At 37.1% G+C, this 72,089-nt stretch overlaps 5 protein-coding genes and 1 long non-coding RNA gene across 10 annotated transcripts; 3 read left to right on the top strand and 3 right to left on the bottom strand.

Annotated features, from left to right (window-relative positions):
* Positions 1-8,363: 8,363 nt before the first annotated feature.
* On the top strand, positions 8,364-9,464 carry LOC311295833. Its single transcript, XR_014628406.1, has 3 exons — positions 8,364-8,487; positions 8,585-8,675; positions 9,088-9,464. It is a non-coding gene; the product is annotated as an uncharacterized lncRNA (long non-coding RNA).
* A 12,387-nt stretch (positions 9,465-21,851) lies between these two features.
* Positions 21,852-28,144, top strand: LOC311295063 (uncharacterized protein). The gene is made up of 6 exons (XM_084416240.1): positions 21,852-22,013; positions 23,364-23,685; positions 24,114-24,443; positions 24,844-24,951; positions 26,556-26,581; positions 27,346-28,144. Exons 1-6 carry the CDS (start codon positions 21,951-21,953, stop codon positions 27,409-27,411), a joined length of 915 nt encoding a protein of 304 aa, XP_084272366.1. The 5' UTR covers positions 21,852-21,950; the 3' UTR covers positions 27,412-28,144.
* Positions 28,145-46,066: 17,922 nt separating this feature from the next.
* On the bottom strand, positions 46,067-52,570 carry LOC311294622 (SLAM family member 5-like). Of its 4 annotated transcripts, XM_084415579.1 has the most exons (8): positions 51,314-52,367; positions 50,658-50,765; positions 49,541-50,573; positions 48,977-49,300; positions 48,474-48,761; positions 47,351-47,644; positions 47,115-47,258; positions 46,067-47,027 (listed from the first exon to the last, which is right to left on the bottom strand). In XM_084415579.1, the coding sequence occupies exons 4-8, from the start codon at positions 49,269-49,271 to the stop codon at positions 47,011-47,013; spliced, it is 1,038 nt and encodes a 345-aa protein (XP_084271705.1). In that variant the 5' UTR covers positions 49,272-49,300; positions 49,541-50,573; positions 50,658-50,765; positions 51,314-52,367; the 3' UTR covers positions 46,067-47,010. The 4 variants fall into 4 exon arrangements, with proteins under 4 accessions (XP_084271705.1, XP_084271706.1, XP_084271707.1 ...); XM_084415580.1 differs by lacking the exons at positions 50,658-50,765; positions 51,314-52,367 and adding an exon at positions 52,386-52,525; XM_084415581.1 differs by lacking the exon at positions 50,658-50,765.
* A 1,313-nt stretch (positions 52,571-53,883) lies between these two features.
* Positions 53,884-58,350, top strand: LOC311294973 (uncharacterized protein). 2 transcript variants are annotated; one of them, XR_014628157.1, is made up of 5 exons: positions 53,884-54,090; positions 55,836-56,251; positions 56,427-56,532; positions 56,815-57,032; positions 57,911-58,350. XR_014628157.1 is itself a non-coding variant. In XM_084416104.1 (5 exons), exons 2-5 carry the CDS (start codon positions 55,838-55,840, stop codon positions 57,923-57,925), a joined length of 753 nt encoding a protein of 250 aa, XP_084272230.1. In that variant the 5' UTR covers positions 53,884-54,474; positions 55,836-55,837; the 3' UTR covers positions 57,926-58,350. The 2 variants fall into 2 exon arrangements, 1 of the variants encoding a protein (XP_084272230.1); XM_084416104.1 differs by having other exon boundaries at positions 53,884-54,474.
* On the bottom strand, positions 57,028-61,500 carry LOC311294975 (uncharacterized protein). The gene is made up of 6 exons (XM_084416107.1): positions 59,872-61,500; positions 59,720-59,739; positions 59,453-59,583; positions 59,162-59,288; positions 58,346-58,512; positions 57,028-57,599 (listed from the first exon to the last, which is right to left on the bottom strand). The coding sequence occupies exons 2-6, from the start codon at positions 59,730-59,732 to the stop codon at positions 57,330-57,332; spliced, it is 708 nt and encodes a 235-aa protein (XP_084272233.1). The 5' UTR covers positions 59,733-59,739; positions 59,872-61,500; the 3' UTR covers positions 57,028-57,329.
* Positions 61,501-62,144: 644 nt separating this feature from the next.
* On the bottom strand, positions 62,145-71,839 carry LOC311295537 (SLAM family member 5-like). The gene is made up of 4 exons (XM_084416985.1): positions 70,327-71,839; positions 67,081-67,398; positions 66,843-66,986; positions 62,145-63,117 (listed from the first exon to the last, which is right to left on the bottom strand). Exons 1-4 carry the CDS (start codon positions 70,631-70,633, stop codon positions 63,092-63,094), a joined length of 795 nt encoding a protein of 264 aa, XP_084273111.1. The 5' UTR covers positions 70,634-71,839; the 3' UTR covers positions 62,145-63,091.
* Positions 71,840-72,089: the final 250 nt, after the last annotated feature.

Below are 72,089 nucleotides of genomic sequence, written 5' to 3'. Positions count from 1 at the left end.
TCAGTCATCTCAAACTATAAAATAAGAAAACATGTGACTGGTGCTGAGCCAAAGACGGATACGCTCTGCACTTGTCAAATCACAGTGTTTTCAACCACATAATGTTTCTTTTAGGTTTCAGACATTTAAATACACATAGGTACACATTCACATTAGGTACATTTATTCACATTCACATTAGAATGTGAATAAAATATACGTGTGAAAAGGTTAATAAATGAGAATATATTTGAAGGACAGGACAACCCAGATCTGGCCCACATCTGGTACATTTGGATTCCACATATACCAGATGTGGGCCGGATCTGGGCCGACACTATGTTGCTGTCTGGAAAATGATTTCTACTCACCATACACAGATACGTTGAATGTTTTTGGTGATGGGAATGGTAAAGATGATTCTGCTCTAGCTATATTAAGTTTATAGATTCCAGCCTGTTCAGTTGTGATGTTTGTGATGGTCAGAGATCCAGTTTGATTGTCCAGCTTCAGTCTGTCTCTGAATCTCCCATCAGTGAAAGCTAGTATTTCTTTTTCAAACTGCCAAATTATGCCATTTTCACGTAGGCCAGTAAGCCCAGGGTTTAAAGTGACTGAATCTCCCTCCGACACTGACACTGACTTCATCTTATCTGCATCACCAAACACACATGGAGAACAAACAGGAACAGGGTTTGTCACAGATTAACTTTTAAATAACTTTATGATTGTTTGAGAAAGTAAATAGTTTGAAATTTAAAATCAATAATTTCATAAAACAACAGAATAGAGTAAAATGGTGTTTGGATATTATATGGAGTGATGAAAAAATAAAAAGGTGAAACAAATATTTAACTCACAGCTGATAGTGAGAATGAAAACTATGCTCATTGGTCCTACGTTGGTATGTACTTCATAACGTCCAGCATGGTCATCTGTGATGTTTGTGATGGTCAGAGATCCAGTTTGATTGTCCACCTTCAGTCTGTCTCTGAATCTCCCATCAGCAACATCATCATATACACTGATTCTGTCATTATTTACATTTATTTTAGCTAGTAAATATTTTCCAAACTGCCACCGAATTTGATTTCCATCCTTCATTTTATTACTACCAATGTTTAGAGTGACTGAATCTCCCTCCATCTCTGAGATTTGTGCAATTGATATAGCACCAAACACACCTGAAGAACAGAGAGAGAGTTTGTCACAGGTTAAAGCTTTAAATAACTTGATTTCAGTTTGATGAAGCTTCACTAAAATACTTTAATTCTTTCAATCTGAAGTGAATAACATTCTGCAGCAGTATAAACAGAAAACATGCTGAATGAAATGTGTAATACTTAATTAAAACATAATTTCACATGGACCAGAAACTAAATCAAAAGAGACACTTTTACTTAGATAAGAGTAATGTCACACTTAAATGAATGCTGCTGGGTATTTTAGCTTCATACTTATTTAATATGTCCCTAATAAATGAGTTTAGACCTGAATCAAAACTTTAAAAATCAATAACTTATACTTGAGAATAACAGTCAAATGTTAAGCATCTCTGACTAATTTCACCAGAAATTAAAACAGAAGCAACTGAAGCCTTAAAAACTCACCATCCAGACGCCACAAACAGAACAAAAATAATTTGAGAAACATTTTCTTCATCGGTTCACTGAAAACCCTACGATAGTGATCCTTAAAATGTCTGATGACAGTCCGACTGATCGGAAACACGACTGAACTGTGATATTTAGCTGGTTTAATCGTCTCTCAAAAAGTTTCAACATAGTTTCCTTCATCAGAGGAAGTCATGAAAATAAAGTTGCTGATCTTATATTTTCTTTGAATTCTGGCCCTGTATTGGTTGAGTGAAATGTTGCATGAGTGTTGGATTAGATCCATATCTGGGCCCGCATGTATAAAACTTCTAAGAATTACTCTTAAGAATAGTCTTAAGCTTTGACTTAAGTGTCAAAAAATTCTTAGTAAAAAGTAGGACTTCTCCAAGAGTAGGAGACTTTTATAAAGAAGCTAAAAGCAACTTTCAGTGAAGTCTAAGACTGATTCTTAAGTGCTGACTGAAGTGCTGCAAACTAAGAACTACAAGGATGTCAACCCAAAATGGCCGCCCTCAACCTCTGAATCAGCCAATAGACTAGTGAACCTGCAATGGTGATTTCACCACAGCATGACACCATTTAATATAATTATAATAAAACAATTTAATTAAGACACTGAAACTTTAATATTTCAATTTATTTTTTTTAAAGTGCTTTGCATTGTACGGTGACGCATTGCTGCCACATACATATTATTTTTCCCCCTCAATTATGTCGTAATAACGAGATCTTATGTCGTTTTAAAGACATCTTTTCTCGTAATAACGAGATATTATGTCGTTTTAACGACTTCTTTTCTCATAATAACGAGATCTTATGTCGTTAAAACGACATCTTTTCTCGTAAACGAGATCTTATGTCGTTAAAACGACATCTTTTTCTCGTAATAACGAGATGTTATGTCGTTAAAACAACATCTTTTTTGCCCTTATAAGGACATGTGTAGTCATGTACAAAATATGCCTTTATCCACATAAAATTGACAGCCTATTGCGCCTTTATCACACGTTCAAAAAGCTTAAGCAAATATGCAGCCCCCAATCATGCAAAATTAATCAATGAGGCCCTTTTTTGAAAATATATTTTATATAGGCTAGGCTTTTTATATTTTATATTTTATATATACGTTTTTTTTAATATGATATATTATATAGGCCTAATATGATTTACTTTTGTTAATATGCTATATCTTCATTACCTAGAGATATAATTAAACAAAAAGTAGTCAAAACACATCTAACAGAACATAGCCTAAGTTGTTTATTTTTTACAACATTGTGTTCTTATTTTGTTTAATTAATGAAATGTCAATCTTCGTCTTTATAACAGAAGATACAATACAATACAAAAATCTTCAAGATAACGGATTGTCACCTTATAAACAGTCATTTTTTAATGGAATAATACACCCTTATAATAAAGAAAAAGCTTCAGTGATAAAGAATATGAACGCAATGCATTTAATTATACGTTAAGCGTTTTTTAAAATAGGTGGCTCTTAACGTGTCTTTCTATGGGAGGATGGCATAGCGGTGCACAGCAAATATTCAATGCATTCAATGCAAATATTCAATGGTATTCAATGCAAAACAAAAATGAAAAATACAAGTAGCCAATAAAATAAACAAATTATTGTGGCATTAATTAGCCCATAAACAATATTTATTTTAAAGCCTAAACGAATTTGCTTAAAGAAAAACACCAGAGTTGGGCGTTTATCTGTATAGGCTAGTTTCAGCCGCCCTTTTCAAACTGCCGCAATAAAATGCAACAGAATTTGATTAGTTAAACATGAAGAGGATTATCCGTCTGGCATGGCCGCTCGCTCTAACGTTAACCTAGATAAATGTTTGCTATTATGAAGCGCATATCCGAGTGTTTGTGCAGAGTGTGGAGCGCGCACTATGACATGGATGGAGGCGCCGGTGCCATCACTCGCATTTTCCTATCAACAGTGGAAACAACTTAAAATAGCCTACTCCATCATTTCTGGTCATACAGAAAATAATAATACATCAGTCGCAACTACTTTTATTTGTGTAAACTCACAACAACAAGAAAACGGTGTGCTTTTGTAAAATAAAATAAAACAAACAGGGCGCGCTTTCATGATCTCTGAATTGGAGCGCGCCTCAAAAATGAACTGAAAAACAGTGTATAGACAAGCCTCACAGACATGAGAAATATAACTATAACGTTTAAAAAAAAAAAGTCCACCAACGAAAAACAAATCCAATCGAAAGCAAATAAGGTACCATCTGATAATGTAATCCTGTCTGTATGAAAGGCGCATCTAGGCTACATTACAGCGGAGATGTATGGAGATACAGTGCAGGCAGCCTACACTGAAAAGACTAGTTCATTAATAAACAATTAAAATGCTTCGTTATTGCTTATTGCTTATTCCACCACACAAAGGACTGTTTATAAGGTGACATCCGTTATACATGTGAAGATTGTAGGCTGTATCTTGAAGATTTTTGTATTTATTGTATTGTATCTTCTGTTATAAAGATTACATTTCGTTAATTAAACAAAATAAGAACACAATGTTGTAAAATTTTCTGTTTTGTGTTTTGACTACTTTTTGGTTAATTATATCTCTAGGTAATGAATGAAGATATAGCCTATTAACAAAAATAAATCTTATATATAATATATTATAGGCTATATAAAAAAAAAAAAAAAAAAACTTATAGGCCTATTTAAAATATTTTCCAAAAAGGGCCTCATTGATTAATTTTGCATGATTGGGGGCTGCTATATTTGCTTAAGCTTTTTGAACGTGTGATAAAGGCGCAATAGGCTGTCAATTGTATGTGGATAAAGGCATATTTTGTACATGACTACACATGTCCTTATAAGGGCAAAAAAAGATGTCGTTTTAACGACATCTTTTTCTCGTAATAACGAGATGTTATGTCGTTAAAACGACATCTTTTTTTGCCCTTATAAGGACATGTGTAGTTTTAACGACATAAGATCTCGTTATTACGAGAAAAGATGTCGTTAAAACGACATAAGATCTCGTTATTACGACATAATTGATAGGAAAAAATAATATGTATGTGGCAGCAAAGTTATCACATTGTCATTTTTATAGAAGTTATCACGTGATTATTGATGCTGTGGAATCCCCTGTGGAAAAGTGAGGCAAAGGAAAATTGACATATTCACCCTTTATTCAAATAGTATTCAAAATGTGTTAAAGATTTTGTAAGCTTATTGTGAATAGTTGTGCCTGGAGTCAATTGTTTATGTGATAACCAAATTGTACAGACATAATTTTTAGCCAGGCTGTCACAAAGAAATTATGAACGCATGAAAAAACCAAGAGAGGACAATGAGATATTAATAAATGACTATGTTGCAGTCAATGTATGATTTTTTTTTCTCCTGTGAGCTTTTTAGTTTTTCTAAAACCTGTAGCTGTAGTTTACCCTTTTTTGTCACTTAATATTCAACAATATTATTGATCTATCTGCATTGAAACCATTATATGAGAATTGAACTGAGCTGGACGATGACATCACAATTTTCTCCAGAGCGGCTGAATAGATAAATGAACTAAATAGGCCATGAGACGGGACCCCAAATTTGGGCTACCGGTACCATTTTGAGGGATTACATTTATTTTTGATTTTCATGAAGGTACACATCTCTAGTGTTGGAAAATGTGTGATAGCATCCGATCCATGGTAGCTTTCATGAGAAATCAACACTTATATCATCCTATCTCAAGGTAAGGTGTTCAGTGACTACAAGAGAGAAAAATACACGAAAACATCGTTTTTGTTCAAAGGCCTGTTTAAATAGTTAACTAGAGGTAAGTTACATAAGGTAGAACGTATATCTCAATATTAAGATTTTATCATGTAAACTACCTATTTACAACATCGTAGCTGAGCTGCCCATGGTAAATCAGAGCAAGTGACAGACAGGGGTTAACCTAAGTTAACGTTAACTTACATCAGAACACCTGAAAAATGTGACAGAATGGACGATATAGTCGTCTGTTTTTGCATTAAACACGCTATTTGATTAATAATACGCATATTTGTTGAAATTATCGATCTATGTATTCTGTGAACTCCCATTCATTTCTCAAAAAAAATAATAATAGGCATCTAACATTATCTATCTATATATAATACATACGCACTTTGATGGCGTATAATATGCACGTACCCCACACCACTAAACCTACCCAAGGGTTTACAGTGCGTAAATAGGTTATGCATGTAAAAAGTCATTTTTGCGTATCAACTGCGCGATGAAACACAAAGCATGCTATATGCATTTTCATGCGACTGGGTTAAATATTGTTGGTAGACAATTGTACCAAGTAAACATTTTAAATTATTTTTAAATCAATTTAATTACTTGAGAGAATTGTAAAGTGTCATATTAAGGGATTAGTTCACCTCAAAAAGCATATTTTCATATGAGTACTGGTTCCCACTCCTAATCAACATCTTCTCTTTCACAGATTTATGAATATGACCAGGTGAACAGCAACCTCCTAGTTATAGTAAGTCATATTCAAATATTCTGATTTAGGCTACTTGTGTCATTTGTTAAATATGGTATCTTATAATACTTTTTTATTCTTCTTTTTAGGATTGTGAATGTGGCAGTGCAAAGAATGTGTCCATCGAAACTAGCTAGCAGGTATTTGTTGCTGCAGCATTTTATGCAGACTCATCTGTGCTTTAGGGGCAGTTTTCGCTATCCATGTCCATACACAGATTGCCCATGCACGTTTAGTATATGGAGTTGCTGTTTTTTGCTTACAGAGCAAACAGGTCTGTGGATGATGCAGTCAACATGGGACTGCACTATATCCTGCAACATCTTGACAGACCTGGGACTTATGCACGGATCTTATTTGTGGACTTCAGCTCGGCCTTCAATACCATCATCCCTGATCTTCTCACAGCCAAACTGACTCAGCTCTCCATGCCATCCACAATCTGTCAGTGGATCTCCAGCTTCCTGACGGACCGGCAGCAGCTAGTGAGACTGGGGAAACTCACATCCAGGACCCTCACCATCAGCACTGGCGCCCCCCAAGGGTGCGTTCTCTCCCCACTGCTCTTCTCCCTGTACACTAATGACTGCACTTCTAAAGACCCCTCTGTCAAGCTCCTGAAATTTGCAGACGACACCACTGTCATCGGTCTCATCCAAAATGGTGACGAGTCTGCTTACAGACTGGGGGTTGAACAGCTGGCTGTCTGGTGCAGTTATAACAACCTTGAGCTGAACACGCTCAAAACAGTGGAGATGATCGTGGACTTCAGGAGAAACACCCCAGCACTCCCCCCTCTCACCATCATGAACAGCACTGTGGAAGCAGTGGAGTCATTCAGGTTCCTGGGCTCTACCATCTCCCAGGACCTGAAGTGGGCAAATCACATTGACTCCATTGTGAAAAAGGCCCAGCAGAGACTCTACTTCCTTCGCCAGCTGAAGAAGTTCAATCTGCCACAGGAGCTGCTGATCCAGTTCTACTCAGCCGTCATTGAGTCTGTTCTAAGCACTTCCATCACTGTCTGGTTTGGTTCAGCTACCAAATCGGACATCAGGAGACTACAACGGACAGTCCGGACTGCAGAGAGGATTATTGGTGCCCCCCTGCCAACCCTTCAGGACCTGTACTCTTCCAGAGTGAGGAAGAGAGCAGGTAAAATCATCACGGACTCCACTCACCCTGGACACCCCCTGTTTGAACTGTTACCGTCAGGACGGCGACACAGATCACTGGCCACAAGAACATCCAGGCACAGGAACAGTTTCTTTCCACAGGCCATTTCCCTTCTGAACACTTAACATGCCCCCCAAGGCATATGCCTGTAAGTGCAATACTCCCACTGTCTAGTGCAATAAACTCAGGTGATATTTATATCTATATTATTCATACTACTCAAAATACTGTAAATATGTTTATAATCTGTAACATGCGCTAGACTCCCACTGTCTAGTGTAATATTCTCTAATTCAGGTGATATTTATATTTATATTATTCATACTACTCAAAATACTGTAAATATGTTCATAATCTGTAAATGTTTATTCAGACTAAACCCAACTGTGACCCTACTTTTTTACTTTTATACTATTTTTATTTATTTTTTATATATTTTTATTCTTAGAATTTGTATTACTATGTTCTTGTTGTATTTGTATTTGTATATGTGCACTGGAAGCTTCAGTACCAAGAAAAATTCCTTGTGGGTGCAAGCACACTTGGCAATAAAGCTCTTTCTGATTCTGATTCTGATTCTGAGTAAGCTTCTCAATCACACGTACAAAATACATGCTAAACAGGAAACTCCAAAGCCAGAAGAATTAACAACATTCCAGTGTCATGTGTGTTCATGCAAGGAGCTAGCAACAGAAAGATTATTTTCAACACATAAATGGACATCTCAGGCATAATGAAACAGTTCAGTGTATGTTTGTAGGATGTGCATTTGAAAGTAATATTTACAGGACATTTAACACCCACAGATACCGGAAACACAATCCACATTCCACATTCATTAATAGACTTCAAACCCATTGTCGTCAGCCAATGCCCATGATAGAGGTGTTCAAGAATCAATGGTCCTCCCTTTTTTTCAGCAGAGTGAAGTAAGTAAACATGTTATGTAGTGTTTTATTTTAGTCGTTATTAGGTTCTTTTCGTAGTAAGAAATTGTTTTTGTGTTGTTCTTTTTTTTTTTTCATTTTGAAGGTGAACACAGAGTTATTTCAGATCACTACGAAGCCACTGCAATCAATGTTCCTACAGCTGGACCACTTTTCAGATAAACTGATGCAGATCTTCAAGAGCAAAGGAGGAGTGAAGGGGCAAAAGATCAAAAACGCCCTGGCGATCACAGACTCTGTTAGTATAAATGCATGCAATGTCTTCTGTTTTGTCTAGTTATTGTACAGCTTTCTGCATTTGGCTAATTTCAGTCTTGATTTCCCCCCTGCTGTAGTGTGACAACATAAACATCAGGAGAGAGTGCACCCTGAAAGGCCTGATGATCTACCCGACTGAAGATCCAGACTTTCTTCAAGGAGTATGTGGTAAGTGATTTTTTTTTAATATAACAACAATTCTGTTAATACTTTCATGTTTTATAAAAGAAGATATGATTGATTATTATTAAATGCTCAATTTTCATTTCACAATAAAATATGTATTAGTGGAATAATAATATTTTGTTTTATTCATTTTAATAAAATCATATTTTTAATAGTAATAATTTTGCAGGGGTAATAACTTTTTTCCTTTCATGTGTATGCCTTTCATTGTTCATCTGAACACAATAGAATTTGTAGAAGTTTTCAGATGTGTATGTCCATAAAATGGAAGTAAATAGCAGCCAACAATGTTATAGTAAAAGTGAAAAGTAGCAATGCAATTTGCTGATTACTTTTAAAATATAAAGGGTCAAATTCACCTGGGCTTAACCAAAGTGTTTTGTGTTTTGTCTAGGCCACTGAGGATGCAGAAAATGAAATCCCAAACACAGTCAAGGAGATTGTACAGAAGACATCGGAGTTGTGATCGAGGGCATTAAGGTTTTGAGCGACCTAGACTGCGTGATCCTGGCATTCATCATGCTGTTCGGTCTCATTTATGCTCTTGATCTTAATTTTCCTGACAACCTCAAGTACACCTTCAAGTTTATCCAGAAAATCCTAATGAACTTGGATGGACATAGGCTGAATGCAAAAATCCAGCAACTTAAAATCAAGCTGTTTGCATGAGATGTGCACTTTTTTTGAGAACACAATGATAATTATTTGAGAAAACGTTGTATATTGAGTCATTAACATACTTATGTGCGCACACACACCACAATTTTTTTTTTTTTTTTAACACTCTTACATGCTTTTTCTTACACACTTTTTGTGTGTATTTCTACTTAGTCGTTCTTGTCTTTAGGGATAGTTCACCCCAAAATGAAAATTCTGTCATTTACTGATCCTAGGGTTGTTCCAAACCTGTATAAATGTATTTGTTCTGTTGAACACAAAGGAAGATGTGTTAAAGAATATGGGAAACTTAACAGTTCTGGGCCACCATTGACTTTCATAGCTGTTGTTTTTTCTTCCTACTATGGAAGTCAACGGTGGCCCAGAACTGTTAAGTTTCCCATATTCTTTAACACATCTTCCTTTGTGTTCAACAGAACAAAGACATTTGTACATGTTTGGATAAAGGCTTTAATGTGTACTTGCATTTTTCTAAGTACTTTTCACATTAAATAACTATTGCACTATTGAGTTTGAGTTTGTCTCTTGTCTCTATGGGGTACAAAATAAGGATTTCCTAATTGATTTTTCAATGAAATGTTCTAATTTAAGTTTAAGAAGCATAAAACTAATTTTATAAATGTATCCATTTCATCTAAACTATTTGATCAAAATTGAGTTGGACCAACTAATTTAAGTTGGTCAAAATTGAGTTGGACCAACTCATTTAAGTTGGTCAAAATTGAGTTGGACCAACTCACTTAAGTTGGTCAAAATTTTGTTGGACCAACTTAATTACATTTCATTGCATGAATGAGTTTTTTATAAGTTGGGGCTACACATATTTATTGGATGGAAATCCTGCCCTCAATTAAATTGAGTTTGTCCAATGAGTTATTTTTTTGAGTGTACACCATGCTTCCTCAGGCTCTGATACTCATTTAGTATGTCATTTAGTATTTAGTATGCATCTTTTAAGGTTAAGTAGCATTTATTGCATTCTTTGTGTTCATTTAATTCCTGTTAAATTTGTTGTAAATAAATTCTTTTGCTCATGTTCCAAAACCTTCTCAATACCAGATTAAAAACAGTTAATCTTCTGACAAAGCTATGATCTAATATGCACGGACCCTACCGCTTACTTGTTCCCAAAGGCATGTTGGGTTGAAAACCTTAAACTCTGTTTCCTCAATACCTCATTAATAAAGCAACAATGTGGCAAATCTCTGGCATTAGACAGACATTATCATAAAATTTAATTTATCCTTTTTCTTGACATATGTTTGAAAATCGTCCTCCGTAACCAAAAACTACCTTGAATCTAATGCTATCACACATTTTTCAAATACAGGGTCATATACCTACACAAAAATCACCATGCGATTTAATCCCTCAAAATGGTACCGATCAACGTAGTCTTACGGCCTAAAATAACTAATGATTTTTTACAATGGAAATGAAAGCTTTAGCGTAAGTTCTGTCAGGAAGACTAAATTGTTACGTCACTTACCTTCTCATCTAGATCGGTACTTACACATGTCTGAGTTCGCAGATGCTGACGCCTACATTCACCTCAATCCTCCCCACCACCACCAAGATGGTCCCTTCCAGGGGGTCGGCTGCGCCCCTGCCTTCGTCTTCAGGCAGGAAATGCAGATTCTGGATAGTGATGTGTCGTTCGCGAACGAGCCGGCTCCAAGAGCCGATTCTTTGTAACGAACGAGAAGAGCCGAATCTTTATTTGGGACGGGACTTTATTTGGATGGGCACACCATGCGGCCAATCACATGGGAGGACAGACTACGATCACACCATAGGGACACACGCTCCGAAGAGAGCGAGTGAAGTGGTGGGGGAGCCGGAATTAAATGCTAATGTTAAGACTATTGCCTTTATTTATTTGATTTGTTTGCTGTGGTTCTGTGTTCAATTAAAGTTGTATTAAAATGTTAAATAATAGTAACTGTGTATTTTTTTGCATAAAAAATAAGGCTTTTATGAAAACACTGAATAAAAAATTGCTTGCCAACACACAAATCATTCACAATTGTTAAAGTGGACTAAAACAGAAAGCTCCGAGTGACACTAAATGAAGAGCCATTGAACTAAATGAAGAGCCGGCTCTTCTAAGGGAGCCGCGCCAAAAGAGCCGAATCTTTGAAAAGAGCCGGACTTCCCATCACTAATTCCCGAGTCTTTAATCAACACTGAACTTACAATTCAGTGAATGAACTTCAACACTGACCACAACACTGGACAATGACACTGTTTTCTTCTAGAGCTGCATGCTGTACAGCCAAGACTAAATTTGTTGCATTATTTTCCTGTTATCTCTGTAAAGCTGCTTTGAAACAATCTGTATTGTACAAAGCACTGTAGAAATAAAGGTGACTTGAAATCATTTTGTTAGATAAATACCTTCACTAAGTTTAGTTTTTTGTTCTTCCCTCATATTTTAAAATATATATAAAAAAAATATATATAAAATATTTTCCTCATTTGATGGTTTAAGCAAACTTGTAGGGTCATAAAAAAAAAACACTGAACATTACTTTTGGCCACTACTGTATATTTGGTGTGGTCAGTGCCACAATAGTGCTATTCAAGAGCCTGCTGGACTGTGGACTGAAGGGCCCGAGTCATCACAGGAGAACTGCTGCAATTTTCCAGTCACCAAAAATATAATTATTACTTTCATTTAATGTCATTGCTATAAAATTTCTTAAAGGTAAGTTACAAAAAGATTACCTTGATGATTAAACTTTTTTTATTGTTTGATCAATTTAACTCAAATACATCATATTTTCGTTGAAAAGTGCGTGGCCGCCTCCTCTCTGCTGACATCCTAACTAGGTTTGGAGACCTCTCCAGCTCTCTTAAATAATTTACAAGCTGAGACCAAGTCTTAACACTTAGGAACCTTTATGAATCACACTTATTCTTAAGTTTAGGAATAAGAGTAAAATTACGTCATTCTTAGAATTTTGAGACTCGAGACTTAAATTTTACTCTGAGTGGCTTTCTACATACGGCCCCTGTGTTTTATTTTATGTTGTGAGCATCAATTCTGTTTGACCTCTGACCCTAATTTTACAGCACTTTATTCAGTGTAAAGCTGTTTTGTATAGAGACGATTAAAAGGTTCATATTAGCAGCAAAAAAGATGGACAAATGAATGCTTCACAAACTAGTGACACAGAGAGAGAGAAAGAGAGAGAAAAACATCCAGCAGAAGCTGTTTATCCACCCAACAGATAAAACCACATTTCTGTACAGATAAAACAAAGAGGAAACCTACTGCAGTGTCCAACTAGGTTTGAGTTTGTGTTTGAGATCTCAGGCTTTTGATTGCAGACTTTGTTATCTTGGTGAATCTGAGTAAAATAACTGTTAAAGCACATGTGAATTTACCTCTGTCTTTTCTTCTGGGGAAACTGAGAAGCGTAGAGGCCTGGGCTGCGTTTCCCAAAAGCATCGTAAGCCTATGTTGATCGTAAAAACGATCGTACGACTGATCTTAATATTACGGTCTGTTTCCCAAAAGCATCGTAGCTTCAGTTGCACTTGAAAATCTTCGTAGATCTACGAGTGCTCTGGAGTAATCGTACATCCCCAAGTGCATCGTAAGAAGACAGATTTATGAGGACACCTGCAGGACAACCGGCAGATTACACCTTTAACTTTATTCAAAATGCAATGTGATTATAACATAAGGTTTTGATTGTACTTTATTGTACACTTTATTACTATTTTATCAAATTCATGTTAAGTTATGATGGGCTTACACACAATAGGCTAATTCTAATATTGTACCTGTAATGGTAACACAAATTGGGAAAAAAATAAACTGAAATGATTCATCTTTTTAGTGCATGGACATCTCCAACATGACACAAAGTCTGTGAAGTTCCGAGCGCCTCCTGCTGGATAAACCGTCGAGAGGAGAAACACTGTCACAACACCAAGATTAGTGTGTGTAGCAAACAGACAGACGAAGATTCAGAAGAAGATAATTGCAATACTAAGTTTAATCCAATACAGAGTTGAGACACACATCTAACGTGAACGAGACCGAACAGAGGATGAATGTGAGGGTACAACAATGAGGAGCATAAACGAGACTAATCAATTAAACACAGCTGAAACCAATGTAAACAAACGAGAAGCGGGAAAACTGAACACAGGAATTCACAGACAGTGATGATGACGCGCTTCTACAGTTATTAACATCATACATTTATCAAAAAATGTACGTTTATAACACACTATACTTTGTGCAGTATTTCCTTGGCATTAAATTAGCCAACATAAGTAAAAACTGCTGCTAGTGCAATCCAGCTGGCAAGGGAGTAGGCCTAATGGAGAATTTGAAATCTTTCTCTCTTCATGTTTCTGGAAAACGGAAAGTTTCTTTGTTCATGTAAGTGCCATGAATACAGATTTCATTCACTCATGGTGTCTTGCACTAGGGGTGGATTGCCCTAATGTGGGACATTTTTTGCTTTTCAGACTTTTGTAGAATATTACGATGTGAAGACAATTTATGACTGGACAGTTCAAAGGTTATATGATTTTGTTAAAAGTAGAAAAATCATTATTTTAAATTGTAATAATATTTCACAATATTATTATTTGTTTCCGTATGTTTATCAAATAAATGCAGGCTGAATGAGCATATGAGACTTCTTCCAAAAACATTAAAATAGTAATGTTTTGACCGGTATATATGCTGTATGTGTGTGTGTTCATATATATGTTTCAAAAGCATTAACTGTAGTAGTTAATATTTGTAGGTAATAACTGAATTCCTCACCTGTTTTTCTACATTTCCTGCAGATGCAGAAGATCACGACTATAACAACAATCATCAGAGATCCAGCAGCAGAGATCAGGACGATGTAAAACCAGGGCAGGTCCTGATCTATAATGGACAAAATGAATCTGTCAGTCTGATCGCAAACAAAACTGAGAGATAATGCTGGAGTATTTTTGTGTCAAAATGATCAGTTCAGTAAATAATCACTAATATTCACCATTATCGTACCTGAGTGTGTTTGACAGAGTGTGTTGATGTCCAGATGTGTGGTCTGGTTGCTGATGGGATTGTTCAGCACACAGCTGTAGGTGTTTTTATCCTGATATTCCACCTCCAGAGGTAGAGAGAGACTGATGCTGAGATCACACACACTGATGCTGGACAATACACTGATTCCTTTGTACCAGGAGAGAGTCACATCACGCACATTCAACACTGATGAACACAACAATGAACAATTCTGGTGTGATGAAGAAAGATTTTGAGAATAATCTCGGGTAATGTTAGGAGTGGGCAGACGAGCTGAAAATATGAATATATGAAAATATCCAGATATGGTGAAAAGGAAGGCAATAATCTCTGTTCCCATATTACCCATTTCCCAATGTTCTATCAAAGTTAAATGCAGAGAAGTGTCTGGTCTCAGCAGGAATCAGCTCATCCGTAAGGGGTTCTGAGTCTGGACTGAACCGTTTGTTGACGGGTCTCCCCCCCAAAGCTGCTTAATATTCAGCAGGGAGGGCTCTGGCTACTAACCTTTTCAACAGCTGACCAATAGCTTTTTGTTTTCACATTAACTACCCACGACACCACACACACTCGCATACACACACACCCACCCAAACATCACTCTGCAAGAATCATTTTAAGAGAGTCTGCAAAGATGCTGGAGGTCAGGAGGTGAGTACATAAAAGATGGGTGTTATTGGAAGGGCCTGAAAAGTCAATGGTCAGATACCATTAAAAATGGCGTTTATCGCGTTTTGGAAGCAAACTCTTCAAATGCTTCATGCTGCAGTTTATGCTGGGTACCAACAATCAAAACTCACCCACATCTCCCAGCATGCATTGCAGCATTTATAAATTATGTAGACTAGTATTCTTTGATTCTTAATATTTACTTTTGCTGTTTTTGTTGTGAATTTTTAGCTTGTTTTGTGTTCAGAGTTGATCTGTTTATCAGAATTTTTTTTGTGTGTGTATCAACATTGTTGAGATCCATACAATGATTCTTTACTTTTTATTAATGTTATAGATGAAAACCTTTTGTGCATTAAATGTTTTTAAAATACTGCATTGAATTTGATTATCATGACAATGCTGGATCTCATACTTGAGTCACATGGACAAAATAATGAATAGTACAAAATTAATAACACATCCTCTATATAACAAGAGCACTCTGAATGAGATCAGTGACTTAAGCCGCTACATGATGATTATGTCATCATCAATAGCCTGCATCACCTGATCACATTTTCTGTTGTCTTTTCTAGCCCAAAACACACAGTTAGACATTTACGTATGGCTGAAATGCATATATAAATTACATTCCTTGCATGAATACAATTACATAAACCTTAATTGACTCCCAAATAAACTAAATTTAAAAACAAAAAGTATGACTTTATTTAGAGAGTCTAGCAATACTGTTTATTTCAATAGTCCTCTTTACACATTCTAAGTAACTATATGTCTAATAAATCAGTAATTTGTAACTACATGTCAACTAACAATTCAGTGAGGTTAGGGTTAGAATAAATTGACATGTACTTGCAAAGTTACTAATAGTTAGTAGAGTGTCTGAAAGTGGACTATTGAAATAGTGTTATCGTAATTAATTTTTTGTATAGTATTAATACTTGCCTGTAGTTCAAGCACTTCAGATGTACAGGTTATTTATACAAATGAATTTGAATTTTCAACTGCAAAATTGCATTTTTTTTAAGAGAAAATCACACATTTAACCCTCAGAGAGTCTTCGGTCACTTCTGACTGAATAATTTTCTGTTTTGAATTTTAAAAAATCACAGCTTCATCGGAAGGTTATGATACTTGGTGACTGTTATGGCATTAGGTATGTGAATACAAAAAAAAATTGAGGTCATGATCCGAGCATGCTAAGTGGTCTAAAAAAAAATAGTCACACTCGTGGTCTTCGGTCAAAAATGACCCCCATAGGAAATGAATGGGAAATTGACAAAAACACAAAAATTCTCTACAAATCGGCCACGATGCAGAAAAAAAGTGCTCAGCAATGAAGGGGTGAAACTCTAAAACATCAAGAGTGAAAAACATAACATAATTAATAATTATAATTAATTAATATATATATATATATTTATAATTAATATAATAATTATTACAATTATTAAAATAATAATTAATAAAATGTTATAAACCTTGGCAAAAAGTATTATTTGAGAATTTCTAAAAAAATACATTCAATCCACATCTTAAAAGTAAGTAATTTGGTCCAAAAACAACTAGAATTCACAAGCATCTCCATTTAGAGCTATACAGGCATCTAGTGGTAAACCCATGCAATAACATGATTTATTTCATTTTGTTTAATAAATTGATTTTTTTTTTCTTTTTCTGAAAGCCTAGTCTCTATTTTAACCGAAAATACTGTATAAAAAAAAAAATGAAAAAATTGAAAAAACAATTTTTAATCATTATTTTCAATGGCAAAAAATAGACTATAAATAATGCATAAATATTAATAAGTTCAATCAAATTGTCTCAAAATACTAAATTAAAAAGAATAAATATTATAGAACAAAAATAAATTGCATTGGTTTTTACTGGGATGGAGGAAGTTTCATTTTTAGGTGTCCGGTCACTTCTGACCGGGAAGGCACTGAGTGTGACTGCTAAACGAAGACTCTCTGAGGGTTAATAGAAAGTAAGCAAAACATCCCACATTTAAGACATTTGGTTAATTTTTGTAAATAAAATTTGGTTAAATTTACAATCATGCATTCCTCAAATGTCATGAGTATTTTTGTGTCTTTATCATCAGTCCTGTTCGTTTCTTTTATTTTTGTGTGTGTTTCTCTTACAGGTGGATGGTGTTAAAGACTCGTCACCTGATCAGAATGACACTCTATTGATGAAGACTATCAATGAATCTCCACCTAATCAGACTGAGAATGAAACGCTAATGTAACACCATTTATTATGTTGAGACTTACTCACTCACAGAGAAATATTGTCATGATACCAAGATTTCAGTAGTCATATTAGCGCCAGTCAAATTTCACCTCAACACCAATTTCAACTAATACCAATTCAAAAATTCAATTTCAAGTAATTTAAAAAAATGTAGAACAAATATGTTTTAAATGATGTAAACGGCTTCCTCAAAGACAGAGTAAAATAGCAATAAAAGATACAACTCACCTGCAGTAGAATAAAAGAACGCTTGAGGATTTCCAATATCACTTTAGCATTTTTGTTTATTAAAAATAATAAAGTGATTCAGACAGGAACAGTTTATTTTCATGCTGTTATCATTAATAACAGTGGGATTTACACTGCAGGATCATTTATGACTGAATAAAGGCTGTCAAGCGATTCAAATTTTAAGCTAATTAATTAATGTAATTAATTGCAAATAAACCAAACGTGGCTGAGAAATTCCCTCCAAAGATATTTTAAAGTCAATTTTGTATAAAGCATCAAATAGACATTACAAAAAAGAAGCTTCAGAAAGAAATATTTTTGGGTGATATGTGGAAAAACTATTTTTTAAAAGTGAAATTATACTCTAAATAAGAAACTAAAATTGCCAGAAGGTGGTGGTTAATGTCTTAAAGATTAAGCCATCAAGTCAATCATTCATTCATAAATGGCTCTCTTTATGAATGATCCATTGAATCATTGGTTCACCCGATTCTTTCAAAATACGGATTCAGAAATGAAACGTCGCTGTGTTGCTCGAGATAAACAATTCTCCTTTGTCTTTGTTTGTAAAACTGAGCAAAACATATAGTCTAAACACAATATAAACTTCTTATTTATTAAACTGTTGTATAAAATAAGTATGGCATTTCCACTCTTCACTGTAAAAAATGAATCATGAGTCTTGTAATTTTCATTAAAAAAATTTAGGTGATCATTAAAAATATTACGTATATTTTATTAATAAAATTGTGGCTCAGTTTTTGTTGAAAATATTGAGAACATTTCACTAATAACACCAAGAGATGCATTTTCCTATTTTTTTTAAGGAAACATACACAATTTTAAGGCTTGAATTGAGGAACTGATAAACCTCATAAAATTAAGGAAAAGGGGCTACCTATTTATTTTAAGAGAATTAGCTCATTTATGCGGTTTTATTTAGAGACACCATTGTTTGTTCCCAGCATGCTTTGCACATGGCCGGAAATGGAGAGTAAATCTTGAAATAAAGTGTTATTTCATGTGTTTTCGAGTAAAGGGAAACATCTTTTAATGTTTAATGTTCAGGTATGTTTGACATTTGAAAGAGTTTCTATTATGTTAAAGTTTTGATCGTTACCATTGTGCAGAAGAGTAGGGCTTATGGTTAGGTTGTGAATAACTGCATTTTTAATTATTCTGAAGCATGTTGTTTTTAAACATGTAGCAATAACTCTGCTAATGATAGTGCAGTAACATGTTTGATTCTGTGCTGTCCTAGCAGCATACAGTCTTATTATAAACAATATATCTCATAGTTAAATATAAACAGATCATATCCATTCACTTGACTTCACACAATTTTGAGAATAAAAAATACTTAAAATAAAAAAGCACGTTTCACTAAAAAAAATTAATTCATTATGTCTAAATAAATTAGGGCATTTTACATGATTTATTCAGGTAGATTACCATGAATGAAATCAAGCTTAACTACTCAAAAATAGTATGTGTAATATTGTTACCATAATTTTTTTAAGTAAATAGCAGTAACATTTTTTACAGTGTTGCTATTCCTTCATTAAGATATACATTTTGGTCAAGAAATGTCATACAGAAAGAAAAGCGCTCTTCATTAAGTACCTGTTTTTTGTTTGACTTTGTGGTTGAAGTTTAAAGGTTTAAACGCAGCAAGGGCTGATCCATGAAATATCACCATTGTGTCCTTGATCAAACTTTCAGTCTCAGGAACTGAACCTGTAAAAACTGCACTGAAAGACAATGTGGAGAAAAGCAGCAACAAAATGACTAAATATATTAGGATCCATAAGTGTTACTGACTGCTGAATAAGCTTTTTAAGACATCCAAGATGTAGATGAGTTTGTTTCTTCACCAGAACAGATTTGGAGACATTTAGCATTAAATCCCTTGAATGATCCAAACAGCTGATAAAAACATCACAATAATACACAACACGACTCCAGTCCATAAGTTAACATATTCTAAAGTGAAAAATCTGCTTGTTTGTAAGTAACAAATCCATCATTGTTATCTAATGAGAAAAAAAACTACAAGGTACTACAAACATGGCACAGGAAACAGGAACAAAACTTCAACATAAAAGTCCAGGGACAAATTTTTTTTATTGTTTACTTTAAACCTGTTCCTTATCTATAATAACACATACAATTCTCCAGAGTAAAATATTCTGATGAAGAAACAAACTACAGCTTGACTTGAGGGGGAGTACATTTTAAGCAAATTTTCATTTTTGGGTGAACTTTTCCTTTAACGTGTGTTTACTGTTAAAACAGCAATATGCATTTAATCATATATGTATTATAATATGCATGCATATGTATTATACTCTTGAGATGTTTGCTACATGATTTAGAAGTGTTTTTTATTTGTGTAAATTCAATCATGCTGTCTTGTTGAAAACTTGTATACTTCAGTTATGTAAAATGGTTTATTTACGGTACTTAAAGAAAATATATATATATTTTTATGATTACTCTTATTTTTATACAATATAAAAACTTACAACCACAACGATATGTAGTTACTTTGTACTCTTTATATATATATTTTTTTTTATATAAGCCTATACTTTGTTATTCACACAAACTAAGCTAAAAAAAATCAAACCGATCATTCAAAACATTGAAATTAACACTATGAGTTGCGAATAAGCAATATATATAAAAGCTATATGTATAAAATAATTTATAAAATAAATGCAGCACTATGTTACCACAGCACTGCACAAACAGAACCCGAAAAAGACTTTTGTTTGTACGCTGATCAAGCTACCTTTACCAAAGGCAAGCCTGCAATCTTTAGCCATAAAAGCATAATGGCTAATGCTAACGTTAGGCTGTGGCAGGCGGTGTGGTGAGAAATTGAGTCCACTCCAGCAAAAAGTATACACCTTATTTTTCATATATATTATAATAAATATTTCTGGTATGCCACTTCCGCTAATCATATATTGTGAACACGTAGTTTTACGTCAACTTTGTAATTTTGACTGGCTAACTAACTTTTAATATGGACTACAGACAGACTTGCGCAGTTAGGGTGTGCCATAATAGCTGGTTCATACATTAAAAAAAATACCTGCAAGATATTTGTTTTGACCATAACCCACGCTCCAGAACTGAATGTGGATGTGGAGCACCCCATGATCTGCAGATTCTGCACACTGCAAGAAGCTCGGCTTTGGTTAAAAGCATTATTGTAATGTGTAATGATTTAGTCAAATATTTAACAGTGCATCTGTTTCACTAACCATTCTATTTTGAGTTCTTTGCACACACATGCTTACTGTGAGACACAATGCAGTAGGCCTACGTGTGAAATGGTGAATGTAAATAATATCATTAAGGTTCTAAATGCAGTAGTAGTTTATGTATTTCTCTTGTGTGTATTTGAGAGACACATTTGTGAGAAACTGGCAAAATGTCCATTTGTTTGCTCTTTCCACTTCGTTAATGGCAGAACCACGGAAGATCATCCCTTTAATAGGGATCCCTTCTCAAAGTCTATTTCTTGTGTGTAGTGTTAGTTCTTCTTTTATGGTGACTCAACGAGCTTTGCTACAAAAATGTACTTGTACTAGCTGTACTGAAATGGCAAATAAAACTTAAACTCAACAACTCAATATTTGGCCCCTTCTTTATGATAGAAATGTTACAGCCACTGTAATTTCTTGAAATTAAAATCAAATTAAATTGAAATAAATCACTGATTTATTCTGTTACATGATGTTGTCCTCACACCATCACATGAATATGTTGATATATAGATATGAAAATATTGATATTTATTATTATTTTAATAAAGGCCAAATGTTTGTTACTTTAAACAAAAAAGTGTGGTTATTTTATCGGCTTGTTTTTATTTATTTATTCAGATTCAGTAACATTATTGAATTAAATTTAATTTAATACAATTATACAAAAAAAAACTAATTTAAAACAAGAAATTATTAATTATTTTCTGGAAGGGAAATATATGTGAATATTTCAGCAGGATGAATGTATGAGATGTAAACAAACACCCTCAGTTTGGAAATGCACAACTCACGAACGTACTCAGCGTATTAATTTAGAAGTCTGAAGGACCTTGATCCTGCCGCATCAGTCTCACCCATGCTTTCCTTGATTATTTTCGTGTCAGGAAACCGTGAAAACTGAGGCAAGGATGTCGTTGTTTATAATTAGAGCAGCCAGGCACTGTCGAAAGGATTAGGACCGAAAGTAGGCCTAGTGATGCACTGCTTCACGTACCGGATATAGGAAGTGTGTTATAGTGAAAGTGAAATAACGGCGTGTTAATTTATGCAGAGGAACAACAGTTCACTTTTACTTTACTGAATCTACGTTCATTGAAAATGAAGATTTACTCTGTTTTTGTCGTTGTTGTGTTCTTGTTCGTTGTTGTTGTTGTGTGGAGGGTAAGTTACACGTTACTTTTTATTTTCCGGTCCTCAACTAACGACAAAGTTTCCTATCAGCTCTATTAGCTTTATTTGACGGATATTTATTTATTTATTGTATTTTGCTCCATGTTTGTCTTTTTCTGGTGAACGATAAATATCAACGACTAACCGGACGTAATTGACCCTTCGCAGGGAGTTTGATTGATGGCGAATCATGCTAGAGTTACTAGATTAACGTTGGAGGATTTGAACTTGAAAAACGGTGTTTACTGACATCTTTCCGCGGTTAAAAGAACATTCCTTCTTATGTTCGTTCATTTTTATTTGATGCTATAAATTAACCAGAAGGAAGAGATGATCGGTTCACGAGCAGCTTTAACTGAGGCTCTACAGCGATCTGTCAGACACAAGAGCTACAAAACGCTATTTATTGTTTACATTTCTTTAGAAAATGACCAAATTTGAAAGGTGAGACTTTGTTTCATATCAAAAGTAACATGTTCTGTCCTGTCCGTCAGCGCGTTGTCAGTGTTCTCTTTGCTCCGCCATGTAGTAGCTATTTTTCACTGTGTGAGAACATCATGGTGTGGCGTAGAGCGGCGTGGCTTGCCGGACATAGCAACAGTAAGTAACTAAAGGGTCTTTGCGAACGGTCAATTCCCAGCCCAGCCCAGCCCAGCTTCAGGCGTAAATGAAAACTAGATTTGTTTATATTCTGCTGAAATTAACGAAATGACTTGGAAAAAAGATTTTGCTGAACGAGATTCAAAGATCCGAGTCAGTAAAATGACCCTATTCTGCTACTAGAAAATATTATGGCCAAAATATAGAAAATATGTCCTTGTAAATGCTTAGGTGCAGCGACTTGGTATAAAAACATCCAAGTAGCATGGCTTCATAGTACCGTGAGTAAATGATGTGATACCAGTGCATATACTGTTCACTTTGGAGTGTAAATGAAAACGTTATTTAAGTGTGAGATTGAAACTGTAAAAACGATAATGATAAAAAACATTCCATTGTATCATAATTTCAATGTAGGCTAATTTATAATTTATGTAATTTATTTAATTGTCAATGTAACAATGTAATTTCCATTGTAGCACAATTTCCTTAAGTATTATTGTCGGTAATCCTCATAATATTAATGTGTTGTATGAAGTTCATTAAGTTGTATAAGATTATCCATGATATTCATGTATTTTTGTCTGATGAGCGAATGTGTAAATCAACGATGTTCTTCTGCTGTTTGTTTGCATTTTATATTATGCGTCAAGAAGACATATCTCTGTGATCTGTAGAGGAACATTTTCACAGCACTATTTTGCATTTTTGTTTGGCTTATGTTAATTGTTTCTTCTTCAGGTGGATGTCAGTGAAGTCTCAGTGTCAGCGATGGAGGGGGATTCAGTCACTCTACACACTGGTGTTAAAACAAACCAAGAAGACAGAATTAAATGGTATTTTAATGACACTCGCATCGCTCATATCAATGGAGATCTCAGTGATGTCTGTACAGATGTTCAGTGTAAAGAGAGATTCAGAGATAGACTGAAGCTGGATCATCAGACTGGATCTCTGACCATCACAAACACCAGAACCACAGACACTGGAGAATATAAACTACAGATCGTCATTATCAGGGACAGCGTCACTAGTCAAAATACCTTCAGTGTTTCTGTAAATGGTGAGTCTTTATGTTTAATATCAAGTCTTGTACATTTAAATTGCATAATCTGTTTAGTGATATTTTTGAAGTGACATTCAGATTTGTACTCTCTTTACCTGTATATTAATACACCTACAGCATAGTTTCTTATCTCAGATAACCTTCTATTATCGCTTGTTTAAATGCATCTATTATTTCCTACTCAGTGTTCAATCAAACTCAGTGTGAAATCCAAAGTGCAGAGGGATTAAAGTAAAAAAATATATGAATATGTTCATAAGCACACATTTTAGACAAATGTTGCTTTTCAGATTGAATGTCAAGATAGAGCATAAGCAATTGCATTATATCCTCATTATATCCACAGATATTTCAGGTTGTGTAGTTTATTGTGTCAGTAAAAAGATCCCCAGCAGCGTTTTCTTTGTTTTGTTTTTTTGTTACAGGTGTTTCTGCTGCTGAACGAGATGAAATAAAAAGCAAGTCCGTGAAGAGGGGAGAATCTGTTACTTTAGATCCTGGAACAAAAAACACAAATGATTCAATGACGTGGTATTATAATGACATTGTCATCGCTGAAATCAGTGGAGATCAGAGGAAGATCTGTGAAGATGTTCGGTGTAAAAAGGGATTCAGTGACAGACTGAAGCTGGATCATCAGACTGGATCTCTGATCATCACAGACACCAGAAGCAAAGACTCTGGAGATTATAAACTAAAAGTCAGCAGAATCACATACAGCATCATTAGGAGCTTCAGTGTTTCTGTCGCTGGTGGTGAGTATCATTTAGTCATTCAATGCACTGATGCTGCTTGAGCAGTTTTAGAAAACAGTTTGAAAGTTTTCAATCGACCCACTAAATGTTTTCACCGAGGTCTGTTTGACAAAGTCTTCTTCACAGGCACATCAAGTGACAGTTGTCACAACAAACAAGTGCTGTTTGCAATTCCAATGTTATTAACATGAAAAATATAAAATAGTCGGTGTTCTATGTTGATGTTTCCAGTTGATCTCACAGTGCTGTGATACTATTTTAGCTACCGTTCTTCAAAAACCACCAGATGCCGCCATTTATCAGTTCATTTAGTATTTACCAAAGTAAAAAAAAGTTTAAATATAAGTAAAAAATATTGGTAAAGTTAATAATGACTGTCTCTTTATTGTTTCTGATTCAGGTTTGTGTCCAGCTGTTATAGCAGGAATATGTGCTGCTGTTGCTGCTGTTGTTTTGCTGATCGTTGCTGCAGCTGCTGGTTTAAATTACTGCCTAGCAAGAAGAAAAGGTGAGTGTAACAAAGATGATTTAAAGGGCAATATTGCAAAATAAATATTTAACTGTTTATGAAAATACCATATCAAAAGTTAATGCAGGATTTAAAAAAAATTACAAGACATGAGGGCACACATTTGGTAGAAAAAGTGACGTTTCCTTGTTGGTTTAAAAAAAAAAAAACATTTTATTTCAACATCATGTTGTATTACGTCACATGAGGGAGTCGCTTGCCGGGCTCTGCGTTTGCTCAGTGCATAGTAGGTTGGTATTCAGTAAGAGCGGTCGAGATTCAGTGCGTTTTTGGTAGTTATTATATTTCAATTGATCAAAAGTGGAAATTCTCAAATGATTGTGTTTGTGGAGGTTGGCCAAACTCCAGCCTGTCAGGACATCGAGTCCACAGGTTTCCGGACATTAAAAGGGACTTCCGTTCCTGGGTGTGTTTTGTGCAGGTGAATATTGTGATCTGAGAATAGTGTTACATATCGTCAGCTAACGTGGATATATCTATAACCTAACACTAGGGTGGCCATTTCCATAACACCAAAAAGGAGGAACCTGTCTTGCAAAGTGCACAGTGCCAGAAAACATAACATTTCTGGACTTCTGGAAATAAAAGAAATACATAAATTAACAAATAATGAATGCGAAAAATAAATAAATACACATTTCAATTCTTAACAAAGAAGTTCACCCTCTGCAGAAGCTCAGGAGACAACAGCACCACTAGGGTCATCATGGCCAAATTCGTGCTCTTCCATTGCAAATCCATTCCGGATTAAATGAGGTCTGACGCTTCGGCATGTTAACGTTATGATATGTAGCCAGCACGTGGACTCCAAGTCGTGGAGGCTTGTTTACGTTTTTAACCAATGATATATCAGATATTTATTTGACACCGCTTTCAGCCAATCATTTGTTTGACCAGAGATCTTACGGCATTAGACACTATGCTGCTGCGTCCTTATAAAGATTTTAGAGCAGTTTTTTTTTTGGCCGATTCAGCGCAACTCCAAAAAGGAGGACAAATGAGTGTCCGACTTGAGGCTGCGCTAGACGCCTGACAGGGGGTTTAAAATCCGGACTGTCCGGCCAAAATCCAGACGTATGGCCACCCTGCCTAACACTGGTCTCTCACTAAGACACCTGTCCTGTTGTCCTCACACCACAACTCAATTTGTCTCCTCTGACCGTTGTTTTGTCTAATCCTGTTCCTGCTCTCTTGGCTACGGTTAATAATTACCGTATATGGCTGAGGTCCGTCATACGAGTAAACGTTTACAGCAAACATTTATCCTCCGCATCCGAACTATAATTGCGATCCATTGTTTTCCTATTGTTTAAATTGACCGGACTCCCTCCCGTTTCGTCACTTCCGGCTGGACATTTTTCAGATGCGGAAGTAAAATTCTCTCACAAATACGACTCCGGAAACCCTAAATAGCGTATTTATAAGAATATATTTAAAGAAAATCAAGTCCCTGCATTATTTTTCTATACATTGATTCACTGGGGGTTCTATCCTGCAATATGCCATAAACAAGATGGAAATATGTTTTTTCTCTAACCAAAGATTTGTGTGTTTAATTGAGTTTGTTGTTATTCTTCATAAAGGTATCAGGATGCAGCACAATGATCAGGTAAGATATATGAGCACTGACTGTGTCTGACTACAAAACAGATTCAGATCTGAGAGTTGATTTAATCTTTGTGTTTGACATGGTTTGATTCAGAAATCATTGCATAGAAATGTGTAATCATTGCAAAAATAAATGATGTATCTAGACAGCGCTGCTCTCATACTCTATTAACTTATAGTAAATACATTTTATATAATTAGGATCATTTATGTATTTTCATAATTATATTTATTTACATAGGCTGCATGTGAAAAAGACGTACTGTAAAATATATTAAATGCATTATAGTATATTTGTATTGTATTAAAAACACTCTCAAGTACATTTTTAATACATTTAATAGTACGTCTTTTTCACCTGGGTGATATGACACTGGTCTAGGATCAGGATCAGGTTTCTTACAACAGGACTTCACAGGTTAATGAGCTAGTATTGATATTCTTACTTGCTCTTCTAAAGTTGTACTTTCTGTTTACTCCAAAATAAACTAAATGACAAATAATATGAAAACAACAAGTACAACTTTAGAAGAGCATGTAGGAATAGCAATACTATCTCATTAATACTTGCCAGTACAATATTTCAAGCATTTAGATTTGCAGGTTGTTTTGGAAAGATGGATTCTTTTAAGAAATGTGAAGAGAAACATCCTACATTTAAGATGTTTGATATTTCGTAATTCCAAGTCTTTGTGTAAATCAAACATCAATCCTGATTTATTTCTTTTACCTTCTGTGAATGTTTTTTTTAATTTTTTTGTACAGGCAAATGATGTTGAAGACCCGTCCCCCTGTTCAAAATGGCACTCCACTGATGAAGACTATCAGTGACTTGTCACCTAATCAGACTGAGACACCAACATAACATTATTTTTTAATATTTTATTATTTTTTAATATTTTTTAAATATTTTTTTATTATTTTGATACTTCCATTTAAAGACAACTTGAAGAGAAGAAGGAAAACTCACATCGCTTACAGAAATAGTGTCATGATACCACAATTTCAGTAATTGGTAACAATGCTAGTGAAATTTAACCTTGACACCAATTTTAACTGCGTGAGAACATGGTGTGGCGTGAGAGCGGCAGCATAGGGTGTGACAATGGCTTTGAGGATTTCATCCCAGTACTTAGCACCAGTAAGGGAACCATTGGCAAACACGTGGAGGTCTTCCCAGACCGTTACTGACCCACCGCCAAACCGGTCATGCTGGATGATGTTGCAAGCAGCATAACGTTCCCCACGGCATCTGCAGACTCTTTTTCTGTACTTTATGTTAAAGTTTATAAAGTATTTTGTAGATGTTTGTTTAACGTTTTTAAGGTTCAAAACCATTAAGGGATAATCTCAGGAACTGAACCTGTAAAAACTGCACTGAACACTGTAGAGAAAAGCAGCAACAAAATGACAAATATGTGTTTTTGTGTGTTATATTATGTTCCATAACTGTTACCTTTTACTGGTATTAAGCATCTGAAGGGTTTGATCACACGTGTACAGCAATATGCATTTTGTAGTATAATGTATAAAAAAAAAATTCTTCGTTAAATGTGCAAAAGTACATTTTTTTGTGTGTTATTTTTGGTAATTGTTTTCAGATAAGTAATTTCAAAGTCATGGCTTAAGTATTGTTATAGGCCAAACCTGTCACGAAAACCTCACAACCTCAGCTGCCAAATAGTCCAAATTGACTAGGAAAACGTGATTTTGCATTTAGCCCAAATAAACTGTATTATTTTCTGTGTGATAAAGATTTTTTTTGTTTTTTATAAATAGTATATATTTATGCATATTATGATCAAATATATTGTATATTTTGTATAAATTGTATATTGCGAGACTAACCAACAAAACAACCCCCTGCCCAAAAAAAAATTGTATGGTGACATTTGTTTTAATGGTGGAAACCCCCCCATAAGACTTGATTCAATTCGAGCACTGGATAAAGTGCTATTAAAACAGATCTGATTCACTCGTAACAGCTGAAGTCTTTTAATCTAATCTTTTGTATTTTCAAAAACATCATTTTATGATGCTGTTAGGCAAATAATTTAGGCAGTACGTTAGTAAAAATAGTAGCCTAATAATGTTTTAGCTGTATATTTTGGAAAATCTTGCAGTGGATCAAAAATAACAAAATTCTGTATCAGTAAAACAACGAAGAATGAGTTTAATGGTAATTTAATACGATTTATAACTTTTTTTTCTTTTTTCTTTTTTTAAATACAAAAAGTGGCGCACTCATAGGCGCACTGCTGAAATTATGTGTGTATTCCTCCAGAGGGCGCTCGACGTCAAATTGAATGAAACGGTGAGACTTGACCGGAGTGAGAAAACTTTGTCAAAGCAAAGGCAGGCAGATACAATTAAATGGCAAATGTATAGCAGCATTAAAGTAAGATATGTGTGTCATATCTGAGGAAAATATAACAATTAAATCTCAAAGAGGATTTTAAAAACTCTGACGATGAAAAATGCAAAGAGAGAGTTTATGTTTTCAAGCTTCAATGTTCAGGCAGGAGCTGCAATATTAAGAGAGTCGGATCTGAACACCATTATCATTAACACAATTAATAAACAATAATAACGCCAACAAGACAGGTAAGGTCATTTAACTTTACGCGTAGACTACACATGGTATGAAGAAACTCTGTTACTTCTGTTTGTGATAAAAATCGCGCCAAAATTCCACTTTGGAAGATATAAAGGGAAAATCACATACGTGATATACATTTCACAGACGTTCATTTTCCACTGTTTTTAGCGTTAATTTAAAATGAGGCAAATTTAGCTCTACATTTTTAATCTCTCAGCTATAGCCTACCCCTGCATAGTGCAAATAGCCGCCAGAATGTTCTTGTCACCACAAAAAACAACAACAACAAAATTATGACATACTAACCCTGTATGGCATGACTTTTAGAAAAATCTTTCACCCCATTTTTTGGGAGCTTGGTGGTCCCTGATAAGGTGTTTGGTGTTTTAAGCCCCCAATGGCGCCTTCCAATGGCGCCTTCCAGGCAGCGAGGGGATGGGTAGGTTTAAGGTTGAGGGTAGGGTTAGCTGCCTCTATAAGGAGCCATTGGGGGCTTAAAACACCATCGAGCCCCTGATAATATATCCATCATAAAATGTGCCCCCACCTGTGAATGTGAAGTCTGCTTCCCCCTACACCGTTCTTGCACAAGGTGGCGTTAAATGACCATGTTGAGCGCTTACTCTCAGCTTTTACCATGTCATGATTAGGGTTTTGATATCCCATCCAATCGTGCCACAACCTAATTATATTAATGCCATGGTTTTCAAATTCCTGCTATTCAAATAACACACCCATGTGGTTGTTTTCTCATAATCAGCCCTACAATGTTTGTCTGCATCGTACCAAAGCTGGTTCTCAGGTTTAGTCCCCAAAAACGTATTTTTTGTCAAAAACAGGCACTTTTTGTGACTTTCACACAGTGCAATTGGCATGACCAGGTTTTCACATGTCACCCAGTTTAATTCTACATAGGCTGGTTTAGGTTTATTTTTAAATATCCCTAAAATGAATGCATACAGGTTCAAACCTTTAAGCCAAAAACCATTTTGGACCGGATTTTGGTTATCCTCATTATTCCATCTATTTTGGCTTATTCTGTATTTTGCGCCCACTGGTGCAGACCTACCACTACATCCCTTGTTATTTATCCTAACATCTATATTCATAATTATATATTATATTCTCTAAACTATTTATTCCCAGCCATGAGTTCTTGACTACAGGGACAACCTGTTTTGTCAAACAATCCCATTCATCTACTCGTGACTTGCAGAATTGGACTATTCCATATTCTATACACATGTAGACTAGACGTCAGGTTAGTGATGTCAGAAAGATTATAGACCAAGCCCCTTAGCTTAACATGCGTCTGGTTATATCCTTTAAGGATATTCCATCTTAACCTCGTTTTATTATTAACAACCTTATTTCCGTAAAGAGCTGGCCCCTTTGTAGCACAAATATTTTTTGTACCCGTACAGTTTCAAAATGATTTATGATCTATATCTCCAATGAACCCTTTAAAAATAACTCATCATTTTGGAGCCATACTTTTCGCCACCGAAATTCACAGTTTGTTTATAACAAATTTTTCAACCTCATTTGTTTTATTGTCTATAGTTATGCCTGAACATATTATTAATAAAGTTACTACCAGTACAGCCAGTAACGACAACAGCAACAGCCCTAAGTCGCTCCGGTCCTAACGCAACTTTTGGTACTTCCTCTTTAGCCTGTTTCCTGGTTTCACCATCCTGCTGCTGAAAAACACAAAAAGACACAGAAAAACATACCAACCTAAACTTTCCCTAACTGTCTTCTGAACCAGTTGGTCACTCTGCTCAGTGAGTTAGGTTTAGGAATAGATCTGGTCACTTTGACTCTTTCTATCGATTTTCCTATCCCAAGGTAATCAGATGTTGTCGTTAAATATACTTTGAACGGCCACAGTTCAGTTTCCTTTTCTGAGCCAAATTCAAACAGACATTTACATCGATAGTCTGGCGTTATAATTTATTTGCTTTTGGTGTACTGTGGAGTGGGTAAAACTGTTTTTAATGGCAGGCTAGCAGATACACTCTAAAAACTGCTGGGTTGTGTTAACCCAATTTTGGGTCAAATATGGTCTCACCCAACGTTGGGTTAAAAATTCAATTTAAAAATGGACAAACCCAGCCGTTGGTTTACATTTTTAATGTAACCAATGCAATTTGTCCATTTTTAAATTGCATTTTTGTCCATTTTTGATTTTGTCCAAAATGCAATTTGTCCATTTTTAAATTGCATTTTTTAACCCAACGTTGGGTGAGACCATATTTGACCCAAAATTGGGTTAACACAACCCAGCAGTTTTTAGAGTGTACCATTGACTCACTCTAGCCTAGCACCGGCGAACTATATAACTGGAAGGACTGGATGAAAAATGTTGAAAACTGTCTCCACTGATAAATAACACCCAGGCTAACTTGGAAATGAGGTCCAATGTCCAAAATCCTGAACTACCCCTTTAACATCACCTTTCTACATTCAGGGCAATTCATTTAATGGCCTGATATTTCATTTTTAGATTCTGAACATGCAGGCCCATCTGCTGACAGTATTTCGCAACATACGTTGTTGAAGGGTGATTCAGTTTGTCATACAGTTCCTGCAGCAAGTTCCTCTCGCTTTTATTGTTAACCGCACGTATCCGAATGTATTGGTCAATTGGTCAATGGCTGCAGGCGTTTTCTGAACAGTGTGGCTTGACTGATGCAATACTCTGATGCAATATTCGGTTTCACAATCTTATTATTCTCACTTATGCTTCTCCATAATTCAGCTTGCACCAATGGATTACTTTTAGCGTTATAGAAATTATTCTGTTCCCATCTGTCCAGGTTTTCTACAATACCCAGATACCCATTCGCTATCAGTCACCAACACACAGTATATGGTTATTATTTTTCATGTGCAACATAGCCTTTTCCACTGCTGTAACCTCAGCTTCCTGTGCACTAGTAGGTTCTTTTCAGGTCGACTGTTGTCATCCATCTGATTTTACTACTATGATCTTTTTCAACCATTTATCCAATTAAGGTCACATCTTTTAAAGACATTAAATTGGAGCTATCTATTATGCAACCTATTCCTTCCCAGATATATCTATCAGTCACTGGTTTCATTTCATTACTGAAACCATAAACACGATATTAACCTTCCAGTTTTAGGTCCGTTATAGACTTCCGTTACACTACTTACATTTGCGACGTTATCTAACATAAATTTTATTCCCTTATATTGGACATATAAATCTTACTCTTCGTCTTCCTGTACTATGTCAGAGTCTATTCTGGTTTCGGTTCTGCTTTTTTGTTTCGTTTATTCTTGTAGGCTTGTTTCTGCTCTTCAGTCAGTTTTGCCCATTTATTAGGTTCTATATATGTAGTTCCTTTTTAGTCTTCTTAGCTGGCCTAACCTGAGGTTTGAACTTTTGATATAAAGTTTTAGGATATTCACTCCTAGCTGCCCTACCCTCATTTCTATCCTTTGATTTACTTTTAGATTTCTGATAGACAGTTTTTCGTTTGATTCTATCCCCCTCTAATTGGTTTATCTTTGTTTTGGCCTGAGCTTTATCTGGTCCTAATTCGTCTCACAGTTTCCCTGTCATATACCCCTTTTCCACCAAAAAAGAACTGGTTCGGAACTGGTGCTGGTTCAAAGTTGGTCCAACTTGCGAACCTTCTCAGAACCTGTTTGTTTTTCCACTGACTAGAGATCCCAGTGAACAACGTCGTTATATCACTGTGTACGTTGCCATAGGCTATGTCTTAGCTTTCCTAGAAACGCTTGCGCCAAATTCAAGCATAACAATTACAATGGTGGACTAAATCGTCTTTCTGCAAATGTTTCTCCTGGCTTTGCGATCCTATATTGGGGTTAGAAGATGTTTAGAACACATTTGTGCTGATTGCCTGGATTACTATAGATGGAGGTTACATTCGAGAAGAAGTTCGACAATAACCCCGCCCCCAGCCCCTGACGTAAGCATGACGTGGTTAAAGAATGGTTCTAGTCCAGCAAAGAGTTTGTGCCGCTTTGGAACCAATTTTCCTGGCCGAGAACCGGTTCTTTGGCTGTCAAAACACAAAGAACTGATTCGCGAGTAGGCACCGGCTCCGAACCGGCACCAGCACTGCCTTGGTGGAAAAGGGGTTATATAGGGCTGCGAATTTAGACATTTAGGACCAGTCGGTTTCTATGGCTAGCCTTTTAAGTCTAGCTAACACTTTTCCATCTGTCCACCCTTGGGTGGTTTTCTCTGAAAGGTATGGCCAAAAGCCTCTGGTTTTTACTATTTCTATCTTTTTCCTGAACTCAGCTTCCTTATTTATACCTATCCCTTGGGAGTGGTGTGCATTAAGGATTTCTAGTCTCATGGATATTCCTGTTTGATATTTTATTATTTGTTCTACCAGGCTAGTTGAGGCACCTAGGGTTTTCCCCAGATCATCTACCATTTTTGCCTTAAGCATATTGTTATCTTTTGCCCCTTGGAATTTCATATTCTGTAGGAGCTGGATGGCAGTGATACTGTCTCCCTTAGCCTGTCTAGCTGGACCTCGCCTAGGTTTAGAGACTACTTCTACTTCTTCTGATTCAGATTCTGTTTGCGTCCTTCTCCTACCCTGCCTGAATATATCAGCTAGGATGAACAAATCTATTTGTGGTTTAACTGACAAGGGCTTTTTATGGGGCGCCTGCTTTCTTCCTCTTTATCAGAGTCTGAGCTGTCTGAGCTGGAGGGAGAATCAGAAGGTTCTCCTCCCCTTTCTACTTCTTGTCTATACTCTTCCCTTGCTAAGTCTTCCTCACTAAAAGGGGAAGTTGATGCTTCCTTTTTTCTTTTAGGTGAAGCAGCTTTCTGCGTTTTTCTTGGAACTTTACCCTGGGGGGGGGGTGGGCTTGCTATGCGTGGCCTCCCATAGTTTCCACATGTCTCTGATCATTGGTTCATATTTATCTTTTGTATAGTCTTCTAATAAAATATAACACAGTGCTTTTTGTATGCGATCTATCTGTTCTGCTAACATGTAATATTTAGCTTTTTTGCTGGTTCCCGGCGTATCCAGGATCTCATCAGTGGTAAGTCCACAAACAAGCTGCATTATTTTCTGCCCTGGTCCCCTGAGTGCTGCTGAATGTGAATTCAGTGGACTAAACACATGACCAGGGTAGGTTAGAAATGTTCTACCTCCCAGGGTATTATTTTCTCTTTTATGCAAGCTGCTTTTACGTTCATTGGACTGACTTCTGGATTTTTTTTTGTATTAACCCTACTTCTGCGAGGTATTTCCTCATCTTCAGTATCTTCTGAGCCTGAACTATGATTAGGCTCTTTATTTATCTGCACTCTGGGTTTATTATCGTTTAACTTTCTCCCTGTTGAAGCTTGGTACGGTTTAAACCCTATCTCTCTCATTTTCTATGATTCTCTCTCTCTAGTTAAGGGACTGAATGAGATTGCCATGAGATTGCTTTGTTTGGGAATAGCTCCCAGGTAGTGGGGTGCGATTAAATATTCCTCGCCAGGATAGCCATAGTCGCACCCTGTTGCTCCCTGATCGGTCTGATCTGATGGCGTGGGTGATACGGCCGTGACTAAAGCGTCTGGGTATGGAATACCGTTTCTATTTACCACTCTGTTAGTTCCTCTAATAAGCGGCGCGGTGACATTGTTGTCACCCATTTCTACTGTAACCTTATCGCCTGGTCTTTTTGTGGCAACTCCCCTGACCAGCGGTCCTAATCCATCCGAAATGGATGTATATATAGTACTGTCAACGATTAGGAATTCTCTTTCTTTGAATCTTCCTGCTTCGTTTAGTAGCCTATTTAGTTTATCTTGTGGGAGGAGAGTGATATTAGTTATTTTATCCATGACTGTGCATCGATCTGCTCCTACCTGGGAACAATTTAAAATAGTCCATGTAATGGAGTATTTAAGGTAATCATCTCTGGGTTTTGAGGGTTTGTTTAGGTACTCTGCGGTCCTTCAGTGCTGTCATCAAGAATGATTACCTTTAGCATGCTTAACTCTAAATCAAAACTATTCTCAGGCGTCCCTGAGACAGCTTTAGGGTTAGAAGGGAAGTAACTACCCAAGTTATCTTCTTCCATACACTTTTGGAGACAGTGGTGAGCGTTCGAATGGTACTGGGGTATTGATTTTGATAATTATTGTTTACTAGGATTCTTCTTATTAAATTAATAATAATAATCCCGGACGAGCCCTCATGTGGTGAGATCTGGTATTTATCTCATCTCCTGAAGGACCCCTAGTATCGAAGTAGGTGGTCTTTTGCTGTCAGGTCAGAATAGGATTAAATCCTCACTAGCTTGTTTAGCCTATACCATTCAATCTAGGTGTGTCCCTACACCTTTGTGAAACAATAACAATCATTGACAACTAGGCCTATTGATCAAATTCATGCTTACCCTCCAGCAGAATCTTTCCTGGATCCTTCATTATCCTTGGTCTTGCATGATATACTTTAATGCTCTTTCTATTACTTATAGAACTGTCTTTGTAAGCTGAAGTAAAATTGAACAGTATTTGTCTTTATAAAATAAAAATGCATTGAACAAAAGATAAAAATACTGGTTACACAGTGATTAATAGTTGTAGCAAAATATCAAAAGGTTACAGGTTATAATACTTCAGCTTATCCAATCTCAACAGGACTGTATGAGTGGAAAATTACTTTATCTTTATTGTCCCCAGGGGGAAATTCTTTTCCACAGCACTGCACTTGTTTAACACACACAACATAATCAATATAATACAAATAGACATAATACAAAGAGAGAGAGAAAAAAAGAAGAAAGAAAAGTCAAGTAACACTCAACGATGTCGGTTATTGAGGTATGTAATGGTTGCGGGAATCAGGCTTCTTCCAAAGCGAGCCCTCCTGCACCTCAGAGTCCTGTACCTACGCCCTGAGGACAGTGGGGCTAGAAACTCTTAAAGCCCATGTTGCAGGTTAGAGTACCCAGTAAGCCAATGTATAGAAAAATAATGTAGGAACTAGATTTAAATATAAACATATACTTATAAAACGCTATTTAGGCTTCTGGAGTCGTTTTTGTGAGAAATTTTTATTTCCGCATTTGAAAATCGCTTAAACCGCCGAACCTGAAGTGACGTAACATGAGGTAGAGCGGTCAAAGAAAATCGACTAGCGAATAGGAAAGCAATGGATCGCAATGACAGCTCGGAAAGCTGGGGGAATTGTAGCCTAAATGTTTACTCGTATGATATATATATAATTCATATATAATTGATATATATGATGATATCATATAATTATGAGCCTGATATGAAGCCAAGTGAGCAGGACAGGCCAGGGTTAGACAGAACAACGGTTGAGTTGTGGTGTGAGGAGAACAGGGCGAGAGAACAGTGTTAGCTTATAGATGTATTCACGTTAGCCGACGATATGTATAACACTATGCTCAGATCACAATACTGTACAGATTATTATCATCATGTATCAGGCAATAGCAAAGCTAGTACTTAGACCCTTACCTGCATGTGTTGTGTGTGTCAGCCATTAGGAGACAGTTTCCAGAGGAAGAGGGACTTTATAAAGGCTTTGAATTGACCCATTTGGTGACGATGAATAAAAAAATGATCACAATCACAACTGTCTTACTGTATAAAAACTTTATATGTAGAAACAGCCAACACAAACATTAAAGTCGGTTTGTACAGATTGAAAATAAATTATAGAACATAATATATTATATTTATATTAATAATAATAATAATAGTGTCGGCTGCAGACTAATAACAAACACGTAAATGCATTACATTACAAGTTTATGTAGGATATGTTAATGAATTAAATTAAGACAAGGCACATTTTGTAAAACAGATGTACAATAAAGTGATCTCTGACGGATCCGTGAGCGTCATGTTTCCCGCTGGCGGCCGAACCACATGCTGACGGCGGACCGTCACCGGGCGACCCGATGAAGAAGCTGGGACAGTGTGCACATATCGCCGGGATTAAGTTATTATCATTCGGTCTATAGTGAACGCTACACACTACCGCGTTTTTCAAAGCAGAAGCATGAAGTGAAGTCCCGTCTCTTACCCTGCACAAAACGCACACTGGCACGGAAGATTGCACCGTCCTTTTTCTTATTCGGAAACCTGTGGACTCGATGTCTTGACAGGCCATAATTCACAATCATTTACCACGACGATGATTAATTGAAATACAATAAGCACAGAAAACACACTGAATCATGACCGCTCCTACTGAATACCAACCTATCTCTGCACTGAGCGCGAACGCAGAGGCAAACGACTACCTCATGTGACATCATATGACGCGTTGGTGAAAAAAAGCGCTTTTTCAACACGGTCAAGGAAACGGTCACGTTTTCTATTAAATTTGTGCCCTTATGTCTTGCAAAACAATTTTTAATCCTGCATTTACTTTTCATATGGTATTTTCATACAAGGTTATATTAATAAAAAAAATAAAAAAAAACCTGCAACATGGGCTTTAAGTGGATGTATGGAGTCCTGTTCTATTGAAATTGCAATGCGTGTGATAGCTCTATTATTAAGTTCTATGAGGTTAAGTGTTGGAAGACCTATGACTTTCGAAGCAATATAAGACACCTTTGTAAGTTTGGTCCGGTTTTTAACAGAAAGCATGTTGAAAAAACAGACAGAACAATACAATAAGATTGGCTGAATGATGCTTTGATAAAGTAGCAATAACAATCGAGGAGAGACGTTTAGTCCTTTGAGTTTTCGAATGACTGACATTCTTTGGTGACTTCTCTTCTGAATGTCCATAATGTGCTGATCAAAGGTAAGTTTGTTGTCCATTGTTACTCCAAGATATTTGAAACTGTCCACTATTTCAACTGTTTGATTATGAATAACAATAGGATGCTGTAGTGATTAGTGAAGATGGACTGACTATCAGCTCTTTTGTCTTGCTAATATTAAGATTCAGATAGTTATCCTCACACCACTGGACAAAGTTCATAACAGTGGTGTGATAGTCCATAATGGAGTTGTTATCTCTGAGCAGGGCAAGAATAGCTGTGTCATCTGAATATTTTAAATATTTGATGCTGGATAATGGACTGATGTTGTCGTTTGTGTAAAGTGTATACAAAAAAGGACTTAAAACACAGCCCTGCGGTGCTCCAGTGTTGATGATGAGAGCAGAAGATGTAATTGAGCCCATCCGTACTACTTGTTGCCTGTTGCTAAGGAAATTGTGTATAAAATGAATCAGCCGAGTAGAGATGTTGAGGTGATACAACTTTTGGATCATCAGGTGTCTTTGGATGGAATTAAAAGCAGAGCTGAAGTCCACAAAGAGTATGCAGGCAAAATTGCCATGGAATCCAGGTGCTGAAGGAGGAGATGCAGCAGACAGGCTACAGCATCCTCTGTGCCCCTTTTAGCCTTATAGGCAAATTGAAGGGGTTCCAGTTGTGGGTTAACAGCTGGCAAAATGGTTTTCAGCAGCAGCCTCTCCAGGCATTTCATAATTATAGATGTAAGGGCGCAACAGGTCGGTAGTGGTTAAGCTCCATGGGCCGTGGCCTTTTGGGGACCGGAATTATAATGGATTTTTCCATATGAGAGGTATGGTGGCAGTGAAATAAGCCTCACTGAAAAGTAAGTAGAAAATAGATGAAAGCTCCTGAGCGCAATTCTTCAGCACCTGTGCAGAGATCCTGTCGGGACCCGGGGCCTTGCCCAGCTTGCATCTTCTGAGCTGACACCTCACATCCTCCAAACTGAAGGGTGGTGGTTCATCAGGATTTGGAGGATGGAGGAATCTCAAAATAATTTCACATTCAGTTGAGAAATCTTGCTTGTCAAAACGAGCATAGAAAGCATTGAGTTCTTTTACAAATAGTGCTCGATCCGCTACAGTATCTACACATGAGGTATTTCTGGATTCACATCCTGTTAGTGTCCGAACTGTCTGAAACGCTTATTTTGTATTCATATTGGAAAATTCATTTTCCAGTCTGTCCTTGTATTTCAGTTTTGCCCTGAATATTTCATTCTTGATATTGTGGGTTGCCAGTTTCAGGCCAACCCAATTCTTCTTTCTGAAGGCTTTATGTTTTTCCTTGAGACATTGTTTTATTTGAGGGGTAATCCATGGCTTGGAGTTGGGATATCTCCTTACTGTTTTAACAGGTATACACATACTAATACAAAAGTTTATATAGTCAGTAATAACAGAAACTTTATCATTCAAATTCCCATCAAAAATGTCCCAATCGGTACATGCCAAGGAGCCCTGTAAGCAGGTGATAGCATCCCTTGACCACTGTGGGGCGCTGTAGTGTTGTGGTCTGTGTCGTTTCAGTTGTTGTTTATACAGCGGGAGTAGAGAGACGATGTTATGATCAGCTGCTCCCAGTGGTGGATAGGAACACGTACGAAATGCATCAGTTACATTACCATAACACATATCCAAGATGTTTGCCCGCCTAGTGGGGATATCCACATACTGTTGGATTGATGGCAACACACAGTCCAGCTTGCAGTTATTAAAGTCCCCCAGAATGAACTTGTCGTTAGCATCCCCGGCTATAAGCTCAGCTGCTGTGTTGATGTTAGCGCTGGGGGCAACGTAAACACAGCTGACCACAACAACAGGGAATTCCCGAGGCAAATTGTAGGGGCGAAGGGACACAGTTAGTATCTCCAGGTCGGCTGTGCATGACTTGTGGTGTACTTTGATATTATTACACCACCTGTTGTTAATGTACAGGCATACCCCGCCGCCACGCGTCTTCCCCGATTGCTCGGTTCGGTCTGCCCTGATTATTGTGAAATTGTCCAGACTGACTTCTGCATCCGAGATTGACTGGTCTAGCCATGTTTCTGACAGGGCTATGATACAAATATCCCTGAAGGCCCTTTCCAGTTTACACCTGGCATGTAACAAATCCATTTTATTGCAAAGTGAACGTACATTTGATAGATGGAGGGGAGAGGAGGTTTAAATGGACGTTTCCTAATTCTGCAGCGAATACCCCCACGTCTTCCTCTTTTCCTTGGCCGAAGCTCCGGTGGTAAAACCACATCAGGCTTGATGTTACACAGCAATGAGGACCGATGTAGTAAGAGCACATCACGGCTATAGGTAAGTAACGTGTTACAAGAGTCTGTTGGGCAATAATGGTAATTGCCTTGTAACGAGGAATCATTGTTCATCCAGCCAAGTGTAACTTAACATAAAAATAATTCTAATTAAAGTAAATCAAAGGAAATAAATCAAACTGAGTCAAACAAAGTACAGACCGTGCTGTCGCAGTAGAGCATGCACCATCATCATCACCGAGGCTCATACACAGGCTATTTACCTTGTGAGCAGTTCAAGCAATAGAGGTAAAAAATAACTTTTTACAGCAGAGCAATTAGAGCAAAAAGAATTTCAGTTAAAAATGCAGTACGTAGTTTTTCATCTTTGTCACCATCTCTGTTTGAAATCTGCAAATTGCAGTTATTTGCGGAATAATCAACTCTACGTGGGTTGTACATCGGCATGAATCCAATGTTTTGAGGAGAGTGTGTGGCTGTCAATCACCGTGCCAGTGTGGATACAGGCATTCAGAATCACAGATTATACTTTTTGGAAGTATGACCAATATTAGAATTTTCAACGGAAAATGACGTCTGAACAAGTAAGTAACATCCACTTTTGTTCTGATCAACTAAGGGGAAAAAAAGCATTGCAGTAAATCGCGGTGATTAAATCTAACGATCGCTTATCATATCATGTCTAACCGTGCAAATCATAGAAGAGCAGTTATCAAACAAATAACAATCAAATTGCTATGAAATAAACGGTGTATGAATGGAATCCCTGTTATGCATAAACGTGTTATAATATAACATAATATAAACATCTTACGACAGGAAAATGTTCACTTTACCGATCTGATTCAGATCCAATACTTGACAACGGAGGAGGCGGGTTTGATTTTCTTGGAGTAGAGGTGAATTGCTCCCTCTCATAGCTATAATAATTCATATTACCATAATAGCAAAACAAGAAAGGCACAACAAAGGAAACTCTGTAACTGTGTAAATTAAGCGAACAAGTGCGCTACTCTTACGTAATTGAACTATTGAACTGTCTTACCTGTCTAGCAAAAAAAAAAAAAAAAGCCATCTCTGCGTCCGTTTTGAACCCCTTTAAAACACGGAGTTCACGCCATCTTTCAAAAGCCCTGCCGATGTTTATCCTTGTTTTTGCATGGACCCGTTTGCAGTCTCTTTTTTTCTCTAGCCACTCCGAAGTCCGAAGTCTTTTGGGTTTTACAACTGGTGAATCTCCAGTTGTCACTGGTGATTGTCATTTGAAACATTCTGGATCCGCTATAAGTTTAATTATTTCAAGTGCTGTGAGAAAAGGCTATAAATCTACACCTCGAACATCCTCACACGCAATATAGCCTATTAGCCGGGACTCCTTCTTTATGTGGACAGATGTGACGTAATGACGCAAAGACATGCTCGAATTTCCCATGGAAATCCACCAGTACCACTGGAATTAAAATCATTATTAAAAGCTAAACGATTTGAATCGAGCTAAGGCAAGCAGATAGTTTTGAACACTGGCTGGTTATGTTTATTATTATTATTATTATTATTATTATTATTTTGGATAATTTTTAACACAAAAAAGTTACGGACTGCAGCTTTAATAAACTGAACAGGAAGAGAGCTAATTTCTCCCCAGGGATGCACACGACATCAAAATAAAAAATGCAACAACTAAAAGTCAAAAAGCAGTCATATTTAGACTATACGGAACTGGGTTACATTGTTCCTATGCAATGTCTTTTTTTTTATTCTTTTTTTTTAGAGGAACTAAATCATGTGACATCAACCTTCTATTACCTCAGTCAAGGAGGCTTCAGGTTTCCCATATCTGGGCATTCTTCGTCCTTTCCGTCTTGTGCGCTTCGGGCCTCTGTGTAAGTTTGTGCGTGTATATGTATCTGGAAGTGTATTTGTAGGTTCATAATATCTTTCAAAATTCAAATAACTCCCAGCACTAGTATTACATAATCCCGCTCTTATGAATGCAAATGTTTTTAAACCATTCATGCACGACAAGACAAAAAAGAGCTCGCTGCCTGTGAATGTCCTGACTGTGACACACAGAAAGACTCGCGCTGATATAGTGTGTGCGCACAAGACAGCCCAGAACAGAGTTCTCTTTCGCGCTTGAACGAACAATAACACACACAATTATGCCAAAATGTCTTTTTGTTGAGTATCTTCATAACATAAGAGCAGTCTTATGATGAACGTGAAGAAGAGTTGTGACTCGTGAGAGAATGAGGCGCGTGAGATCCGCATCTCTGACAGCAGCGGCTGGTCTTAAAGTCCGCGTGAACCGGAAGTTGCAAACGACTTTTCTCCAGTGCTGTGATGTATTTCCCAGTGAAAAGGAATATTGAACAGAGGGCAGGGTTTTACTCTAGCGCTCCTCCTCTCCATCTCTCGCTCATTACAGACTAACGGTTTGAGGGGAGTGGTTAAGCGTTTCCCAAACCAAGCCGTCAAACCTACGTCATCAGGGAAGGTCCTCCAATGCAGAGGGGAGGGGCATTTTCAGATTTTGATTAAAGATTACGAAGCCAAAAAAATCACCACAAGACTAGTAATATGCGCTAACAAAGTAAATAGGGTCCATTTTGATTTCAGTTGGACTTTAAAGGGACAGGACACAGTAGCCACTAATTATATCTGTCGTTAAAGTTAATCAAAGAACAAAGGGAACAGAGAAAAACACTCACTGCTCTTGACTAAAGAACTTTTGTAACTTTAATAAGATTAGTCATAATTTATCATTTATAATTTATAATTAATGCAGTGCAGACTGTTTGATAACTTTATTTAATTTCTGCATACCTGTTAGACAGGAAGGGCACAGGTAAATATGATTCTGTTTTAATGTACCCAAGTGTACCTAAAATAAAAAGAGTTTAATATACAGGTTTGTAGCTCTTAATTTATTTTTATTAATTAACCACTTGTAAACTTATGTTCACTTTTTTTCTTTTTCTTTTTATAAATATGGAATTTGTATTCAATATATATTCATTGAGTCGAATCGAAATCGAATTTAGAATCGAAATCGAATCGAGAACCAAAATCGAATCGAATTGAGAGCTTGCGAATCGAAATCGAATCGAATTGTAACATCTGAATCGATACCCAGCCCTAATGATGAATAACATTGTGAAGAGTCTCTGCAGATGACAGGAACAGGCAGATGAATGAACAGACGGATGAATGAAGATATATCGAGTAGCCGAGGAAGAAACATAGAGAGGAACCAAGACTGATCAAAGAGCATATTCTCCCTATTCAACTCACCGTAGACAGTGAGACTCACATTTTTGCTCATGTTTTTGTTGATCCGTAGTTCATAAACTCCAGAGTCTGTGTTTGTGATAGTCAGAGATCCAGTCTGATGATCCAGCTTCAGTCTGTCTCTGAATCTCACAACACCACATTCATCAAGAGTGAATTTATCATTGTTTCCGTAAGGATTTTTTTTTTTTGCCACTTTTGGGGCCCTTAACATGCTCAAAAACTCTTGAAATTTTGCACACACGTCAGAACCTGAGGCCATCAGGGCCGGGCTGAAGCTGGTACCGGGGCGTGGCAGGGGGGCTCGACAGCGCCCCCTGGAATGGGGTCCGAAAACTTGGTCCATAAATCAAACACGCTTGCATGTAATAATATGAAACTCAGTACACATATAGATCTCATCGGGCCGAACAACTTTCATGCTCTAAGTTTTACAAAAGCCCAACAGGAAGTCGGTTATTATACGTTGTTTGGAAAACGCATACAATGGAATGTGAAATACTCCTCCTAGGGATTTCATCCGATCACCACCAAACTCGGTGTGAATGAAGTCAAGACATTGAGGATGAATTCTTGCGAACAGATTTTTGATATCTCGAACGGTTTGGCCGTGGCGAGGAAACGAATTTATGGCGAATAATGGGACACAGGAAGTGTGTTATAACTTCTGCATACATTATCTGATCTTGATGAAACTTCCGCAGTGTGTTCGTTGTAAGAGGCCGATCACATGGATGTGACTATTGTGAGTCAAAGTTATAGCGCCACCAACTGGCTGCAGGAAGTGTGTCACTTTCTAAATGCTTTTGACAAAAGTGAAGGGGTTAATTTTATGTACAGTCACAAAAATCAGTACGTATATTGGTCTCATCGAGCCGGACAAATTTCTCATTTACAGTTATTAGCTCTGACCAACAGGAAGTCAGATATTTTGGTTTGAATGTGGATTTCTTTGCAAAATCAGCCTCTGTATTTTTACCCACTCCTCTTAAGTGGTTTATATATTTTTTTGTTACATTTATTATATATATGTGATGCGATCTGGGAAAACCCACCACATGGTGAAATTTTACCTATTACAGGTTTTGATATCATATGGATGCTGGTATCAAGCCCTTTCCAAATCTGTTTTTATTTTTATCATAGCTTGTTGGTAGCAGAAGTTATGTTTATCTGAAGTCGGCCGATCTCTATGATTTTCTGGAACGGAATTTTGAGAAAAACAGGTTTAAATAACTGTCACCGTTGAGACGCGTCCATCTCGTGATTGTTATGAAACTGCGTGACGTTATAGTTTAAACAGGATTGGCGCGAAATGCGCACTATACACATTCACTGTACATGTATGTGGTTTATTTTAAAGGTAAACTATCTTTGTAGTGTTACGAGACGGACAGGTGTATGGGATATACGGCGATTGTTTTGTTTTTTTCACCTCTGCCGGGCGTTAATGGTCGCATAGAATGCATTAAAGAAAGAGTATTTTCAGCTTGACACTATAAATCGCTGTTTTTCTGCACTAAACAAGGGAATTTTGCCAAGATATTTTCAGAGATAAGAGAAAAGATGTTATAGAATAATAATTTAATGGAAAAAAAAATTTGACAAAAAAACTGACATTCAAACTATTTTGGAAATTACTGAAAACGGCCCAGCGCGACATCCGACGGGTTTTCCCAGATCGCATCACATATATATATATATATATAGATTCTGAATGTTAAAAATGCTAAAATCTAAAATTAATGTTAAAAATATAGCTGCGAGCAGCGATTGCGGGCCCAAGCCGGTGGCACCGCCACCCTGGTGCCTTTAGTTACACTAAAGCCACCGGGGTGGCGGTGTCACCGGCTTGGGCCCTCCATCGCTGCTCGCAGCTATATTTTTAACATTGATTTTAGCTACTAAACTGTTTTCAATTACAGACACCCATAGGATCAGATCATTATCATTCATTTCATCATCCATGTGTAGAGTCACAGAATCTCCCTCCATCACTGACACTGACTCGATTTCATCTGCATCACCACACAGAACAGAGAACAAAAAGAAAAAGGGTTTGTCAAAGATTAAGACTTTAAAATCACTTTATGATTAAAAAAAAAAAGTGTGTGTGTGTTTTTTTATTAATAACATTTTTGTAGTGGTTAAAATATACAACAACTGACATTTAACCCACCATAGACAATAAGAATCAAACCCTTCTTAATTAATGTGGAATGTAGTCCAGAAATGTTTCTGGTGTTTGTGATGCTCAGAGATCCAGTCTGATGATCCAGAATCAACCTCTCTTTGAATTTCCCATTAAAGGGATAGTTCACTCATAAATGAAAATTGTCCCATCACTTACTCAACCTTGTGTTGTTTTGAACCTGTGTGAGTTTCTTTTTTCTGCTGAACACAAAAGAAGATATTTTGAAGAATGTCGGTAACCAAACAGTTGATGGACCCCATTGACTTCCGCGGCTCGACATATTAAATGTAATAAAACATGAAGAGACTCTTGAACCTCAGAGTGAGAAAACTTTATTGATAAAGGCAAGAAAAATACATATGACAAATGGAGAGCGGTAGTAGTAAAGTGAGATCTGTGTGTCTCTTTATAATATAAACAATAATATATATAATATAAACAATAAAGCCCTTCAAATTGTAGGCTATTTAAAAATATCAAGACACTGAAATGCAAAGGGAGAGCACAAGCTTGAGTAATAAACTACATTTATATGGACAAAAAAACTAGAAAAACAAGAAATACATTTGAAGAACACCTGATGTTCAGCCAAGCGGTAAGGAAGTCGACCGGAAGTTGAAGCCGGCCGCGTGCCACCATCTTGTAGCAGAACTTCACCTGCTGTTAGCATTCCATTGACTCCCATTCATTTTGGCGTCACTTTGACAGCGAATAACTTTACATCTGAGGCGTTTGAAGACTCCATTTGTCCATTATTTATTTCTAAAGAAACACGACAATGTATAAAATGCTCCATTACCTTGTATCTTACGTTATGGCCCCGTAGAAGCAGTTTTTGTAAAAGTAGGCTAACGATTGCGTCATAACCACGCGACTCTTTGTCGCACAGTAGAGAGATTACCGTATGGACAGGAGGAGAAGCTTGCGGGCAATCGGGGGGACGTGGAGGCAAAATGACAAAATAATTAATCAGAATACCTACTAAAAGTTTCTCCTGCTGCTAGCTCATGGACAGCTCCTACTCACACTCTCCGTCTCTGCAAGTTTCGGAAGGGAATGATTCAGATTTCTCATGCCACAGCCACTAGAAGACAGACGGTTGCTCACGTCACATCTACGTCGTCAAGCTCTGTTTGAGTCTGCGCGTCAGGAACGGAAGTCCTAAAAAATCGCTAAAAATGGGCTTCACTTGTCTCAGTTGAGTTCCAATGAGATGGCTCTGTCCACTTCTTATACTGTCTATGTGTTCAGCGTGCTGCTTTAGATTTCAATACTTCCTGAAAAAGATGAAAATATAAAGCCATAAATCGAACAAATATTTATGCAAAAACAGTTTGTGAGAAATGACATCATCAGTTAGGTACCTGATGTGTGAATATGTGCTTGATCTTGTTCAGCTCTTCTGGATCTGATCTCATAAACCAGAACAATGACAGTAGCCACACCCACCAGAGCAGAGAGGACCAATCGGATCACAGCTTCAGTAGGACCACAACAGTGGACAGAGCCTGAGGAATAAAAACATCAAACTGAGATCAGATCAGTCATTAAACGCTAATATCAGCACTGACTTCAACTAATATCATCAGTGCTGTGGTACCTGCACATGTGTGACAGAGTGTGTTGATGTCCAGATGTGTGGTCTGGTTGCTGATGGGATTGTTCAGCACACAGCTGTAGGTGTTTTTATCCTGATATTCCACCTCCAGAGGTAGAGAGAGACTGATGCTGAGATCACACACACTGATGCTGGACAATACACTGATTCCTTTGTACCAGGAGAGAGTCACATCACGCACATTCAACACTGATGAACACAACAATGAACAATTTGACGATGATGATGATGATGATGAACAAGTGTGACTAAATATGACAGGAACAGGCAGACGAGCTGTAAAACATGAGAGAATAAGGAGAAATCTGAACAAATACAAAGTTTTGTTATGAAACTCTAGATGGCACAGTCTGATTGGTCCTTAATTAAATCCACATTATTCTCTATAGGGCACAGATGATTGGTTCCTGCTGTATCTGCTCAAACTTCAAATTCTTGGTCAGCATTTGCATTAGCAGTGTGGCGCTCTTTCAGAAACCCTCCACCTTCCCCAGCTCCACCTGTATAGATCTGCTGCAGGTAACTCATGTACGCTATATACAGCAGCAGCATATCTTGCTCACAGCACACGGCACGTGTGTGTTTGCTCTGCAGCAGCAGAAATAACCAAATCTAATCAACAATCTTATTTTCGGTTCAATGTGTAGAGTGAGTGTTTATACAGTCTGTCATCTCAAACTATAAAATAAGAAAACATGTGACTGGTGCTGAGCCAAAGACGGATGCGCTCTGCACTTGTCAAATCACAGTGTTTTCAACCACATAATGTTTCTTTTAGGTTTCAGACATTTAAATACACATACAGTAGGTACAAGAAAAAAACATTTAGTAGTTTTTACAAGATAAACATGTTAATAAAACAGTTTGTAAAATACACTGATGTTAAAGCGGCAATAATAATAATTTCAGTTTGACAACATGTTTTATTTACATTCTAATGTGAATAAAATGTACTTGTGAAAAGGTTAATAAATGAGAATATATTTGAAGGAAAGGACAACTCAGATCCGGCCCACATCTGGTACACGTGGATTCCACATATACCAGATGTGGGCCGGATCTGGGCCGACACTGTGTTGCTGTCTGGGAAATGATTTCTACTCACCATACACAGAAACATTGAATGTTTTTGATGATGGTGATGGTAAAAATGATTCTGCTCTAGCTATATGAAGTTTATAGATCCCAGCCTGTTCAGTTGTGATGTTTGTGATGGTCAGAGATCCAGTTTGATTGTCCAGCTTCAGTCTGTCTCTGAATCTCCCATCAGTGAAAGCTAGCCTTTCTGTTTCAGACTCCCACTCTATGTGATTTTCACGTAGGCCTATTTCAGTAAGCCCAGGGTTTAAAGTGACTGAATCTCCCTCCGACACTGACACTGACTTCATCTTATCTGCATCACCAAACACACATGGAGAATAAACAGGAACAGGGTTTGTCACAGATTAACTTTTTAATAACTTTGTAACTTTGATTGTTTGAGAAAGTAAATAGTTTGAAATTAAAAATGAATAATATCATAAAACAACAGAATATATTAAAATGGTGTGTGGATATTATATGGAGTGATTAAAAAATAAAAAGGTGAAAAAAAAATATTTAACTCACAGTTGATAGTGAGACTGAAATCTATGCTCATTGGTCGGTTGGTGGTACGTACTTCATAATCTCCACCATGTTCAGTTGTGATGTTTGTGATGGTCAGAGATCTAGTTTGATTGTCCACCTTCAGTCTGTCTCTGAATCTCCCATCAGCAACATCATCATATACAGTGATGCTGTCATTATTTACATTTATTTCAGCTAGTAAATATTTCCCAAACCGCCACCGAATTTGATCTACATTCTTTATTGCATTCTTACGAATGTTTAGAGTGACCGAATCTCCCTCCATCTGTGACATTTGTAAAAATGATGTACCACCAAACACACCTGAAGAACAGAGAGAGAGTTTGTCACAGATTAAAGCTTTAAATAACTTGATTTCGGTTTGATGAAGCTTCACTAAATTACTTAAATTCTTTGAATCTGAAGTGAATAACATTCTGCAGCAGTATGAACAGAAAACATGCTGAATGAAATGTGTAATATTTAATTAAAACATAATTTTACATGGACCAGAAACTAAATAAAAAGACACGTTTACTTAGATAAGAGTAATGTCACACTTACAGTTTTTTTCAGTCGCTAACAAGCGTTTGTCCAATCAGTTGTCACATTTTCAAAACTCTAAACACAATTAGCACAGCATCGGTCTTTTGTGGCCATACCATTCACACATTTCTTGTCGTTTTCACACAATATGCAGTCAGTGAACACATTTCCATAATGCTTACATTTTCTTAACAGACAAGCTATACCTCCCAACAAAATGATGGATTGTTTTTGTAGTATTTACAAATGTTAACACACAACATCCCACAATAGCAAAAACAATATTCCAAACCTTAGATACAGTATGGACTGCATTTATTTATTTACCATTTACATTAACTTTTACCATTTTTGTAAATTTCATGATTTTAGCAAAATGTGATTTTGATTGCTAGCAAAATGTGTTGCTTTTGAACAATGTCATGAAGAGTAATGATGCTGAAAATTCAGCTTTTCATCACAGGAATAAATTACATTTTACACAATTTATTACATGACATACATATTTTTAAACAGAAATCAGTTATTTCAAATTGTACTAATATTTCACAATATGAAAGTTTATAAAAACCTCTGCTTCTGCAATGATATCAGTTCAAAAACAATATATCAGTGAGAGTCAAGGAGCTACAACGACAATATGTCCAGGTATAGTGTACTGTATATTCAATTCAATGTCCAGTTCTATAAGCTTTGCACTTTGCAAGTAGGTAACCTACACAGTAATAGGTTACAGTATAGTATACAGTAATGACATGATTTACATAAACTTTGTTTTGAGAGTTATGGAATTGGAGGCCAGCCAGGCCCCTCATGAATTCATATACATATAGATGAGGCAGGATTCAATCTGGCCAAAAGGCGTCAACCTGGACAAAATGTAATGTGGAGGTGGAAGGTTTATGACCATCAGCCACATGACCAGATGTCCCTCCTTGAAGCCATGGATGCTGGCTCCAAGGGTGGATCCGACATACCAAGCAGTTTTATCCCAGGTGCATCGCCTTGGATGATATCAGATGTGATCTTGATGAAAACATGTGGCCTAACCCTAAAGATCGCAGAGATTAGTGAAAAAATGCTTCTGATTAGTAGCACTTATACAATAAGTTGCCAGCTCAGGGTGCTGACCCACCAAAGACTGTCCGATTAGAGACCAAACGAAGATGCACTTTTCTGGGAATAACCCATTTATTGTCACCACTCAACAGACTGGCTTGTATGGTTGTGTTTGTGTGGTTTTCTAAAAAATAAATAGTAAAATAAACATGAATATACATAATAACAATGATAAATTACAACAATTAAACATGAGCAATAATGTAGTATGATATTTTAACATCAATAATTAAACATGCACATTATTATAAAAAACAAACTGAAAGCAAATGTAAGATAGGCTGTAACTCCTATATTATATTCAACACAGATGTAATCTGACACCTTGTTATGCAGTGGAGATTGTATAGCGCTGCTCTGACTGGATTATGAGTGCGCATGCGCGCAGCGAATTTTCCACAACAGTTCTCCCATTAAATATAGAAAATATACAGCAAACTCTGCTTCAAACAATAACATAACATGTAATAATAAAGGAAGTATAACTCTAGTCCGGATAATAATAAAGTTATGTATACAAACATACGAGCTAGAGTGGCATGAATACACGAGGGGAAACACGCACGCACACACACACATCTATGATATAACGTTACATCACGGGCACAATAACTTGTTTCCCAGAGCGAATGCAGCACTCATCCAGTATATAATCAAGGATTACAAACTTACTTTTGCATTCACGCACAACACTTCGTCCGAAATGCGGTATGTAAACAGTTTATACCGATGTAACTTCAGCGTCAATCTCCGAGTCCCGCTGTATTGTCATACTGTCTCTGTGAGGGCGGGGGAGGTCACATGCTCAAGGTTTCTGGACGCTGATTGGCTCAGGTAGGGTGCCATGTGTGTGTGCCTCAAATACAGAGGGAGAAATTTTAAAGAGAGGTTAGATTTGACGGCAAACTATAGCCTTTTTTACAATTAGATACAGTAATTTTGTGGGGGGTTTTGTCCACCCCCCCCCCCTCTTGTGTGTTTCATGGATATTTTGTTCACTGTAAGCAATACTGTAAAACTTTTTCTGTCAAACCGTGTTTCTACTGCACCTCCTGTAGTAAACAGTAAAGGAATAAAAACTGATTTGCTTTTTACTGGAATGCTTATGAATGTGAACAGTACTGTACATGTGGACAGTTCCCAACCAAGAATTTAGTGTAAAACGGTGGATTGCATGTTTTGCATGCAAATACCTGTAAAACTGAAACATAAAAGTCTATGCAGTTTTAGTAATGTCAACAATAGCCAGTATTTTGAAACCTGGTGTACTTTGATTGAGTGCATGTACCTTGTGAAGTGAAAACAAGTGTTATTCTTTGACAGAAAAATTTCATTTTGAGTCAGATTTCCAGTGTTTTGGTAAAGTTAGTGTGTGCAGAGAAACATGTGTTCTGTTTTGAAATGGAGAGTTAGTATATATTTAACTAAATGTGTTTTTGAGAAGACAATTAACCATTTGGCCAATTGTGTTTTGTAGGTGTGAGTCTGTGTTAAGAGTTTAGAAAAAGTATCTGAAGTATGGGTAAGCGCTTGTTAGCGATTGAAAAAAACTGTAAACGAATGATGTTGGGTATTTTAGCTTCATACTTATTTACTATCCCTATAAATGAGTTTAGACCTGAATCAAAACTTTAAAAATCTTGAGAACTGATACTTATACTTGAGAATAACAGTCAATGTTAAGCATCTCTGACTAATTTCACCAGAAATTAAAACAGAAGCAACTGAAGCCTTAAAAACTCACCATCCAGACGCCATAAACAGAACAAAAATAATTTGAGAAACATTTTCTTCATCGGTTCACTGAAAACCCTATGACAGTGATTATTAAAATGTCTGATAACACTCCGACTGATCGGAAACACGACTGAACTGTGATATTTATCTGGTTCAATCTTCTCTCAACAGGTTTCAACCTCCGTCACAGTTTCCTTCATCAGAGGAAGTCATGAAAATAAAGCTGTTGCTGATCTTATATTTTCAACTGAATTCTGGCCCTGTATTAGTAGAGTAAAACGTTGGGCATTAGATCCATATCCACTGGTGTTTTATTTTATGTTGTGAGGGTCAATCCTATTTGACCTCTGACCCTTATTTGACAGCACTTTATTTCAGTGTAAAGATGTTTTGTGTGGAGTAGAAGATTAAAAGGTTCATATTAGCAGCAGAGATGATGGACAAATGCATCACAAACTAGTTGACACACAGACGACACACATCCAGACCACATTTCTGTACAGTTAAAACAAAGAGGAAACCCATTGCAGCGTCCAATTAGGTTTGAGTTTTGTGTTTGAGATCTCAGGCTTTTGATTGCATACTTTGTTATCTTGGTGAATCTGAGCAAAATAACTCTTGAAGCACATGTGAGTTTACCTTGGTCTTTTCTTCTGGGGAAACGGAGAAGCGTAGAGGCCTGGATCAATGTTTTCTCAAATTCATGTTAAGTTATGATGGGCTTACACACAATAGGCTAATTCTAATATTGTACCTGTAATGGTAACAAAAGTTGGGAAAAAATAAACTGAAATGATTCATCTTTTTAGTGCACGGACATCTCCAACATGACAACAAAGTCTGTGAAGTTCCGAGCGCCTCCTGCTGGATGAACCGTCGAGAGGAGAAACACTGTCACAACACCATGATGTGTGTGTAACAGACAGACGAAGATTCAGAAGAAGATAATTGCAATACTAAGTTTAATCCAGCACAGAGTTGAGACACACATCTAACGTGAACGAGACCGAACAGAGAATGAATGTGAGGGTACAACAATTAGGAGCACAAACAAGACTAATAAATTAAACACAGCTGAAACCAATGTAAACAAATGAGAAGCGGGAAAACTGAACAAAGGAATTCACAAGCTGTGATGATGACGCGCTTCTACAGTTATTAACATCATACATTTATCAAAAAATGTACGTTTATAACACACTACTTTGTGCAATATTTTCTTGGCATTATGGTGCCCGATTCGATTGTGATCACACGATTGAATGGGCGTTATCAGCGGTTATCAGCTGATATATATGGGCCAGAAGGGGGCTCCTCCGCCTACTAGAAGGCTCAGAAGGCTGTTATCACCCATCCACATGGTTAATCACCCACAAATATACAAGAGCAGGACTACTAGAAGGCTCAGAAGGCTGTTATTATCCATCCACATGGTTAATCACCCACAAATATACAAGAGCAGGACTACTAGAAGGCTCAGAAGGCTGTTATCACCCATCCACCCACAAATATACAAGAGCAGGACTACTAGAAGGCTCAGAAGGCTGTTATCACCCATCCACATGGTTAATCACCCACAAATATACAAGAGCAGGACTACTAGAAGGCTCAGAAGGCTGTTATTATAATATCCATCCACATGGTTGATCACTTACAAATAATCTACTGGACGACGCGGTAACGTTGCGACATTTCCAGCTTGATATCTTCAGGTAAGACCATTAAAATGATTAAACTAAGCCTTTAAGATGTAATTAATTAGCCAATAAGAGAAAACAATACATACAAATCGTATTGCGTGAGCGTGATTGTTGATGTAATATAAGTAGCCTAGGCATAGCCGTGTATGTTTGTGCATTTCTTTATAATATAGTAAAATGTTAATTGTCTAATACTTTTAAATACTGTTTAATTTCTTATTTGTGCTTTATGTTAAAAAAGAACGTTATATGCATTTAGTGAATTAGTTGGGGAAAACTTGCGTCATGTCATCATCCGACGTCATGCGCTTCATTCTGAGTAAAGAACAGGTAAAGAAGAGGAAGACGTTTTTATTAATCTTTAAATAATATATTTCAAAAGTTACTTCTTTCCAGGTAAATGCAACATAGTGCACACAACAAACTTACGTTTAAGTATAAACTATGTTTGATGCAATACTGTCTGTTTTACTATATGAATATCATGACATAATTTAAACTTAACGTAACGTTAGTCTGCCTGAGCGCACATGGTTAGCATGGGTAAATAGTAGCATTATAAAAGCTGATAATATTATTATATATTATAATAATATTATATGGTACTATAATATTCCTATCCATTATTATACTACCAAATAATGGTAGCATTACCGTTATAAATCGTCGTATGTTAATATTATTTGAGTGAGTGTTTACGAATGTTGTCTCAGAGTAGCCTAGTAACGTTATAGGCCTAACGTTATCTGATATGTGTGCATTTGGGTAATTTAAACCCTTCATGTCTGTTAAATTAATTATGCATTGCATTCGTCTTAATCAGTACTGTACATCAGATACGATGTTACATAATGAAGATGTGATTAATATCCCAGATGCGTTTGTAAATGCCACGTGTGATGAGAAATGCATAATGTAATGTAACTTACTTAGCATTTGCTTTGCCTTTTATTATATTGGTTTTGAGTAAAGAAAACGACAATGAAGCCATCATTTTGCAGCACTCGTTTTTATTAATAATTTTAATAATCTTTCCATATTTCTGAGTAGTACATTTACATGAAATACGCGCATTGCGATATGTGTCTGCAAACGTTATAGCTAGGCCATATTACGTTATTAGCCTGTCTCTACTTTACATGCTTTATGTGAGCATTAAATTTGCTAATAAGCATATTTTTATTTCTGAAGCTAATGGGGGAATTTAGTTTATAGTTAAACGCAAAGTTAAACTGTAAAAATTGCTTTTTACACATTGACAGTAAGGCATTCCATATATTGTGTATGCTCGATAACGCTTCACTGAAGCCATAGGCCCAACGTTACCCATACTGACTTGAGTGAAATATTCAAACCCAAGGCGTATTTTATGGCTGTTTGGAAACCTTGGAATATTGACTATGGTGTGTAGCTAGCTGTACAGTATGTATTTATCTAATCTAGGTAGCTAGCTAGCTGTGTATTTATTTATTTATCTATCTTGCAATATATATATATATATATATCTTTATATATATCTTTATATATATCTTTATATATATCTTCATATATATATTTATATATTTATATATATATATATATATATATATATATATATATATATATATATATATATATATATATATATCTAACTCACCAAATATCCCTCATCTGACTGCATCCCATGTTCACTGATGTGTTTCTGTCTTTTAGGCTGTGATAAGAAGTACGGGTTGCACTTTGCTTTTTGTAATAATTGGCAAATATTTTGATTTCAGATATGGGAAAAGCACATAAGACCACACGTTTCAGGAACGTAAAAATTAAGGTGGTGAGGAGGACTATCGCTGGCCCTACAAAGGTTTCTTACCTTGGTCAAGGTCTTCCCCAGCCCAACTACAAACAGACCCACCCTATTACATCTCAACAGGCTGAACTTGATGATACGACACCAAGCTGTTCTGAGAGTGCATACAGTAAGGCAAAGAAGAGAGATCTTCATGCCTGGGATGCAGTCAAGGATGACATGCTTAAGGTGTCGTTTGAATGTTCAGCAACAATCACTACCCAGTGTGTTGTCTGCCAAGAACATGCTGATTATAGGTGCATTGAGTGCAGCACCACTGCAGTGTTTTGTGAGGTTTGCCTGAAGAGGACTCATAGAAATTCACTGCATCTTCCTGAAAAGTGGAATGTAAGAACAATAGCATGCAGTCTTACATTTCTATTGCTATACTTGCATACAGGTGGCAAACTCACAGTAATTTCAACATATTCATTAGATACTTCAAATTGTTTTAGCACTATGCAGTATCAACCTTTAGTGTTTGTTGTTTTAAAAACATTAGAGCTATCAATCTTTCTTACAGAATGTCTACTATGAGCCATCCTCCCTGGGGTTATTCCTGTTTTTACCTGAAGGCCATGACACCCATGCTGTGTACACAAAGGTCATGAAGGTCATTGTCAGCACAGGTTTGTCATTTTACCTGATACAAAATCTTAATGTATTGAATTTTCCTGACAGGTTAATGAATTCAATCCTATTACATGTGGAGTAATGATTTCCTATAAGGAATTATTCAAATTTGTGGTACAATTTTGAAAAAAAAAGTTGTTTGCTGATTCCAATCATTACAAAAATTAAGTTATAGGTTATTGGTGACACACTCAAGTGATTTGGTCTATACTGATATGGTAGTCTATATAGTAGTACTAGGTTATGTTTTATGTTATTTTCCTCTTCATATTTGGCAGGACGGCTCTGCACCGTGACAGTCAACATGTGTGCGTGTGAACCAGAAACTTGCACTTTGCTTAGGTATGGGCTTTGGCCAGCAACAGCCGAAAAGCCCCAGACAGCCTTCTCCATCCCTCTGCTAGAGCTTTTTGTGTGTCTGTCACTGGAGTGTCAGGTTTCTGTGGAGGGTTTTTGCAACACCCTGCGCTGGAAAAATAACCTCACACTTGCAGAGGTAAGTCAAACTGACTTACCGCAGAGGTCCGTTTGAAGTAGGCCTGGGCGATAAATCGATTAAATGAATTAATTAGAATTTTTTGTTGTGGGTGATTTAAAAAATAATTAATAAAAAATTTTGTGTAATGGCGCATTTTTGGCTCCCCGGAGCTTCCGTAGTGTTAGTTTCAGCAAGCGACAACCAAAACATTATAGCACACACGAATCAGCAACAGCAAGCGACAACTGCCCATCTGTCTGCCAGTGTGTCTTTATAACCAGGGATGCACATAAGTAGTGCGCAGGTGCGCATGCGCTACCCAATTAAACAATGCGTACCAGATGAATTGCCGCAACCCTCATTTGCGTACCTAAGATTTGGGGATAGATAGGTGCGCAATCTGTGGTGTTGGATAGGCCTCAGAACTAGAGATGCGCGGATGAGCGCAAAGTTGTTCACTGTGTCAGATTTATCAAGGAAATCAGTGGCTCCTCTGCTGGCCATTTCAAAAACCTCTAATGAGGACTTTTGACGATCAAAGGACAAGATGGCTGTTTCCACACCCAACTCCTCAAGCTTGGACACCTTTACAATATTTAGATAAAGAAGACAACCGCAAAAATAGTAAATAATTTATTATACACAAAATAGAGAAAACTTACGTTTAAAAATCCAACATACACTGAGGAAACAACTCATAACAGGGCTTGGCAATTTTTTAAAAATTATTTACTATACTATTATAATAATACTATTATTATTATTATAATACACTAGAAACAAACCTTGTTGTGTTATTTTGGTTTAATGCTGTGAAGCTGCTTTGATGCAATCTGTATTGTGAAAAGTGCTATATAAATATACTTGACTTGATTATTTATCCTTTATTTTACCAGGTGATGTCCCATTGAGATAGTCAAGTCTCTTTTACAAGGGAGCCCTGGGGAGGGCTTGGTCTTGGCAATATATGAAAACAGTGTTGTCACACGTGGCAAATAAGTGGTCAGGGACCACCAGGGTTACAATAACTATACATTAGCTGTGTTTTTATATGCAACTAATAATTTGACTCATAGACATTTGTGACTACACCACCTTGATCTGAATAGACTAGCCTGTGAGAATATTTGATGTTGAAAGCCTTGTAAACAAAAATCAGATGGAATATTAATTTGGAATAAACTCATTTGAAATTATGATAAAATCTACAGATAAACAATCCAGTTGTCTAAAACAATGTTCTGCACACATTACAATTGCTGTTGATCATCCTTCCATCTAATTATGTAAGAATATCACTAATGCTTAGTAAATGAATCCTCTTTCCAAACCTCTAACTTCATCTTCTTGAGGTGCATTTTTATCCGGGCATCCCTCATCTCAGGGCTTAGGTCCTGTGCCTCCCCATGTGCCCTCAGTGCTGCTGCCTCCTCAACATACTTCTTTTTTTCTTCTTCCCCCAATGTGGCCCACCTTCCCTTAATATCATTCATTGTTCCTGAGGAAAAAATAGATGCACAGAAAACTTAACACTAAGTCAGCATCTTCTTTTTAAAGTAAATTTACATGACGACAATCAGTCGAAAACACTGGTTTTGGGTTGTGAAAAACCCACTTCTCTGTAACAACTCTGTAAAAACAAAATAACGTGAAATAGATCAACTGATGATTCTTTTGCAACTTGCGTGAGTGAAGTACTTGCTAAATACTATCATGAAAATCTGTTTCATGACCTTTCATGACCCTCATGAAACTGATTTCAATAAGTTGTACAAAAACAAACAATTTAGTATAAAAATTAAAAGCAGTCGTTAAAGATGCTATAAGCGATCTTGGTTGGCGTACCTCTTGTTGATGTTTGAGCTAACACACAAAAAGGAGGCTAGCTAGACCCTCTCTCCTTCTCATCCGTGCAACAACCCCCCAAACCCACCCCACAACATTCTTGTCGGTTATTGGCTGGAACAGTTTATGTTTTGTGCTGCTGGTCACTCTGTGTGTTGCTCAGTTTGTGGAGCGTGGGATGTCTGCAGAGACTGTTTTTTTTAACAGTGTGTTCAGTGTGTTGCGATATGTGAAAAATAAAACGTTTCGGCCTAAAAAAACGTGCAAGATTGCTTATAGCACCTTTAAATTGTGTTTCTCACCTTTGTTTTTCAATATATCTCTACAAAAAAGATTATAAGGCGACAACTCTCGAATGTGAGTTTTGGCCTTTGATGGCCGGGGCTCAGATGAAGCATTTTGTGACCTTTTGTAATTACCGATCCAGTTCTGAAAAACAAAAAACAGCAAAAGGGCATTACACCAATTAAACTGAATGTTAATAAAACACTTAATTTATACAAGCAGTGCAGTCAAATTATATATATATATATATATATATATATATATATATGACAAGTTGTTTGTTAGTGTAGCACTAAAGTAAACCTTACTTCTACGACACTGGTGTCCAAACCAGTAGCTGATGCAGCTCTAGGAATTAATTCAGAACCAACTCGTGTCATTCCTTTTTCAAAGAATGACCTCAGGGTTTCCTTCTGGATTCCATTAATGGGAGTTCTCTCTTGTTAAATAATAATGAAGAAAGAAAAAGCTAATCAGTAATAAATCAGTAATAAAAAAAGACAGTGTTGCAGATCATACAATTGTTTTCAGACACTCTTGCCTAATGCTTCTAGATTAGCAACTGTAAGGCTTACCTCTCTGGGCCATCTTCAACCTAAAACATAAACATAGAGAAACTGGCACAAGAAAGATTTGTGGACAATGAATTCCAAACAGCCCAAAGCCAAATTTTGTATTGTCAACAAAAACATAGAGCATGCATGGTAGTAATAAAAAAAAAACTTACCACAGAAGTTCTTGTAAAATTAAATATATGCTGTAAAAGGGAGACAAAAAGTTAGGTAAATAGATATTAATGTGACACAGGCAGGCAGAAAAATATTTAGACAGACCTGTGCATTTGGGTTTTATTTTTCAAGACAAGTTCAGTGTCGAGGACACCAATAAATGGGACACAGACACCACAGTATATTTAACGTTAACGTTACTTCTAATAAATTGTCAGTGTTCCTCTTTTGCATTAATGTAATTGTAAGCTTCCTCATGTGGGATCAAATAATGCAGCCAAGCTTTGTTCAAACCCACAGAACTTTATTTTACATTCTAGTCAATATTCCAAGGTTTCCAAACAGCCATAAAATACGCCTTGGGTTTGAATATTTCACTCAAGTCAGTATGGGTAACGTTGGGCCTATGGCTTCAGTGAAGCGTTATCGAGCATACATATTACTGTCAATGCCTTACAATGCCTCAGAGCCTTACTGTCAATGTGTAAAAAGCAATTTTTACAGTTTAACTTTGCGTTTAACTATAAACTAAATTCCCCCATTAGCTTCAGAAATAAAAATATGCTTATTAGCAAATTTAATGCTCACATAAAGCATGTAAAGTAGAGACAGGCTAATAACGTAATATGGCCTAGCTATAACGTTTGCAGACACATATCGCAATGCGCGTATTTCATGTAAATGTACTACTCAGAAATATGGAAAGATTATTAAAATTATTAATAAAAACGAGTGCTGCAAAATGATGGCTTCATTGTCGTTTTCTTTACTCAAAACCAATATAATAAAAGGCAAAGCAAATGCTAAGTAAGTTACATTACATTATGCATTTCTCATCACACGTGGCATTTACAAACGCATCTGGGATATTAATCACATCTTCATTATGTAACATCGTATCTGATGTACAGTACTGATTAAGACGAATGCAATGCATAATTAATTTAACAGACATGAAGGGTTTAAATTACCCAAATGCACACATATCAGATAACGTTAGGCCTATAACGTTACTAGGCTACTCTGAGACAACATTCGTAAACACTCACTCAAATAATATTAACATACGACGATTTATAACGGTAATGCTACCATTATTTGGTAGTATAATAATGGATAGGAATATTATAGTACCATATAATATTATTATAATATATAATAATATTATCAGCTTTTATAATGCTACTATTTACCCATGCTAACCATGTGCGCTCAGGCAGACTAACGTTACGTTAAGTTTAAATTATGTCATGATATTCATATAGTAAAACAGACAGTATTGCATCAAACATAGTTTATACTTAAACGTAAGTTTGTTGTGTGCACTATGTTGCATTTACCTGGAAAGAAGTAACTTTTGAAATATATTATTTAAAGATTAATAAAAACGTCTTCCTCTTCTTTACCTGTTCTTTACTCAGAATGAAGCGCATGACGTCGGATGATGACATGACGCAAGTTTTCCCCAACTAATTCACTAAATGCATATAACGTTCTTTTTTAACATAAAGCACAAATAAGAAATTAAACAGTATTTAAAAGTATTAGACAATTAACATTTTACTATATTATAAAGAAATGCACAAACATACACGGCTATGCCTAGGCTACTTATATTACATCAACAATCACGCTCACGCAATACGATTTGTATTGTTTTCTCTTATTGGCTAATTAATTACATCTTAAAGGCTTAGTTTAATCATTTTAATGGTCTTACCTGAAGATATCAAGCTGGAAATGTCGCAACGTTACCGCGTCGTCCAGTAGATTATTTGTAAGTGATCAACCATGTGGATGGATATTATAATAACAGCCTTCTGAGCCTTCTAGTAGTCCTGCTCTTGTATATTTGTGGGTGATTAACCATGTGGATGGGTGATAACAGCCTTCTGAGCCTTCTAGTAGTCCTGCTCTTGTATATTTGTGGGTGATTAACCATGTGGATGGGTGATAACAGCCTTCTGAGCCTTCTAGTAGTCCTGCTCTTGTATATTTGTGGGTGATTAACCATGTGGATGGATAATAACAGCCTTCTGAGCCTTCTAGTAGTCCTGCTCTTGTATATTTGTGGGTGATTAACCATGTGGATGGGTGATAACAGCCTTCTGAGCCTTCTAGTAGGCGGAGGAGCCCCCTTCTGGCCCATATATATCAGCTGATAACCGCTGATAACGCCCATTCAATCGTGTGATCACAATCGAATCGGGTGCATAGCCAACATAAAAACTGCTGCTAGTGCAATACAGCTGGTGAGGGAGTAACGGAGAATTTGAAATCTTTCTCTCTTCATGTTTCTGGAAAACGGAAAGTTTCTTTGTTCATGTAAGTGCCATGAATACAGATTTCATTCACTCATGGTGTATTGCACAACATGTTCACCTTTAACATTTTAGAGGTTCAACCTGTGAAAACCTGTGAGTGTTTGTAAACTGGACTGAGAGCTCCACTGCACAACACATTTATTAAATGCAACAGATATTAGAGACAAAGTTTGATGACAAGGACCACATCTATTTAAAGCACACTCTGGTAAAAAAAGAAAAATAGCACTATTTATAACAATTTTCTGCTTTAAACACTAGAGAGCGATGATGTGCCAAAATATCCACCAAAACATATTGAAAAGACCTTTGATTCTGGATGCTATACTATTTATGAACCACCAAATTAAATTAATACAGAGCCAAAAAAAAAACAAAAACGATTGTTAGATTGTGACTCTGTTATAATGCCACCACAAAATTCTCATCCCTTCTTTCACTCAAGAATGTATGGGCCCATTAAAAATGAGTCAGGAACTTGGAGACAACTCTCAGTTCACAAAACTTCTTCAGCTTTATTTTCTGCATGTTTGCTTTTATACATTGTTAAGGGGTGGTGTAGCAATCGTCCAAACACACACATACATACATGGAAAGTACATTGGATAAAAAGTAATGTGTAAAGGAACAAGAACAACTCCTCCCTTGTACAAGGTCAGCTAGTTTACACAGACCGGAGAGAGGAAGGTGGGACAGACAGAAAAGTCAGGCTGAGAGGTTTATTTTACACAGATGAAATCAAAAGATGTGATAAGAGCAAAAACAAAAGAGAGACAGAAGGAAACAGAGAATAAATGTGAACAAAACCAAAAGGTGTGACTGAGTCAGGTGTGAGCTTTAACATCAGTTCCGGTGGATAAATACAGTGTTTGATCATCGTTTTTTGGGAACATTTTCATACACAGTGTCCGTCTTTGATTTCTGCAAGGAAACACAAACTCAATCAGGAACTTGGTGATAAATGACATCAATCTACTGTTCATCACAGGACTTTTTAAACCGTTAAATCATCAAACAGTTTAAGTATTCACAAGCCTGCACTGAAGTCTTTCACACTAAAGCAACAGCAGAGACACTTGTTGCAGAACGTCTACAAAGAAAGCAATGTCTGCTAAAGCTGCATCTCAGCTCAGATAATGATGAACCTTCAGCACAGGTGACATGAGGAACAACTTTATTTTTTTACTTTCCAGTGAAATTCTAATGGTATAAAATGAGTGTTTTTTTTTTTTTTATTGTTTTTTTTTTTTTATAACAAAGCAAATTATTTATAGTTCAAAATGTTTACAGGTATGATTTTAAAGAAATTATGGTTTAAATTAGTAGGCCACAGACACATCACAAGCTGGCTTTGGCGTAACGCATCAAAAAAATCATAAAACCTACTTCATGATATATGTAGGCTAAACAAAGGCAGAAAGTAGCAAGTCAAAAATAGAAATCAATAAACTAAAAATGCATCATGATGCAACAATGTGAGCGATCTAGTTCAGTCAAATTATACACTGGTGTCAATTTGATGCCAAATACATTGCAATCACATAATTAAAAGTAATGAATCGACTTATGACGAAAACATTTAGCCTACAAAAAATAAAAACAAAATGATCAGAATTGCAAGCAAAATAATGTTTTCTAGTTCTACAATAATTCGTTTTTTACTCTATCTGACTTTTTTTTTTGACTGTACTTTTATTTTCTCTCTACTCACTGTTTTTCTCTTCACTTGCGATTCCAAACGTTATGCTTAGAGTTTCACATAGAGCACCCCAGTTCCAGCACACAACACTCCTGGTTATTGTTGGGGAACCAAATAAGGTTGGTTATTTTTCTGTAACCAAATACTAACCTTCACAGAATTTTTTTTTGTAACAACCTAAAAAGAACCATCCCAGAACTTTCCCTGCAAGTTATTTTTAGGTTTTATTTGTATAGCCATGTAAACTAATTGTGCAATGACCAATACAGAAAAAAAAAAAAATATATATATATATAAAAATATTTTTTTACAAAAATAAATTGTTAAAATTTAGATCCAAGATGGCCGCTGAGGACAGGCGTGGTTTTTTAGGCTCCACACCTATCCTTTTATTCAGCATTTTACATCAGATTGTAACAGTTTTAGCCGATGCTTTTCAACAAAGATACCTCAATTCAAAGAAATGCATGCATCAAAGACGAGAATCAACCAAAAGGTACAGAGAAAATGGATGTATTTGGACAATGCTGCTTTGTATGTGGTTCCTGCTTGTTCCATCAGCTCAAGGCCTTTCTTTGGCTAGAAATCAATCAGTTGTTCCTGCACATCATGTACCTTTTAATGATATATCAAAACAAATGTTTTTTGGATATGGACAGTATATTGCTTATTCTATTTTCTGGCATAAAGATCATTATACTGGAATTGCTACTAAAGACAGAAAACAATACACAAAAAGAAGCAAATGGCATGATTACAAGATTCTACTAGTTCTGCTGCTACTAAGTGGGGATATACAATTAAATCCTGGCCCATCTGTAAATTTTAACCCAGATTTAAACAGTGATTTGTCCAAACACTGTCTTCAGAAAGCGGTGTTGGTTTGGAATGATTCAACTGGAAGGAAGGAACCAACAGATATATTCCCTCTGGGACTGATGGCTACTAAACAGCAAAGGTGTATTAATGGTCTTACTCTTCACCAATATGAACATGAACTAGTGGATGAAAGAAGCAAACTGTCTGCAACCATCAGGCCAGGCCCAGGTTTCAGCAGCGGCAGAACAGCAACCGCCAGGCCAGGCTTAGGCCTCCATGGCAGCAGTAGCAGCAGTCCAGTTACCATTGAGCCAGGCATAGGCCTTAGCATCAGCAGCAGTAACCAGGCTACCACTGGGCCAGGCCTCCGCAACAGTAGTAGCATTAGCCTAGCTACCACCAGGCCAGGCTCAGGCCTCAGCAGCAGCCGTCCAGCTACCACCAGGCCAGGCTCAGGCCTCAGCAGTGGCAGCCTAGCTACCACCAGGCCAGGCTCAGACCTCAGCAGCAGCAGTCTAGCTACCACCAGGCCAGGCTCAGGCCTCAGCAGCGGCAGTCCAGCTACCACCAGGCCAGGCTTAGGCCTCAGCAGCAGCAGTCTAGCTACCACCAGGCCAGGCTCAGGCCTCAGCAGCAGCAGCAGCCCAGCTACCACCAGGCCAGGCTCAGGCCTCAGCAGCAGCAGTCTAGCTACCACCAGGCCAGGCTCAGGCCTCAGCAGCGGCAGTCCAGCTACCACCAGGCCAGGCTTAGGCCTCAGCAGCAGCAGTCTAGCTACCACCAGGCCAGGCTCAGGCCTCAGCAGCAGCAGCAGCCCAGCTACCACCAGGCCAGGCTCAGGCCTCAGCAGCAGCAGCCCAGCTACCACCAGGCCAGGCTCAGGCCTCAGCAGCAGCAGCCCAGCTACCACCAGGCCAGGCTCAGGCCTCAGCAGCAGCAGCCCAGCTACCACCAGGCCAGGCTTAGACCTCAGCAGCAGCAGTCTAGCTACCACCAGGCCAGGCTCAGGCCTCAGCAGCAGCAGCCCAGCTACCACCAGGCCAGGCTCAGGCCTCAGCAGCAGCAGCCCAGCTACCACCAGGCCAGGCTCAGGCCTCAGCAGCAGCAGCCCAGCTACCACCAGGCCAGGCTTAGGCCTCAGCAGCAGCAGCCCAGCTACCACCAGGCCAGGCTCAGGCCTCAGCAGCAGCAGCCCAGCTACCACCAGGCCAGGCTCAGGCCTCAGCAGCAGCAGTCCAGCTACCACCAGGCCAGGCTTAGGCCTCAGCAGCAGCAGTCCAGCTACTACCAGGCCAGGCTCAGGCCTCAGCAGCGGCAGTCCAGCTACTACCAGGCCAGGCTCAGGCCTTAGCAGCAGCAGTCCAGCTACCACCAGGCCAGGCTCAGGCCTTAGCAGCAGCAGTCCAGCTACCACCAGGCCAGGCTCAGGCCTCAGCAGCGGCAGTCCAGCTACTACCAGACCAGGCTCAGGCTGCCGACTGCAAAGATCCATTGCAAACGTCTCATATCCATGGACAAGCCAAAATCCGCGGCAGTCAGGTACTGTCACCTCTACTGGTGAGTGCTCCACACCGCAGTTTCCACCCATTGCCCAAGTAACAATACAGACTAAAACCACGAATCCCGTGTTGAAAAGACATAGATCATCTAATATTTTCCATACTCTGAATCAGGCAAAAATAATATGGGATCCGCGAGCCAAACCTAAAGGCTTATTAGGCGGACATTTAAATATAAGGAGTATGGCACCTAAACGAGAAGAGCTACTGTAGAACATCTGCTCTGCAATTCCAACATTGATTTTATAGGCCTCTCTGAAACTTTTCTTTTTTATAGTTGTGGTGCACACGCTTAACTCAGAGTCAGTTAACTCAGAGTTGATTGAACTAACTCATTTCAGCTGTTCTGTAACCGAAAACTCAGAGTTTCCCATCTCAGGGTAAGTCAACTCAGAGTTCAAGTTTTAACTCAGAGTTGGTTAAACCTCCTTATTGAAACAGGCCCCTGATGTTCAGCGTGTTGCTTTAGATTTCAATACTTACTGAAAAAGATGAACATATAAAGCCATTAATCGAACAAATATTTATGCAAAAACAGTTTGTGAGAAATGACATTATCAGTTAGGTACCTGATGTGTGAATATGTGCTTGATCTTGTTCAGCTCTTCTGGATCTGATGTCATAAACCAGAACAATGACAGTAGCCACGCCCACCAGAGCAGAGAGGACCAATCGGATCACAGCTTCAGTAGGACCACAACAGTGGACAGGGTCTGAGGAATAAAAACATCAAACTGAGATCAGATCAGTCATTAAACGCTAATATCAGCACACTGACTTCAACTAATATCATCAGTGCTGTGGTACCTGCACATGTGTGACAGAGTGTGTTGATGTCCAGATGTGTGGTCTGGTTGCTGATGGGATTGTTCAGCACACAGCTGTAGGTGTTTTTATCCTGATATTCCACCTCCAGAGGTAGAGAGAGACTGATGCTGAGATCACACACACTGATGCTGGACAATACACTGATTCCTTTGTACCAGGAGAGAGTCGCATCACACACATTCAACACCGATGAACACAACAATAAACAATTTGACGACGATGATGATGATGATGATGATGATGATGATGATGATGATGAAAAAATGTGACTAAATATGACAGGAACAGGCAGATGAGCTGGAAAACATAAGAGAATAAGGAGAAATCTGAACAAATACAAAGTTTTGTTATGAAACTCTAGATGGCACAGTCTGACTGGTCCTTAAATCCACGTTATTCTCTATAGGGCACAGATGATTGGTTCCTGCTGTATCTGCTCAAACTTCAAATACTTGGTCAGCATTTGCATTAGCAGTGTGGCACTCTTTCAGAGATCTGCTGCAGGTAACTCATGTACGCTATACAGCAGCAGCATATCTTGCTCACAGCCAGGGGCGTAGCACCAAATTTTGGGCCCTGGGTACAAACCATCTTGCTGGGCCCCCGTACCAAATACCATAGTGATACCAATGGGTGGGGTATTGCATTTTTATCATAAAAACACTTAAAATGTAAACAAAATAAGCCACACTCTGATTAATATATTTTTGTTTTATTGTCAAAAGTACAAGTTAATTGATGATTATTTGTCTGTTTAAAATAAATGCAGACTATAGAATCACAGGGTACACTAACCGCCAAACTAGACATTCAGTCTTTGAATTACGTTTTTAAAATTAGTCATTTTCAATCATTAAGATGTGCATTAAACTGAGAACAATTCTGTACTTATTAATGTAAGAGCGTGCGCGAGCTAATTTGCATAGCAATGCGGTAAAATAGGCGCTAACGATCTGTGTTTTTGCGGGTGTTAGATTTTGACAACGGAGGGAAATATACAGTGTTTTCATGTAAACATCTGATTTTTGCAGTGTAAGATTACGGTTAACACCTTTAAATATTACATAAATGTATTATTATGTATTTTTATTAAACTTATTGAGTGTAGGCCTATAAATCAGCAGCAAAAAGTAATTCTTGAAAAAATCTGCACAGTAATTTTATCAAATCTACACGTTAATAAAAACAAATTGCTATTAGTACTATTAGTATAAAATTCAATTAGGCAATCATACATTTCTCAATTTTATATTTATATAAATGTCAAGAATTTAGAAGTGTATTTATATAGCCTACGCTACACTACACAGAAATAATACACAATAAATTATGCTTATTTTAAATGCATTGAGCAGGCTAGGTATAAAAAAATATAGGCTTTTAATAATCTTTCAGTGCGCAAAACCATGATAATATGAAACGCTTCAAAACAGAAGCGCATCGCGGGTGCAGAATGATGTGCTCAAAGCGACATGCGCATCGCGGGTGCAGAATGATGTGCTCAAAGCGACATGGAGTCACAGGAAGTGTGCATTTAAAAGTTCACGGCACAAAGCGAAGACATGTCGAGCGCACAAATCCTAGTGTTTATCCGTCCAACAGTTTATTGATCATTTGTTTCTTCAGTTTTAAATTCCAGTTATTGTGCGTTTGATGCCGATTCATAGTCCTTGTGCTGTTTGTGATCTAACAGGCACACGGTAGCGAGTCGTTTAAAAACAGCAACAAACTCCAACAAAATAAAGTCATTTTATGCAAATCCACAGCCTTTTCTCTACAGATCAAGCATTATAATGTTAATATATATCATATTGGAGAGAGTTTTACCATGCATCCTGCTGTAACCGGCAGAGGCGCGCGCGCTGTTTGAATAACGTTAGTTAGCTGTTACTGAATGGAGATTGACAGCCGCAGAGGAGGGAAAACGAGTTTCCGTAAACTTTAATGATGTAGGTTAATACGACATCTGTCCCTCACATTAAGCTATGGAATGGCCTCAGATGACTTTGTCACCCAAACTGACGTGAAAAAAGCGCGAGGCGCCGAAAAGCGCGCTGTTTGCATCCCTGTATGTGTGATACTATAAAGTATTGGTATATTATTCAAACAGAGTACGAACATAAATGTATGCTATTCTACCTGGAGTAGATATTTATGTTAAAACAATGTCAATGCTCGATGATGCATTTGGAGCTCACCTTTCTTTTAAAAAAAACTGAGTGAGCAACTGCTTGCCCTCATTTGCCTTTCTCTCTTTAATCTTCTTTTCTTTTCGTTTTTGAGCCCCTTATTTTCCTTTCTTAAGGAAAAACATGACTCTTCCCCTGTCTTCCTAGTTCCTATCACAGCTCACTCCAGCTCCTCCTGTCTCTCATCATCTGATTCACCGCGGGTCCGTAGCAGAAGCACCTGACCTGCGAGTCGTACCATTTACATTCATTCGAGAGGGGTGGTGGGGCCCTGCACAGCATGAAAATGACTTTTTTATACCAAACCAGTGCCTAACTACAAGTTTAGTTTTGCACAGGAACTTTTTTATTTGTACATAAATGCTATACAAATGTTAGTGCATGTATATGTATGTATAGAAAACTGACTTCTAAGGGCCCCCCCCCTGCCTCGGGCCCTGGGAACTCGGTACCCTTTATCCCCCCAGTCCGACGCCCCTGCTCACAGCACACGACACGTGTGTGTTTGCTCTGCAGCAGCAGAAATAACCAAATATAATCAATCTTATTTTCGGTTCAAATGTGTTGAGTGAGTGTTTATACGGTCTGTCATCTCAAACTAAACTATAAAACTATAAAATAAGAAAACATATGACTGGTGCTGAGCCAAAGACAGATACGCTCTGCACTTGTCAAATCACAGTGTTTTCAACCACATATTGTTTCTTTTAGGTTTCAGACATTTAAATACACATACAAGAACATTTTTTTAGTAGTTTTTACAAGATAAACATACATTTTACAAAACAGTTTGTAAAATACACTGATGTTGATGGAAAGCGGCAATAATAATAATTTCAGTTTGACAACATGTTTTATTTACATTCTAATGTGAATAAAATTTACGTGTGAAAAGGTTAATAAATGAGAATATATTTGAAGGAAAGGACAACCCAGATCCGGCCCACATCTGGTACACGTGGATTCCACATATACCAGATGTGGGCCGGATCTGGGCCGACACTGTGTTGCTGTCTGGGAAATGATTTCTACTCACCATACACAGAAACATTGAATGTTTTTGATGATGATGATGATTGTAATGATGATTCTGCTCTAGTTATATGAAGTTTATAGATTCCAGCATGTTCAGTTCTGATGTTTGTGATGGTCAGAGATCCAGTTTGATTGTCCAGCTTCAGTCTGTCTCTGAATCTCCCATCAGCAACATCATCATATACAGTGATGCTGTCATTATTTACATTTATTTCAGCTAGTAAATATTTTCCAAACAGCCACCTAATATTATTTCCATCCCTCATTTCATAAAGACGAATTTTTAGAGTGACCGAATCTCCCTCCATCTTTAACAAGTTTGAAGATCCTGTAGCACCAAACACACCTGAAGAACAGAGATCTGTTTGTCACAGATTAAAGATTTAAATAACTTGATTTCGGTTTGATGAAGCTTCACTAAAATACTTTAATTCTTTGAATCTGAAGTGAATAACATTCTGCAGCAGTATAAACAGAAAACATGCTGAATGAAATGTGAAATACTTAAAACATAATTTTACATGGATCAGAAACTAAATAAAACAGATGTCACAATTAAAACGAATGCTGTTAGGTATTTTAGCTTCATATTTAACATATCCCTAAAAAATTAGTTTAGACCTGAATCAAAACTTTAAAAATCAATAACTTATACTTGAGAATAACAGTCAATGTTAATCATCTCTGACTAATTTCACCAATAATGTATTACATAGTACTAAAACAGAAGCAACTGAAGCCTTAAAAATCATTTCAAACTCACCATCCAGACGCCACAAACAGAACAAAACTACTTTGAGAAACATATTCTTCATCGGTTCACTGAAAACCCTACGATAGTGAGCCTTAAAATGTCTGATGACACTCCGACTGATCGGAAACACGACTGAACTGTGATATTTAGCTGGTATAATCGTCTCTCAAAAAGTTTCAACATAGTTTCCTTCATCAGAGGAAGTCATGAAAATAAAGTTGTTGCTGATCTTATATTTTCTTTGAATTCTGGCCCTGTATTGGTTGAGTGAAATGTTGCATGAGTGTTGGATTAGATCCATATCTGGGCCCGCATGTATAAAACTTCTAAGAATTACTCTTACGAATAGTCTTAAGCTTTGACTTAAGTGTCAAAAAATTATTAGTAAAAAGTAGGACTTCTCTAAGAGTAGGAGACTTTTATAAAGAAGCTAAAAGCAACTTTCAGTGAAGTCTAAGACTGATTCCTAAGTACTGACTGAAGTGGGATGTCAACAATGATGTCAACCCAAAATGTCCACCCTCAACCTCTGAATCAGCCCATCATTATGCCCTGAAGAAGGCCCCATGCCGCTACGCGTGGGCATTTTAAAGTTGTCCGTTTAGGACATGTCATTTCTTTAATAAAGACATTTTAACTAAGGAGTGCCTCGGCTACCAGAGATTTTTTCTCCACACTGCACCTTAGATGTTCTACCTTGGACCGAAGAGCACCCAAATCAAACTCAAAAGGAATTGAGCACGCCATCCATCCTGAATCAAAACAGCCAATAGTGAACCTGCAACGGTGAGGTCACTGCAGCATGACATCATTTAATGTAATTATAATAAAATAATTTAATTAAGACACTGAAACTTTAATATTTCAATAAACAAAAAATGTTAATTGCTTTGCATTGTGCAAAGTTATCACATTATCATTATTATAGAAGTTATCACGTGATTATTGATGCTGTGGGGCAAAGGAAAATTGTCAGATTTACCCTTTATTCAAATAGTATTAAAAATGTG

Source organism: Rutilus rutilus, assembly GCF_951802725.1.
Source record: "Rutilus rutilus genome assembly, chromosome: 8".
NCBI classification, from domain to species: Eukaryota; Metazoa; Chordata; class Actinopteri; order Cypriniformes; family Leuciscidae; genus Rutilus; species Rutilus rutilus.
Note: the sequence above shows the minus strand (reverse complement) of the source record. Positions and strands in the feature narration are given on the sequence as shown.

Excerpts from the sequence above, each read along its gene's own strand:
- LOC311294975 (XM_084416107.1), bottom strand. Across the intron at positions 59,289-59,452 it reads TGGACACCAGTGTCGTAGAA|AACTGGATCGGTAATTACAA; the intron begins GTAAGGTTTACT and ends TTTGTTTTTCAG. Across the intron at positions 57,600-58,345 it reads TCAAGAAGATGAAGTTAGAG|GTGTCCAAGCTTGAGGAGTT; the intron begins GTTTGGAAAGAG and ends AATATTGTAAAG.
- LOC311295537 (XM_084416985.1), bottom strand. The coding sequence starts at position 70,633 with ATGGAGGGAGATTCGGTCACTCTAAAAATTCGTCTTTATGAAATGAGG. Across the intron at positions 67,399-70,326 it reads ATTCAATGTTTCTGTGTATG|CTCATCTGCCTGTTCCTGTC; the intron begins GTGAGTAGAAAT and ends TATGTTTTCCAG. Across the intron at positions 63,118-66,842 it reads AGCACATATTCACACATCAG|AAATCAAAGACGGACACTGT; the intron begins GTACCTAACTGA and ends GTTTCCTTGCAG.
- LOC311295063 (XM_084416240.1), top strand. The coding sequence starts at position 21,951 with ATGAAGATTTACTCTGTTTTTGTCGTTGTTGTGTTCTTGTTCGTTGTT. Across the intron at positions 23,686-24,113 it reads CTTCAGTGTTTCTGTAAATG|GTGTTTCTGCTGCTGAACGA; the intron begins GTGAGTCTTTAT and ends TTTTTGTTACAG. Across the intron at positions 26,582-27,345 it reads GGATGCAGCACAATGATCAG|GCAAATGATGTTGAAGACCC; the intron begins GTAAGATATATG and ends TTTTTTGTACAG.
- LOC311294973 (XM_084416104.1), top strand. The coding sequence starts at position 55,838 with ATGGGAAAAGCACATAAGACCACACGTTTCAGGAACGTAAAAATTAAG. Across the intron at positions 56,252-56,426 it reads ATCTTCCTGAAAAGTGGAAT|AATGTCTACTATGAGCCATC; the intron begins GTAAGAACAATA and ends TCTTTCTTACAG. Across the intron at positions 56,533-56,814 it reads GAAGGTCATTGTCAGCACAG|GACGGCTCTGCACCGTGACA; the intron begins GTTTGTCATTTT and ends CATATTTGGCAG.
- LOC311294622 (XM_084415578.1), bottom strand. The coding sequence starts at position 52,437 with ATGAAGAAAATGTTTCTCAAATTATTTTTGTTCTGTTTATGGCGTCTG. Across the intron at positions 49,301-52,385 it reads CTGTTTATGGCGTCTGGATG|GTGTGTTTGGTGGTACATCA; the intron begins GTGAGTTTTTAA and ends TCTGTTCTTCAG. Across the intron at positions 47,645-48,473 it reads ATTCAATGTTTCTGTGTATG|CTCGTCTGCCTGTTCCTGTC; the intron begins GTGAGTAGAAAT and ends CATGTTTTACAG.